This window comes from Elaeis guineensis, chromosome 10 (assembly GCF_000442705.2).
Source record: "Elaeis guineensis isolate ETL-2024a chromosome 10, EG11, whole genome shotgun sequence".
NCBI lineage: Eukaryota > Viridiplantae > Streptophyta > Magnoliopsida > Arecales > Arecaceae > Elaeis > Elaeis guineensis.
The window spans coordinates 31530710-31602798 of record NC_026002.2 but is presented as its reverse complement, the minus strand read 5'-3'; the positions used below and the strand labels follow the sequence as shown (position 1 = coordinate 31602798).

At 36.4% G+C, this 72089-nt stretch overlaps 3 protein-coding genes and 1 pseudogene across 8 annotated transcripts; 3 read left to right on the top strand and 1 right to left on the bottom strand.

Annotated features, from left to right (window-relative positions):
- The first annotated feature begins 12601 nt into the window (after positions 1–12601).
- On the top strand, positions 12602–19482 carry LOC105052682 (vesicle-associated protein 4-1). Of its 2 annotated transcripts, XM_010933588.4 has the most exons (8): positions 12602–13158; positions 17002–17072; positions 17319–17400; positions 17524–17642; positions 18530–18607; positions 18724–18843; positions 18947–19012; positions 19121–19361. In XM_010933588.4, the coding sequence occupies exons 1-7, from the start codon at positions 12855–12857 to the stop codon at positions 19004–19006; spliced, it is 834 nt and encodes a 277-aa protein (XP_010931890.1). In that variant the 5' UTR covers positions 12602–12854; the 3' UTR covers positions 19007–19012; positions 19121–19361. The 2 variants fall into 2 exon arrangements, with proteins under 2 accessions (XP_010931890.1, XP_029122690.1); XM_029266857.2 differs by having other exon boundaries at positions 12603–13158; positions 18947–19482.
- A 5637-nt stretch (positions 19483–25119) lies between these two features.
- LOC105052681 (universal stress protein PHOS32) lies at positions 25120–34137 on the top strand. 2 transcript variants are annotated; one of them, XM_073244413.1, is made up of 3 exons: positions 25120–26077; positions 29543–29588; positions 33551–33848. In XM_073244413.1, exons 1-2 carry the CDS (start codon positions 25318–25320, stop codon positions 29548–29550), a joined length of 768 nt encoding a protein of 255 aa, XP_073100514.1. In that variant the 5' UTR covers positions 25120–25317; the 3' UTR covers positions 29551–29588; positions 33551–33848. The 2 variants fall into 2 exon arrangements, with proteins under 2 accessions (XP_073100514.1, XP_010931886.1); XM_010933584.3 differs by lacking the exon at positions 33551–33848 and adding an exon at positions 33922–34137 and having other exon boundaries at positions 25123–26077.
- Positions 34138–46456: 12319 nt separating this feature from the next.
- LOC105052678 (G-type lectin S-receptor-like serine/threonine-protein kinase At4g03230) lies at positions 46457–50276 on the top strand. 4 transcript variants are annotated; one of them, XM_010933581.4, is made up of 7 exons: positions 46457–46568; positions 46685–46873; positions 47581–47792; positions 47865–48075; positions 48484–48721; positions 49308–49458; positions 49702–50276. In XM_010933581.4, the coding sequence occupies exons 2-7, from the start codon at positions 46825–46827 to the stop codon at positions 50005–50007; spliced, it is 1167 nt and encodes a 388-aa protein (XP_010931883.1). In that variant the 5' UTR covers positions 46457–46568; positions 46685–46824; the 3' UTR covers positions 50008–50276. The 4 variants fall into 4 exon arrangements, with proteins under 4 accessions (XP_010931883.1, XP_029122692.1, XP_029122693.1 ...); XM_029266860.2 differs by lacking the exon at positions 46457–46568 and having other exon boundaries at positions 46618–46873; positions 49702–49964; positions 50056–50276; XM_029266859.2 differs by lacking the exon at positions 46457–46568 and having other exon boundaries at positions 46617–46873; positions 47584–47792.
- A 1647-nt stretch (positions 50277–51923) lies between these two features.
- Positions 51924–69518, bottom strand: LOC140852209 (G-type lectin S-receptor-like serine/threonine-protein kinase At4g27290; annotated as a pseudogene).
- Between the last annotated feature and the right edge of the window lie 2571 nt (positions 69519–72089).

Sequence of the window (72089 nt, the reverse complement as noted above, 5' to 3'; positions counted from 1 at the left end):
TTCAGCCTGAACTAGTATTTTCTCTCTCTAGAATTAGACTTTCTCTCTCTAAAATCCTCTCTCTAGATTATTTCTCTCTCCTAAGATTTTTAGAATTTTGAGAAGAATGATGATGAATTTAAATAATTTTCGTAATGAATTTTTGATCTGTGATCGTCGGACGATACACCGACATCCACTTTGATCAGATCAGGTATTTTTAGATTTTATTTCTCATGATCTTATTGAATTATCCACATGATAATTTTAGTATGATTTGATCTGATCGATCAAAATTTGTTGAATCATATTGTCTGAAGAATTCAAGATGAATTTTCTCTCTCTAAAATTTTCTCTCTCTTGATTGATTCTCTCTCTAAAAAAAAAAGGCTAGTGAATGAAGAAATTTCTTTTAATAAGTCTGATCTGATTTTAATGAAGAACCCTGATCTATAATTGTCAGACAGCGTACGGGCACCCACCTTAATCAGATCATGAATCTTTAGATTTGATCATCCATGATTCCGATCTAGCCATGATTTGATTTGATCATCTTGATTTCACCAATTGAGATATTGGACCAATCGTAATGTTGGATTGTGTCACCTGATCAATTTGAATTGTACCTCATGAATTCTCTCTCCTCTGATTTTCTCTCTCCACTTGATTTTATGAAATCGATGAAGAAATTTCGGTCCTATCACTTCGAATCCGATTTGATCTGATAGTCAAACTTTGGATCGTTTAGGTTCTAATTAGATTTTGCTTAGATAAAATTAGATGATCGAACCCAATCTAAACCGTTGAAATATGGTATTCGTATTCTTTCTAATTATTGAAATTGATTCTGTATAGGATTGTGGATGTTTGATCATGGGATATCGCGATATGATCTACGAATAGAATTTTTGGAAGAAAATTTATAGAATTATGTGGATTTATTGGAATACGTTCGAGGTAAGTAATGTTTCACTTTTTCTAGATTTATCGGCAAATTATAATGTATTCTTCTGACATGATTTGTGAAACAATGCATGAATTGGATGAATGGTATTTTGTTATGAAAATATCTTATTTGAAATGTTATGATGAAGCATGATTAAACATATTGATTTCATGATGCATTACATTGATTGATTTCGATACTACATGATTATATATTTTATTATCGAAATTAGAATATGAAATATGATTTATGAAGAATTATGATATAAGAAACATTATAAATTGACAACCTGACTATGTAAAAGACCCCGCCAATGGGGGCATATACGTTGGCAATTGATTGTCCTGAGGGTTCATGTCGCCAGCGAGACCAGCGACATGTCGCCAGAGAGACCAGCGACAAACCGCCAGCGAGATCAGCGGTTCCGAAGGACTTTGCTGCCAGATGATTCGCAGCTCACCGCGAGCAGATACGCGGTATTATGACCCTGCCACAGGAAAAATGTGGTCATAGCTCATGGTTGACGAAAAGAATTTAAGAATGAAAGAAATTAAAATTTAGAAAGAAACTTGAATTTTCGAAAAAGAAATGAATTTGGCATGAATTATGTTGCATAATTGAAATTGATTTCGAATTGATGAACTCTGCATACTTATTTTCTATAAATAATGATTTACTTAAATGCCTGATGAAATCTATTGAAAAGTGATCATTGCTTACTGGGCTGTCTAGCTCATTACCTCCTATTTTTATTGTTTTTACAGATGTTGAAGAATTAAGATGATACAAGATATGAATGGAAGAGTGATCAGAAGCAGAATCTTCGTACTTTTATTTTAGGTTGAAAGGCTTATTGAATTTGATGCAAAGCTTTTGAATCGTTGTTGAATTTATTGAGATATTAAAGAAAAAATTTAGGTCGTTATATTTTAGATTTAAATTGTTGACTAATTATTCCGCTGTTGTTTTAGGATAGTATGATAAGATGCCTTGCATGCTTATGGGAAGAGTTTTCTATGAGTATGCGGTGGTTGCCATGATCTTCGATTCAAAATCTCGGATCGAAGGCGTGACACACCTCGATTCGATCCGAAGAATTTTTCAAGCTGCATGCCAGACCCAAATCCAACCACATCTTTAAAAGCAGACTCAAAGCCTGATCCAAACTGGCTTAACCTTGCCATCATCTACCGTCCTATTCTTAATTCTTTTTGTGTCACCACATTGCACTAGCGAGAAAGAAAACGGCAAAATTCAACAATTTTATGTTGACAATGCCGGATCGACTTTGGAACTATTAATATCAATTTAATCCATATGAGTTTGAATTTTTTACGGTGCAACGTGTATTATTGTGGATTGTCGCTACATTATTCATTTTAAAGATGGATGATTCTTATTTATTTTGTAATGTGATGAGACATCACTGATGTCATATACAGTGTGCTGATACGGTAAGAGATCCATTTGTTTTCAAGATGGATGATGTAGCAGCTACAGGGAGCAAATAAAACCCGACACGGTAGAGCAAATTCTGCCGGTGGATTCCTGGATTCCACGTGGCAGCCTCGTACTTTACGTCTGCCGGTTTGCCCAAGTGCCGGTGGGTTTTATGCCATCCAATGGACGCCTCCTTCCAAAACCTTGGTCTATGTTTGCCGGTTTCATCACTTGACTAAAAGAGAAAAAAAAGGAAACAAGAAGAATCCAGATTCCCAGATGAATCCACCCAGTATTTATACCCAAGAAGAGAGAAGGCGCACAGCCACAGCCAACGCCTCCCTTTCCTCTCTCTGTCTCTCTCTCTCTCCAAGCAACGCCTACCTTGCCGTCGAGCATGTGCAACGGGCGTGACTGCAGGTGCGAGGCCACCTTCCGTGCGGTGCAGAAGAGGACCGCCAGGAAGCTGCCCGGCGAGGGCGGCGAGGAGCGGCGGTTGTCCGGCGAGCCGGCGGCGGCGGGAATGGGGATGGGTGGTGGTCAAGGGAATAAAGGGTTGAAGGAAGCCGCGAGGACAGAGAAGGTGATGCAGTTGATCCTCTGGGGACCAAACTGAGGTGCCCGGAGGGAAGTAGTCTTCTGGCATGTTTTTATAGGCCAAAAAAAAAAAAAAGAAAAAAGAAACGTATTATGTGCTTGTTTCTATTCCCCGGTTGGTTTAAAGGAATCAGGAAGCAAGTTTCTGGGGTAGTTTATATGTAGTTGGCTTTCTTTCTATTCTCACTTCATTCTTTATTGTTTCTCTCTCGAGTGCTACAAATTAGATTAAATATGTGGAAGTTTTTGTGATTTTGATTTATAAATGGGAAGTCCCCAGATTTTCTTGTACATCGGGATATCAATTTAGATCGGATCGTGTCTTCTGATATGAATTAATATAATTATATGTATCATTAATATATCAAACCATATTTTTTGTAGATTTTTAATGTTTACTATTTTAATGATTTTTTAAATAGTGACTACTAAATTAATGTTTTAAAATAATTCAGTTTTATTGTATTTGTAGGGCCGATCCAGATCATGGATCATCTCACTTTTTTCCAAATTTTTGCCCTTCTATCTTGGTCATAGTAGTTTGAGACTAGGATGACCGACGGGAATCAAGTTTTGAAACCTTGGGAGTTCTGAATATGAGAAATTTTCTTCCTAGACTCCTTTATGGTAACGTAATTTGATGTGAGCCCATTGAGGAATAAAGGAATCATCATAAAAATTCTCCAAGACATCAAATCTAGGAGTTAGTCTTTGGATGGAGGTTTAAGAACGACCATGTTAGCAGCATATGACAGCAGTATACCATGTTATTGATCTAATTTGCAATAATTTACCCTATTTATTTGCTTTAACTTCTTCTTTTCTTTTTTTTTTTTTTTTTGGTTAAGGTTTGCTTTAACTTTTAACATCGGTCATTTGACACTGACGCGGAGAAAACGTGGATCAACAATTAGGACAAATAGGAATACTTTTCCGTCCTTAGAGGACGAAGAAAACTTTAAAAAAATAAAATTAAAAAAAAAGTTACTTAACATTTGGTAGTCAAGGATATATCAATTATTTTGTAGTTCAAGGGTCCATTCAAAGAACATATGGACCCGTCGTAGAATCAAGAGGGGGTAAGGAAAGATTTTACTAGGGTGGGAGAGAGTAGATATTTTAAAATGTTCTTTATAAATAGAGCTGATCATGGACCAAGTCATACAAAAAATAAAATAAAATAAAATTTTAAATAGATTCGATTTGAATCTCAATTAAAAATAAATAAAATTTAGGCTCAAACTTAGAGTCATGATCAGCGCCATTAGTCAGGAAGCATTTAGCATGCACGTGCAGTTTGAGATTATAAAAAGATTTCCAAAAAGCGTGTTATTTTAAATAGAAGATTTTGTCCACTAAGAAGGTGATGATGGGGATAAAGTAACAAGTTGAACACTGTATGCAAATAGTAATTTTTAATGATCTATGCGACAAGATACTTTTTAACAGATTTGATATTGTTCGATTTTCCTAATTTCAGATAAGGAATTCAAATCTTAGTAGAATCAAGAATGAATTTGCAAGAAAACAGATAGTTTAGAAATATTGTCAGAAAGCAAGTTCTCAGCAAGTGGATGTAGTTCAAAATTACAGGAAGATTCAAAGCGAGTGCATTACCCTAGATCGAAGATTCTGGCCACTACCATGTCGGGATAAATTTGCAAAATATAGTAACTTGACTAGATTATGTGCAAAATAATAATTTCTGGTGATAATTAAATTTGTAAGAAGGCATGACGTCTCTGTGCGCGTGTGTGTATCTTTCAAAAATTATTTTTTTGAGTAAAACAATTGATATCCCACCTCTCAGCATGTGTTGTTATTTCTGTTGATCGTTATTTGTGGTGTCATCCTAATCACCTAACCAACCTTTGAGTAGGCCATGCTCACCATGCTATTACCACCGTGCCAGGGGCCTAGTAATGGAATTTTTAAGACGTGTCCACTGTCGAGGATCCATTGGGCCCTGATGATAAATACCTTATTTTTTTAAAAAACAATTGTCGGATTGATTTTAAATAATTCATATTTAATTATATCAAAAGTGCTTATACTGAAGAACTTCATTTATAAATATACTAACAGGAAGTCGCATTTGTGACTGGATGGTATCATTTTCGACTGCATGGTCATATTTATTATCAACTTGAATGTGTAATGTAGTTATAAATGCTATTATCATCGTCATCAATTAAAATTTTTTGATAAAAAAAATCAATCTATTAAAATTAGGTGTTCTAAAATTTTTTAATTTCTTTTTCTTTCGAGTGTATTACATGATGAATCATAAATCTACCGAGAAGCATTTATATGGGTTTCTTCGAATGAAGAAGAGCATACTGTCATAGCCTAGTGACTCTGCAACATATGGCAAATAGAATGAAAAAGTCATAAATAATCCTGAATATGATGCAATTTTCATTATTAAGTTGGCACACAATCTTGACAACCATGTTTGAAGTCATGAAGTGTAACAATTCCAATATCCACATGCCAGGCATGGTGCATCAGCATGACTCAAAGGATTGATACCAAATCAATATTTAAATTTTTTCTAATTCATACAAACCTGAGGTATGGCATTAGGCGGTGCAGTTTATTTTGTTGGAAAATATGTAATATTAATGACCATTGGTGTTTTCTTTTTTTTTTTAGATAAAATGGAGGAGTAAGGTACTCCTCCATATTGATTTATTACCTAAGGCCCATTTTTTTGAGGATAAAAAATTTATCTAAAAATTTATATTTTTTGAATAAGTATTTTTCAGATAATATTTAGATAGAAAAATAATTTATCCATGCTCTTTTATGCATGAAAAAATAATTCGGGAATATATTATCTATGTTCTTTTGCATTATTAGTTTCCTAGATAAGTTGTTAAGATCTATCCATATTTCTCATAATACTTATTATATAAATATTATTATATATAATAGTATATTATATTATAATATATAATATTATTTTATTATTATATATTATTATATTATTATAATATAATATATTAATATATTATATTATAATAATTTATTATAATATTATATTATAATATACTATATTAAAATATAATATATTATATTATATTATACTAATATATTATAATATATTAAATAAATATTATTATATATAATATATTATATTATAAGGTTAAAGGTATATTAGGAATAAATTAAAAAGATTATTTTTTTAATTGATGAGAAAATAATTTAGCCACCTCTAGGTGGATAAGATTTTTCTCCATTGTATGGATAAATTTTATGTATGAAAAAATAACTTATCCATCTTGACAAGTATGAGAATATGGATAAATTGGTCAATAAAAAGATTAATCAATTTTTTTATAATATTTATCTATAGAAAAATAGATCCTTAAATGATTATATAGCATTAATTAAGAGGAGTGTGTTACCTGAATGAGAGGAGGAGATGATGCTCCTCTCCCTCCCCCGTAGTTGGCGTCAAGGAGGAGGAAATAACAAGACTTCACGTTACAGAATTAATACGTTAGGGTTCAGTAGCCTCTTATTGCTAGGTCTTTTTTGCATTCAACTCGTTGGATCGAGTTTTTATTGATATCAATCAAAAGATAAAATCAGTCTATTTTAATGCCATCCTGAATTGAGGATTGGTGGAAAATCGCAAGAATCCGCTCGCGTACTTTCTTTTTGGCAATTGAAGTCCAGTCACAAAATAAGAATAATACCTTTCTCTCTATATCTGACAATGAAACTGCTTCAAAATTGAAATTGAAAATTCGTTGGTTCCTTTCTTTCCAAATGCACCAACATGCAATGACGAAGAGTGTAAAAATAGCTGTCTTGGTGTGAGGCCGATTTGTTTTAATCCTTTTGTGATTCCATAGGTCCTTGAAGACCATTGGTGTTTGTTGTGTGGATTCCCCTCCATGTGTTGGGCACTTTGTGACCCTCACATGGGTCCCATTGTTTCAAAGAACCATTCTATGATGTTCCTTTTTATTTTTTCTCTAAAAGCTTGAAAGAAAGGCTGTCGTTTGGCAATTGGAATAGCCACATTATCTCTGGGAAGGATTCTTAATGCCTTTTGCCTCTTCTTACTTTCAGTCTCATTCAAAGATTTGGATCTTGGACATCAAAAACCATATGCATACCGGCAAGATGTGGGGGAGAGTATTAGACATAAACCAACTGACACTAAATTCAACTGAATGCTGCTCATACAAATTGCTGACTTACCCCTTGATTCCTAAAAGATATCTGTGAGTTGTTCTATAGCTTACAAGAATTTATACAACAGTGAACAATTTTACACACCCTAACTTATGGTGACTTGCATATCCACTTCAATAAATGGATGGGCAGAATAAGTATTGTGAATTGTTTTAAATGGCATTTGCAAGCAGGATCTCAGAGGAAACATGAGTTGGCTTGGCATGACATATAATTCTGCAGTCTTAGTAGGATCAGCTTAAAGGTATACAACTAGCTTGTCATTCCAACCATAGAGAAGCAGTTGAAACTGATAAAGGTAATGCCCTTTTTATAATCAAACACTAGCTTTCCTATGGGCAGGTAAGCATTTGCTAATGTGGACCAAATTACCAATGATGACATTGGTGTAAGGTGCTATAATCCCGAGGACCAAATCTAAGGTGGGTCTTTGGATTTGAGGTCAAAATTGGCATGTGGCTGTCATCCGATGCATTGAGTTATTTAAGACAAGTAATGAGAGCCATGAATTAGTAGCCTAGAAGGTGTAGGTGGATGTTTTGTGGGAAAAAATGCAACAAAACTTGAGGAAATCTTTAGTCTTGGTCTTTATACAAGCTACATGGATGGATGGAATGCTCGCAAACTGATGGGTTTTGGTGATCTAGTTAGTTAAGTCCATCAGTACAGTAGATGCTCTAATATCGTTCTTAATCGAAATGTGTTATATAAATGAGCCTTGTCTAAATAAGTTTTATTAAATGATTTGAAGACTCGCATATTGTCTTTAGTTAATCCTGACTCCTATTGTCCTCTTCTTCTTCTTTTCTTTTGTTCACATTATTGGCATAACATACATATAAAAGCTCTGCTATTTGTGATGTTGAAGTGTCAACCTTTATGCCATGATATTGTGATATTCTTGTCATCCACATGATAGCAAATCAATCCCTTCCCCACCACCCACCAGTCAAGAACTTGCCATGGACACCATGCAATTCAGCTGGCATGTATTATAAAGAAATGCTATTCTGGAGGGACCCAGACATATCAAATATAATAAATGCTGCAAAACTACAAGGGCTCATGTTTCCTTTGATGAAGGTTCCTTTCAGAGCTGTCATGTATACATGATCAATTCTTATGATCAGACTATGCATTCCTTCTTAAGGATGAGGGATTCCTTATCTTACACTTGTTACTAGCACAAAGTTCCACAAAAGTTCTGCATGAAATTTATTGAATGGATCATTAAGTGTCTCTAAAACTGATCAATTTGGCGATCAAGGAATTTGCTAAGGTGGTTCAAGACAGAGTGAGGTAGGTGCTTCTCTTGAGGGCAATAAATGTGGTCGGTGGACATGGGTAGCTGAATTTACTAGGAACTTGTGGCTCTAGGCCCTCGCTATCACGCACTGTTTTGATAGAGTTGACAGCAGTGGCAGGACTCTCGCATTTTTTAAAGCTGCCTTTTTCTTTAGAATTTAATATCAAAAGGCCTGCTGTTTGGAAGCAGGTGGCTGTCTTTTGATTCCCAAGCAGACAAACTCATAGCTCTAATAAGATTTCATATCTTCATTTAGTCAATAAGGAAGCCAGTTTATTAGATTAGAGCAATGCCACGATGACTCAAAAAATTCACTCAAAACTCACTTAGATGTCTTACATCAAATATAAATCATTCTGTAATATATATTTTTTTTTATAATCAATCAAATTGTGAGGATTTTTTCATACATCTCATATAGAAGATTAAACCACAAAATCTTAATTCAAAAATAAATTTTTACGTGTAAGAGATTCATAAACCAAGATTTAGGATGCATATATGTGTTCGTCATAGATTCTGAATAATAAATCAATCATATATGCTCAAATGAACATCAAAAGTCAAGTCCTTCTCTCCAGCTTCTTCTCAACAGACGACTATTTGATGGGCAAGCATGAGAACTAATCTTATGATATTTATAGGAAGTGAAGAGGAGATCTAGCCATTCAAAATTAATCTTAATAGGCCTTTTCATCACTGACTTAAGTAGGATTCAGGTGTATATTGTGCCGTCCAAACTACACCAACCAATATAAGATCCGCATAATTAAAAAATACAAGGATCATTATCAATATTGGGCTATATGCATGTTCATTAACCCAAATCATATAATCAATCTGTTTTTAATAAAATTAAATAAATAATTAATGACGGTCTATTAAGGAGACTGTCAGACAGAGGAGGTCCGTCATTCTTGATGATTTCCATGCATCATATACACATGCATCAGCTTTTTAAAAAAAATATTTCAGTGAGATGAAATTCTTTCTGTGAACCAAATGAGCTCTTGATATTCCATCTCTTGCGAAAGACTAGGAAAGGCAGTGGATTATGTGGTTAATATGTAATGGAATTAAAGCATACATTTAGCCAAGTCGTTGTTGAGGGCTAACTTGTCTCCACAATATGCAGTTGTAATCGATCCAAACCTGCCAACTTGTCCTCATGGTCCATGAAAAGTACTTTAAGACTGATTTATTTATTTCTTTATTTATTTTGGCATTCTTATCCCCCTAACTATCTTTAATTTAGACCAGGTAAGGAGAAGTTGCTGACATTGATGTGGCAAAATCTTATGTGATGCCTTTCAATAAATGACCCCTCCTAAAGGAACTAATATATGGGACCCTCTTAACCGAGCATGATGTTGGTGATGGCATGAGAAGATTTCATATGTGGATATTGGTCTTTGATCAGAAAAATATCTGACTATTGTCTTCAAGAAATTCCGGTAAAAGCCAATTTAAATCAATCTTGACGATCTTTTTTCTGCAAATAGCTATAGCATTTCATTCTCAATAAAATATACCTTTTTCAGAAAAATAAATTGTAATTTGCTCGAGTAAGTCATTAGTATCCTAAGTCCGATATTCATAATTTCAGATGGTTGATCACAAATTTTCTAAAAATTGTTGAAATCTATAAATTTCTAGTGATTTAAATGCCGGACCAAAATTTGCAAGATTCTCACCGTCAACTCTTTTGTGCATCATATGCTTAATGAATCATGGCGACCGGCAGTAATAAATTTAACAATGCTCACATGCTATGGTCCAATTTTTACGACACGTAAACTTTCAGTAGAAATGAGTCAACTTAATCATTCTATTACATAAAGCATCATGTAATCTTTATTTAGAAGATTTCTTCTTTTGTCTTGCTAATGTTATTGCATGGTAATAAATTAACATCCTGTAGTAGGGTAGAAAGTGAAACATTGCAGCTACCAAGGAGATTTATAGTCATCATGGAAGCACTTCCTTATTGATCTGATCATGCTTTTCATATGGTTATTTCCTTTAGCTTGAAAAGATACACGACGGGGTAACGCTCGTTGAAGAAGGTTATCGTTTAGGCCAATCATTAAGTCTTGTTAAAGCGCACCATTGGCCCAGAAATTTTTTTTTGATAGATGATGAAATCTTATATCATACTAAGAAACATAGACGGCGTTTGCGTCTCACAAAATAAAGCAGTCAACTTTCCATCTTAGCAAGAAATCAGACCATAGCAGAACCTAGCCCATACAATATGTATCATCTTTTTTCCTTATTATATTAAAATTTATTCCTTTGATAAATCTTGTAGAAGGATTATATATCTATATTAAATAGGTTAAGGTCTTTTGTGGTGCTTATATGCTCTTGGGCTCATCCATCGAATCCCAGCACCCACACTTACATTGAAAAACACTAGTATATCGGATAAGTTGAGAGCTTTTGTGGCGCTTATATATTCTTAGACTCATCTATCCCATGGGATCTTAATGTAGTTTCCTACCAAAAGCTCCATGCTTTCACTTACTGATCCATGTATTATTCCTTGAGCTCTTCACATAAGAAAAGATATTGAAGAATAATAGTCTCATATCAAATACATTAAGGATTCTTATAGTACTTATATATTCTTGAGCCTATCGATCTAAATACTCTGATTTTTTGATAGGATCTTAACAAAGCTTATTCAAGCAACTATCGTCTAAATATACATCTAAAATAAATATATAAACAATAGCCTTGTACATGTCTACATAAACTTCATTAGCATTTGGGTTTCATTTATTTAGAATATAGTTGGCATTATCTTTGCACTTGCTTAGATGCTTATCATTATGAGATGATTTACTGATGGCACTCATAAATCATATTGATATGAAAATTACACTAAATCTCGTCCTCTCATTATCATGCCTTGGCATAGCGCATCTAATCGAGTGGACAATATACTCCAAACCGTGCTCATTCATCATATGAAATCTTCCGTTGGATCAGATCTATTATTAAGCTGGTGGATCAATCCAACCACAAATCAGAATGCATAAATATATTTGTATTGTTTTTTTTTTGCCTTCTATTTCTTTTATGTCTTTTTGTGCATGTTGATCCGGACTAATCAACAGCTGAGCTGGTGCCCTGGCCAACCAATAATCTCTCGTTGGCCACGCTATATATTGTAAGCATGATGCCACCTCCAAACCAACTCAAAAGGCTGGTGGTTGGATTAATAAATCCCTGTTTCCACTGTACCTTTCAGGCAAGCACGCCGAGCCTTATCCGTGTCGTGGAAACGCACTCGCCTGAGTTTCCCGGTCAACTGTTCCCCATATCACATTATAACCACTATTAAAAGCGCCACAACAAAAATGGGTTCCCGTCACCATATAGCACGACCACCATCATTTACCTTTTGATTTTTTTTTCTTTTTCATTTTTTTTAAGGTACTTCGCATTGGTTGTAAACACTATCCAGGCCAACTTAGAGAAAGGCGAAGCCCATGCTCTGCTTGCTTTGTAACAAGAGAGCTAAGCTGAAATTGGCTCATCTTATTTAATTTTAAAATAATTATCACCTTAAAATCTAACAAATCTATCATTTTAATTATATTTAAATTTTATTTTGAAATATAATATATTTTATATAGATTATGTAAATATACATTCAAGAAAATAAAATAACTTAACAATACAAATAATATAAAATATATATAAATTATCAATATATTTTTATTTTTAGCTTGATTGAAATAAGTTTAGATATGTAAAATTTAGCAACGGTTGTGCTAAACTTCAAAATCAAGTAACTTGAAATTGGTCATGATTTAATTGATAAGCAACCATTCGCTTATTTGAGAGATTTATAATTTTTAATAAATAATAATATTTATATTAAATATAAGTTTTTAGAATACTAGCGTATGAAGTGACTTCAGATTTTCCCGAGGCACCGTTCATGAGATATGATAGGAAGAACCTTGATTAAAAAATTCTTGCAAAAGAAAGCCAAAAAGAGGTAGCGGTAGTCTTACGTGGAGTGACGGGATCCCGATCTACAGGGAATGAAGTTGGGGAGAGCTGGAGAAACGCTGAAAAGGATGGGAAAAGATCCAAATAGCCGACGGACATGAACCCATTTCTTAATTGTAGTTAAATCCTTTTAGAGTCCGAGCGGTTAGCCACCCACCGCCGGCCCCCCTCCCTTCACTAGAAGTCGCAACGGCGACAGATCGGCGTGAACGACGGAGAATCAATTCTTTGACAAACCATAGGTGACGCGACGCAGGCTGTGGTCTGGTACTCTTTGGGAGAAGAGGAAGCCGCTGTTCTATGGACTGAGAGGGGGGAGTCGGGTCACCGCTTTGGGAGGAGTTCGACGAGATGGCCGTAGCTAACGGGAAGGTGGGGGGGACGGTGGAGGGAAAGGGGTGGGGTCTATGCCGGCTTCCCTTTTGGGGCGGCGGAGGCGGCGGAGGGGGGTCGTCGTCGACGAACTCGTCGGCGTCGCTGACGCAGCACAGCCACCGGAGCTCAAGCCGGAGCCAGGTGGGGCAGGCCGAGGCGGTGGGAACAGACACCGGCCACCAGCACTCTGGTGGGAGTGCGGTGAAGTTGGTGGCGCGGTCGCTGTTGCCGACACGGCGTCGCCTCCGGCTCGATCCGCCCACCAAGCTCTACTTCCCATGTGAGCATCTTGGTTTCTATCTTAATTTTCTTTTCTGAATTGTTTCTTTCTTTGCTAGATTTTTCTCTCTCTTGGATTTTCTAATGGAAAGTTGGAATCTTTTTCAATAGATGATGAGTAATTCGGTCTTTTCAAGCTATCTGGTAGCAGGATCTCTTGTTTTACTCTGTTTTGCTTGAGGATTTTTGATCTATGTCCTTCTTTTTGGCTAATGAGCTTCCTTTCTTGGCAAGGAATTGCTGTTGGTAGTCCAAAGGTGTTTTTTTTTTTTTTTTTTTTTCAAGTACATGTAGCCAAAAGGTGTTTACTTGGAACTTTGTTCTTAGAATTTCTAGATGGAACTCACAACTACAAGTTTCTTTGTTTTCTTCCCTCAAAATTATTTATGTGTGTTTTGAAAGTTGATTTATGGGTTATTTATAAGTTTCTTTGTTTACTTCCCTCAATAGATGATAAGTTGATTTGTGTTTGGGGTTTTGCTGATTATTTGGTGGACTGGTGTGCAATGTTTTTATATTTTTTAAATAACGAATTTCTATGGTTCTATGTTTGTGAGATCAGTCCCTTTCCTGTAGGGATATTTGATGTTTGGATGCCTTAATGGCTTTAGCATTTCTAACTCTTAACGTTTTGGTTTATGAAGCCGATTCTCTTCTGATTGGCATCGTAATAACTCTAGTACTGACATGCAGGGATTGGAACTACTTTGATTTATTAATGGCATTTTGATCTGTTGCTTATACAACTTTGTGATATCTTAATTTAAGATATGAAACATCTAGAAAAAAGACGAGAGCATTGATTAGTGAGACTCTGAAGGTGGAAGGGTAGATAAGCTCCTTTGAAAGATATCTCTCCTTGTTAAAAGATCCCTATTTAAACAACTTCATGATCCAGTGCACAAGTAGAGACCCAACAACATGTTCGGAAAGTAGATCTTACACTCTCAATAGCCGACCAATATCCCATTAGTATTATCTACCTAAATCACTAAAACTTAGAATAGCATTAAAAAAATACAGATGGGCACCATCCCACCTGCCTTATGCAACATCTGTCTTCAAGGCTTGTGTAGAAGTCCAAATGCCTTTTCATGGTTATCATAATAATGCTAGTTATGCTTTACATTTATCTCCAGAGCTAAGCCTTACATATGGCTGAAGCATAGTCCTTTCTGACATCTCTGCAAATATCAAATGTTTGAGTGGAGAGGCATGTTTCTTTTCGTTGGAGTCCACAAAACTGGAATTGTCACCAATAGCTGGCTTCCACAATTGAGAAGCAATTTGGCTTAGCCTCCTCTTGATGCTAAGCCAAGGAAAATGCTAGCAGGAGAGTCATAGGTTGAAGGTCCTTCACCTCGGCAGTGATTTTATTTTGGAGCTGGATATAACAGCTAACCATAAATAATTAAGTTTTATCCATCAGTCTCTTGAACTGAGTTTGGTATGCCAAAACATTCTCAGTTTGGTGTAGCTTTGAGAGCATTCCTGTTGTATCTGCATGGTTGAGAGAGTCAAAACATATACACATAGCATTGGTGGATTGTGGCCATAATCCTCACTGACTCGAATTGTTTTTCTTCCATCTGTCCTGATGGTTACTTGCCTTCAAAGTTAGGAAACTCAGTTTTTCATTACGTGGGTTTGAATGGCAATTCCACCACCTCCCATTCCATATTGGCCTTGGGAACGTGATGGATCTAATGGTGACACACCTGAGGATTATTAGCTTGTAACTTCTGGATGTTGACCAAGTTTCTTCATGTGGGCAACAAGTTTCACCTATGTTTTCTTTTATGTTCTCCAGAAGTTGGCATAGAGATTCCGATCTTGAAAATCTATCGTTGCTTTCAGGATGTCAAGTTCATTCTCCATTACTACTGAGTGCACTCTATCATCAATAAGAAGGATGATAATCTGATATCAAATGACATGGCTAGGGTGGCAAGTAGGTTGGATATAGTCAGGGATTTGCTTGGTCCATATCCAATGCCATACTCATTTTGGTTCTAATATTTGGATTGAATCCGATGTAGTTTTGAATTGATTTGGTCAGGTCATGTTGACCATTCGATTTTTCTGGCCTAATGGGGACACTGGGTTGGCTCAGTTAGTGTTGGAGTAAATTTCAGGGTAGACAGTCTTCTAACTACCAGTAGTCATCATTCAAAATTTAATACATTGATTCTGTGGTTGTTGAAAATTAAAATATGTGCAATGCAATTTATAAACAAAAGTAAGTAAACCACAAACTCAGAATATTTACAACAAGTCCTTGTAGATAGATCTATTAGATAATTTTGTAATGTAAGTCAACACTTAATAGCATGTGGAAGAAAACAAGATAAATTATTTTGGACATGAATCTGTAAACAAACAACAAATATTAAATTTCTCAATTACAAAATAGTGACAAAACTAATTAATCACATAAAGCTAAGAGAAAAGGATTACTTATTACATCATATCCGATGTGATTCGAACCCTAATTTCATGATTAGCAATCAGACACATTTGCATGCTAAAAAAAATTGACCCTCAAAAATTATGTTCTGCTACTTCCCAAATGTTCTTATGACATTTCTAGAGATAAATGAAATTGAAAACCTACAAGGTTTAAGTGATATTCTTATAGACCTATAGATAGTTAATTTTATACCTTATGAGAAGGCATGTATCATTGGATATTAAATGTTCTAAAGTGATTAATTTGTCTGTTGTCATAATCTATACATGGACTAATGAATGTGCTCAAACGATGGGTTGGATTACCATAATTGGTAACGCTTACTTGGGCAGGATTTTGTTAGGTTAGATTGGGTTGGGAAGCTAACTCCACTCATCTACATTTTGGGGTCGGGTTGGGTCAAGGCATGGAAAGCCCAAACCATCTCCAAATGAAAATGGGGCCTAGATTTAGATCCAACACAACCCAGTGTTTCATGTGGGTCGAGATCTGGTCAGATCTTGAGGAGCCTGTCCATTTTCAGACCTAGATTTAGTCTAGTATAAACATAGAGAAAATAGTAGAAGATTGACCAATTTGAGTTTGAAACCTCCTAATCACCAATTTCAGAGTGGTTAAACTCGTCTAAAAATTCTCCCTTCGTTATTTTCTGAGGCATATTAATGACTCTTATTGAAAGAACTCAATGGCCTAAGCCATATGCGAAGCAGGGATGTGGGACATTAGAAAATAGAGACTTAGGATCCTAAATAACATACCAATATCACATAATTACCTACCCAAATCTTATAATTGTCTAAATTTTACAATAGATTAAAAAAGGAACAAAGAAATACACATCACTGTTTCAATACATTATGCTGATGTCATGAAGAAACCTCAATTTTCTCCTTTGGTGAGTTCTTTTTTTTTTTTTTTGAAATTTTTAATAAATACAATCTATAGTGATTTTACTCATGATGCTTATTTTATCTGTTAGAATTTATTATGTGAGAACCGAATCAAGTGATTCCAAGTTTGGTTGATCCATTATCCAGTGGAAGATTTGGACTGTAATTATTTACTCTTGCAAGTGCATTTCTACTTACTATACATTAATGGTTAGGGCCTTTCCTTCTATAGAGTACCCCATGAATGTCATGTTTTGTTTTATGTGTTCGAATCAATGCAGAGGAATGAGTTCATTTTCTGCTGATATTCCCAGTTTAATTACCAAAATTAATAACATCTTTAGCTTAACTGTACTTTATGCTTGGTTTTGAGCTTTTTGCTTGCATGTTATAATTTCTTGGCTGGTAATCTTCAAGATTATAGCTTTGAAGTTATTCTATTATTCTTTTTATTAACTTTCCTTTAAATAATTTGTCATTGAAGATGAACCGGGTAAACAGGTTAGAAGTGCGGTCAGGATAAAGAATACCAGCAAATCTTATATAGCATTTAAGGTGTGTATGGAATGTTGAGTATTTGAACTTTCATAGAATTTATAAGTCTCATGTATAATAATTGACTGCATTGAGCATGATCAATGCATATCTTTGGTAACTACTTGTTCTAATTTGGAAATTCTTTGTCTGCATTTTGTATCATTCCTTTCTCATACCCACTGGCTACTATTTTCACTGATGAGTACTTCGGTTTTGATATTTTTCGCATTATATATTTTTGATTTTGACCAATGGAATGGCTAGTTTCAAACAACTGCGCCAAAGAGCTGTTTCATGCGTCCTCCTGGTGGTATACTTTCTCCTGGGGAGAGTATCATAGCAACTGGTAACCTTGGTTATATATTTGCTTTTCTTGATTTTTTTCCTCTAGGGAAAAAAAAAAAAGGAATTTGATTCTTATAGGATTCCTGTGATAGTGTTCTTATTTTATCTCCATTTTAAATGCCAGTTTTCAAGTTCGTGGAGCATCCAGAAAACAATGAAAAGCCAATGGATCAAAAGAGCAAGGTTAAGTTTAAGATTGTGAGTTTGAAGGTGAAGGGACCTATGGAATATGTACCAGAATTGGTGAGTCTGTTTCTTTTAATTAATTCCCACTGGGCAAGGTCTAAGATTTTTTTCCCGGAGTTTTCTTTCAGCTCTACTTTGAAAAATTTCTGGCAAAATACAAACATGTTGACCAAGGCCAGCCCACTGATCAGTTGGTCAATTTCACTGGTTTCAGCCAAATATGGATCGACCATGTCACTTCCATTTCACCTTTTTTCAAGTATTGGCTGAAATTCCAACTTCTTTTTTTTTTGTTTTTTGGTGGCCGAGAACCAACTCCTTCAGAAGAACTTCTAACTGTTCCTCTTGGAACAAAACATATCAGAATAAAGTTTGATATAACCTACTTTAGCTTTGCCATTCAGTTTGTTTTCTCAAATTTTGGAAGTTTTGGATTTATAAGCTAACCTAACCTGGAACATGTACATATCTTCTTCTGGTGGGCAGATGAATCATATTAAAAGATATTTAGCTTCACTAAGTCTCATGATATTGAGGATGATTAGAAAACAAAAATGGTTACTAAACTTTATGAAGATTCAAACATCTTTAAGCTGTAAAAACAATTCTAATGTGATTGATTGAAGCTGTTGTTATTTTTCTTCAACTACTTTAGGATATTGTATTATTACTAAATGGTGTATGGTCCTTGCTTTAATCGAATAGATGGTATTTGGGGTGACCACTTCCAGTTTCTTAGCTAACAGGTCTTCACAAAATAAACATGGTTAGTGATGGAGATCATGAACTGCAATAACAACCCTGCACTTGCACTGAAATCATCTATAACTGGGACTACAATATATTATTATGAAGAAACAGTATTTAAATATTGTCAATGTAGTTTTTTTTGCATCAACACCCATTTGAAAGTAAGTGTAATAATTTTTGGATGTCTGCAACAGTTTGATGAGCAGAAAGATGAGGTTGCAGTTGAGCAAATTCTGCGGGTTGTATTCTTGGATGCAGAACGCCCCTGCCCTGTAAGCCAGTCTGCTAAATATCCTTTTTCCCACTATTTTCATGTCGAAGATAATGAATTGCTTGTTTAATTATTTAACATATCGAGCAATGATGTACATTGTGATTGTTGCTGAAGCAAATGGAAAAACTGAAGCGTCAGCTTGCTGAGGCTGATGCAGCACTTGAGGCTCACAAGAAACCTCCAGAAGACGCAGGTCCTAAGATTATTGGTGAAGGGCTTGTCATAGATGAATGGGTAAATGAATCTTCCACATTTATTCATGAGTTATCATTCTCTGTGTCTGATCTGAGCTTCGCTGCTAATACTTTTGCTCGTCCCTTTTTATTCTTTTTCTCAGAAAGAACGAAGGGAAAGGTACCTTGCTCGGCAGCAGGTTCAAGGGGTTGATTCAGTGTAAAGTGGGGTATGCTATCATTGTAACTTTGTAATCATTTTTTCTGCTTGAATCAAATGATATAGTCGTGCACTGTGGAAGAAGAATCTGTCGTCATCCTTCATCCTTCATTTTCAGGCTTGTCAGGGTGACTGTTTAGATGTTCAATTGGTGACAATAACAGGCTTAAATGTCATGAACATTTGAGATATGTTGTGGTTAGGCTTATGTCCTGTGTGTAGATCATAGGCTTTTACTCCTGTGGAAGGAACAGAACCTTGCACCCTTTTTCTTTTCGTTATTTAAGATGTAAATTTTATAATGTTCATTGTTCAACTTGATTTCAGTGATAGGAATATCTGTGTTGGGGGCCTTGTAATGATTGAGGGCATGTGTGGTAGTGTTTCTCATCAGCTGTGAGCCATTATCTTGACAGATTGTTTTGGGAGCTTAAGACTGAATGTTTTCAGATATTGTCTTCAATATTTTAGTTTTGAGCACTACCTGGCGCTTGATTCATGTGTTTCAGACATTTACTAAATTTGCTTCTATGGACGATGTCATAAAAATTCTTCAGTTACCTGGACTTAAATTTTTTGAAATGGTTTACCTAATTGGTATTTCTAATCACCAAATTTTATATGGTTTAAGTTTACCATATTTTTAATGTTCTAATTTCTCATTGTTGCTTCCTTTGCACCTCTTGGTTAATAAATACTAGGACATTCTTGAGTGTTTCATCATCTTCTGTGGACAACAAATTAATTATGGTGGACTGCACTATTACTGTGTTTGTACAATTTCGAAGACCTTTGTTTTAATAATTAGTCACAAATGCAAATGTAGGATTCGAAAGTAATTCATATAACACAATCTTTACTTTTGTATCTAGAGGCACAAGGAAGCATTTAGATTAGGAGGTTGTGGTTCTTTCTGTAACTGGCCTATCAATCAAGAATTGTTTGTTAGATCTTTAAGAAGATTTCCATTTCTGAGCCATCACTGTCTTGTTATTTCTTGAAACCAAATAATGGTGTACTGTAAGTGTGGTCGTCACCAACTAGAATTTAGTAGAGCTGAATCACAGGGATTTTGGGGCATGTTTGTTGTAGAGCATGTTTATTGTTGCTTCTGGTTTATAAAGGAAAAGGAGAAGGTAGGGTTAGATTTCTCTCCCACCCCACGCACCGGCTTTTTTTTAATTTCTTTCTCAGGTTGTCCTTTGTTTTCCTTGACTCTTCTGGTCGAAGCTTTTTTTTTTTTTTAGTTAATGTAAACAAATATTTATTTTTTAAAGAATATATTTTATTTTTTATTTTAAGATTTTTATTTTTTAATTATGTTTATATCTAATTGTGTCAACAGAAAAAGCTGTATTAGTTATGAAGACTATGAATTGAGAAAGAGTAAAGAGATTGATTTTTTTTTTTAAAGCAACAAATATTGCCTCTGGAAAGAAAAAAAAAATCTACGATCCATCAGGATGAGATTTAGGTTTTATGGGGTTCTAACTTCGTCTACCTGTATAGATTTAGAATGTGTTTAGTTCATGATCAAAATTGAAATTAGAATTGATTGAAATGAGAATTGATCGTGAACGTATTTGGTTTGTGATTTGAATTCAGTTTCATTCTTCTTAAAAAATGGCTAAAGAGGAAGTTGTTCATTCCAATTTCAATTTCTGAGTTCGACTCCTTCTAATCCAACATGCTCTTAGTCATTTTAATAGAGTGTAGACTTATATAGGTTTAATTAGGATATGAGAAGAGCATGACGGCCCTTCTCAAATTGACCGGCTGTCTCATTCTAAAGACTTGGGAGGTTCAGTTTCAGTTTTGCTATTTAGGTTGGATCGGTCTCTACCCTTATTGAGCTGGTTCCATGTCAAATTAAGTATACTAATAAATAAGGTGCATACATTCAACCCATGAAGATTAGAATAATAGAACTATATAATTATAACTAATGTAAGGGAACGTTCGTTTTGTGTGCATGAAATGTTCTTGTCACGTTTCATGACACAGGATTGGTTAACTCGTATAAATTGGCAACATACATGGAGGATGATGGAATCTAGAGTTGCCAAGCCAGCAACTTTTGATTGCATTAATGGGGCCCCTTAAGCATTTTATGGATGCCCTAAATCATTTTCCGTCGAATATTAGGTTTATGTTTGAACTACTTAAATTTCAAAATCATGACCCCGTTTCATTTCTTAATCTAAACTTTTAGATTTGAAAAGTTTTAGTAAGTATTGATTGTTACCGTATTAAATAAAATGGAAAGTTGTAAAGAGATAGAGGCAACAATCATGAATTTAAAAGAACTGCTTGAAATAAAAATTTCTAATTATGTATGAGAAATTTTACATAATTTCCTCTATACTCCCAAACAGTAGTCCTTATAACGTTAATTTATAATTTAAGAAAATACAAAAAAAATGTAAAATATTATAAATTTTTGTAGCATTTGTAAACTCATTATCGATCCTCTGAGGGTCATGATAAAATATTGGAATGATTTTTAATCACTGGCCCTCAATTTCTTCTAGTTTTCGAACAGAATCACGTAACTTTATTTGCTTGCAATTGTGAAATAATCATATAACTTTATCCGCTCACAATTGCAAAATATTTGATGCGATCCTTCTCTCTATTATACAATATTTAAAAAAATCTTGTTGTTTCTAGCTCGTGCCATATCATATCCATAACCTATAACAAAAAAGATACTATTCATCCTGTTACGGTCCGATCAGCCCGACTTATAAGATAGTACTGGCTTCAGAGATGCGCCCCATAGCTACATGGGCGTCAGACAGTCCTATCCGTCTGCGAGGTATTATTCATTTTGAGCATATTCGCACGACTTTATCTCTCGGAACCACGTTTTATGGGCCAAAAGGCACCTCGTAGAAGGCTGGAGGATATTGAACCGTTATAAGGCAATTAGTCCCGCTCCGTCTGCAACGGTGGCCTCTCCAGTCAAAAAATTTTGTCTGTTGGAGGAAGACCTGTATGGGCCATCAATATTACGGTCAGATCAGCTAGGCTCATAAGGTCGTATCGGCTCCAGAGATGCACCCCATAGCTACATGGGCATTGGATGATCCCACCTGCCTACGAAGTATTGTCTGCTTTGGATGTATCCGCACGGTTTTGTCCCTCAGGATCACATTTTGTGGGCCAAAAGATACCTCGTAGAGGATCAGAAGGTGTTGAATCGTTATAAAGCAAAGTATCCTGACTGAATAATCAATGTGGGACTGAAGTCTTGCTCTCTCCACGACACATCTTATTCGATTCCCTTCCAAACACCTTTCATTTTATTTAATTCACCTCCATGTATGTGGTACTCTGGCCTATCGAAATTTATGTATGGCCGAGGGTCTAAAGCTTGAATAGATTTGGAGTGGTTCGTATACTTAAGAAAAATTCTTTGTCCACTATCTCTATTGGAGAAAAGGTATACCATCTAATCATATTGGGCTACATAGCACAATTAATAATAAGACATGCATTTAATATTGTTAAATTTTTTTTTTCAAATTTTTTCTGACGAAAATATTATTTTTTTCGTAGAATAAAGAAAAAATAGTATTATTACTTTCTGAGGCTTTATATAATACTATGTGAGTAATATATATGACTTCATGTATCTTATATGATATTTTATTAATTATTATTATTTTTTGATGTTTTATGTGACTTCTTAAACAATATATATATAATTTTCTATGAATATATATGAGATCCTAAACCATATATATGACTTTCTATGCTTTTATATGATATTCTGTTGGTTATTATAACCAACAGAAAGTCATATAAAGCATTAAGAAGTTATAATAACTACAGAAAGTCATATATATTATTCAGAATATCATATATATTCACAGAAAGTTATATATATTATCTAAAATATCATATATATTCACAAGATATCAGAAAGTAATATATATTATTCAGAATATCATATATATTCACAGTAATTCATATAAGAAATTAAAAAATAATAATATCATTTTTTTTATTTTATAGAAAAAAATAATATTTTTGTTAAAAAATTTGAAAAAAATATTGAATAATATTAAATATCTGTCTCATTATTAATTATACTATGTGATCTAACTTAATGTGATTGGACAGTATACTTTTTTTTCATTATAGAGCGGTGGATAAAGAATTAGTCTTACACTTAAACTTATGAGTTGGGTTTGATTACATGTATCGAGTTCCCCCAATAGCCATGTTTTATGCAATCATGCAAGGTCTAACTGGTTATGGGCCTGATAAACCCAACATCCAGCCAGCATTGGCATCAATAATTTACGTGTCAAGCTAATGCATGGCCGAGCTTGCTCCATTAAATTTTATTTATTTATTTATTTTTTAAAAAAATTTAATCTAATCGGATCGAATTGAATTGGATACAGATCTGATCAGATCAACAAAATTTAGATCTAAATCTAATTTATTTATTAAACGAACAGTTCGATCCGATAAATTAAATTATTTATTAAACAGATCAAATTAGATTAAATAGATTAGACAGATTAAATGAATCAAATTAAATAGATCAAAAATAAATTTAATAAATTTTAAATAGATTAAATAAATTTTAAATAAATTAAAAATATCAAAAATTATATCTAACTATTAAATAGAATAAATAGATTAAACAAATCAAAAATCTAAATTTGAGTCCAACTTAGCTGGTAAACATATCTAAATGGATTTGGTCCAAATCTATTCGGTTATCTTTTCCGAGATTTTGGAAAACAATGAATACCTGACTTTCTTCGGTGCAAGCATAATAGAATAATAGAATGGACGTGTTATTTTTGTTGCTTTACAATTTCATTGTATCCTCGATAGTCATATGAGCATGCGTGTTATTTTGATTTTTCATCATTTTTTCCCTTAAGATATATAGTTCAATTAGAAGAACTAAAGAATGAAGTGATAAAAAGTAAAATTAATACAAGAGTTGAAATCTACATTCGTTTTAGGTTCTAACAATTATTTTTATTAATTATCGTTTTTATATAAAAGATGAAGCTGGCTCATACATGGAGACTCAGCCAGTATCGGTATAAATAAAAAGCAATGTAATCAATTTTATTATTCAATAAATATAAGCATAAATGATTTAAAGTCCTATTTTTATATTTTTTATTATATTTATTATTATCTTCTATGAAAAGTCCGAGTTGAGCGGATAGAAAGAAGTAGTTTCTTCTCTAAATCAATAATAAAGATTATTTATTGGAGACAAGATGACATTGGCATTGGATTTTAATATAATTTGACGATGATGCACTGCTAGTGAAAAGAAATAGATGACGAATAAAGCAAGAGGCAGAAAGGAGATGAAGTAAAACAACTCTGACAGAAAAGAGAGCTGTCCCTGTAGCAAGATAACTCCACTGGATTTTTATACTTTAAAATGATATCACTAAAGAGGAGGATGTGCATGAATAGTAGTAGGTGATGAGGTAAAACAGTATGAAAGAGGAAAAAGATGTTGATGGAGGATTGGGTTCAGCAGTTGGACATAGTAAAAGAATTTTAAATCCCTATGTTTCCATGTTGGCCCTATTAAAAATAGAAATTATAAAGCAATATCCATACTTAATAGAAGTCACGCGGAACTTGGGGAACCAAAACTATAGTCCTTCATCATTGTTTTACTTTATTTTGAAAAAATTAGAAATGAATAAGATAAATTCCATTAGCCGTAGGTATGTCACGATATCTCTTTTATTTACCTAATTTATTTTTGATGAAAAAACTCACTTAGGTATTAATTTTTCAAAAAACATAGCATGCTTCCTTTATAGTATGATATATATTTAGGGATTCTTGGATAAATTTACCTCCAAGTTTCCCACGAGATGAGTGAATACTGATACATTTTTTTTTTCAAACATCTAGTACTTAGAATATCATATATATATATATATATATATATATATATATATATATATATATATATATATATATATATTTTTTTTTTTTTTTTTTTTTTTTTTGAATACCTAATATTATTTGTTTCTCCAAATATAAAACATCCTATACAAAAATCTAACATTCTCTTTTCTTTTTTTTTGTTACAGAATCTAATATTCTCTTCTAAAATCCACTCGTATGATGCCTAACTATTTTTCCCTCATATTTCTCGGGCGGAAAACGAACACTGATTTGTAGGCTGTAGCCCCCAGAACGGGACACGATCCGATCTCAACCCTTACACTCTCTCTCTCCCACATTCTCAGTGTAAAAATAGTACAACAATTCTCCAGAAACCCACAAAACCCTAATCTCATTCGCGATATGAATCCCAAGCAAATGCCACCGGAGACCGATCGCCCGGCGCCGGCAGCGGCGGTAGCAGCTGCGCAGGCGATCCAGCCTTCCTCCCCACGCTTCTTCTTCTCGGCCACCGCGGCAGCGAGCCCGGGCTCGCACCGCCGGATCGCGATAGCCGTCGACCTGAGCGACGAAAGCGCTTACGCCGTACGGTGGGCGGTCCAGAACTACCTCCGCCCCGGCGACGCCGTGATCCTCCTCCACGTCCGCCCCACCAGCGTCCTCTACGGCGCTGACTGGGGCTCGATCGACCAATCGGTCTCCGCCGTGGCTGCGGCCCCCGCCAAGGACCCCGACTCCGACGAGTCGCAGCAGAAAATGGAGGACGACTTCGACGCCTTCACGACCACCAAAGCCCAGGACCTGGCGCAGCCCCTCGTGGAGGCGCAGATCCCCTTCAAGATCCACATCGTCAAGGACCACGACATGAAGGAGAGGCTCTGCCTCGAGGTGGAGAGGCTCGGCCTTAGCGCCGTCATCATGGGGAGCAGGGGTTTCGGTGCCTCAAGGAGGAGCAGCAAGAGCCGGCTAGGGAGTGTCAGTGACTACTGTGTCCACCATTGTGTGTGCCCTGTGGTCGTGGTACGTTACCCCGACGATGGGACTGGTGCGGGATCACGGACGAGGAGATCGTTAGTGGACTGTGGTAATGGGACCACAGGGAAGGATTCGGAGCTGCAACCGGTGCCGGAGGAGGAGCATGAGCGCCCTGGTGCCTCTGAAGGTAAAATTGGTGATTTGATCATACCTTTATCTTTAAAATTTCCAATTTTGGTTTTTTTGATCCTGAGCTTTGAAAGCTCAAATTTTGAGGCTTTCAATGGTTTAAGATAGGGTCAAAGTAATTTGCATATATTTAAATTAATTCTGATATCTTGGAGTTGTGGTTCTCAAGTGGAGTTTTAGCTTTAGAGTTTTGGGGGTCGGTTGTAATTTTGTTTGAATGTCTGATGGGGATACTCTTTTTGACTTGTGAGTTCTTAAATATGGTACAGCTGCTGCTCTGTTCGGTGCTACGGCCTGTGAAATTATTAACCATCAAGGCTTATCAAAACTGTCATTGATCGTATTTATGTATTCTTTTTACAGGTCATTCCTATTAAGGCCTACCATAAGGACCATAGCATTAGGATTCATTATGTGTACGAATGTTAGATGCATCGAATCTTGACTTAGCTAAAAAATGTGTTTTGCGCGCCGGGGGTTGGGGGGGGGGGGGTGGTGTGGGTTGGTTTTGGGATCTTCTTCTTAGTAGTTTCTAACTATCATTTTCTTCAAAGTGAAGTGGCATGGGGCACTGTGATCGACTTTAATATTTTTCATTTTGAGGTTTTTTATCTACAGAGATATCTAGGTTAGGAGATAGGTGGGATGAGTCAGTTCACTTCACCTTTTGTTTTCATACCTTATTGTTTCCAATTTTAAAAATTTTATCAGGGGAATTGGGAACTATTGTTTTCATATCTCATTGATCTTACTTTTAAAATTTTACTCTCTCAGGGGTGGAGAGATTTACCTTATTGGTCTTAATTTGAATTCATGTAATGATGAAGTACGGCTACAAATATGTGATTTGAGTACAACATGATACAGAACATCAGCATGATAAATTTTGAAAAGCAGGTATGATATGGAGACGATTTTCAACAAGGTATAAATGTTTTGCATATATGCAATGAAACATATGTAAGCATGGCTGATTATCAACATAATATAATCATACTATAGCATTAACATCCACAAACTCTATAATTCATCATTCAAATCAGTAGACCATAATCTATACCGTATGCAATAATATCAACATCACAAACTCCAAAATTAACTGTTCATTATTCAAAGCTAGACATTCATCAAAAGATGAAACAAAATAGATCTCTCTTTCTCATTTCTAGAGGTATTAGGGAAGTATCTCAGGTGTATCTGGAGAATATCCAAAGCGATTTTTAGATGATACATATCCTAGAAGTATCCTATAAGTATCGCTATTCAATATGGAAATAGCATGCCATTTGAAGCAAAGTTTGAAATACCGGTACCAGGCGCTATGCCCGTTTTCCACTGGAATTGTACAGTATCAGTATGGTACCATTATGATTGGTATTCATTGAAACTATTAGCATCAACAAGAATAAGAGGAACTAGCATATGTTGCTTTTGGTATGTATCTAGTATCAATTGTTGATACAGACCACTACAGTTTGTACATACTCGTTCATGTGAGAACTATTGTCCCATAATTGCACTAATCTTGTTTTGTTATTAGAATGGCTTGCTGCTGGTGCTATCCTAACGAACCAGCCACCCATATCATGTGTCTGAGTAACATTGCTTTTAATCTTTGGAACCATATGTTGTAGAGACAAGTGCTTAGAAATACCTTACTGTGGGAATTATGTATGGGGGCTCTTTGGTTTCTTTTGTATTGCTGAAACAAAAAAATGGATGAAACACAACCTAAAATGGTCTGAAATTTTTTTTTTTTAAAACCATTTCTTGGTTGCTTTTTATATACATTACTTTGGAGGACAGATGAAATTTTTGAAAATGAAAGTCACAAAATTCCAAGGTCCAAACTTCAAAGAGTCATCATGTTTTAAAGGGTGAGTTGCTGATTTGACATTCTAGTGCCAAGTGAAATTTTTGAAACTGGCATCCATGAAAAGCCCAAGGTTCCAATGATCATCATGCCTTCTGGCATGAGTTGCTGATTTAACACTCTATTACTAGAGAGGAATTACTGAAAGTATTGCTTCTTACAAAAACTTAATGTTTTTGTTGCAGTTTGATTTTTGAATTAACATCTTGCCATATATCTTAATATTGGAACATACCCAAGCAAACTGAAAAGATGGTGAGGTGGAGGGGATTGAGGGGCTTTTTGTTTCACTATTTGCAGAATGATTTATATGCTTGACATGGATTATGTGACAAACTGGGGGCACTTTGAACTTTTTATTCATGAGTTTCATGAAATGTTATTTGATGGCCTCTTGAAGTTGTATTTATTATTTTCTTCCATATACAGAGTTGAAACTTGAAGTGGAAGTTGTCCATTTACATTGCAAGAGTTGAAATATTGAGGGGAAATGGTTCATTACATTGCAACCATATTTTATGTACATCTTTTGTTGTGAGATTATTGTGCTTGATTAACTCATGTCTGGGTACTATACATGATTGCGTAGTCTTGTTTACTAATGTTTCTGTTTATCTATTGGTTTATCCTTTTCTTTCTAAAATCAATTATTTGCAAAAATTCTTAGAAATGCATAAGGATTAGGCTCAAATTAAATTGTTGCACAAGATGTAACATAGAGTTGTTAGTTTTATTAAAAAGAATGATAAATTATAATATATCTAATAGAATTAAATCTTGTATGGATTGTGTGGAGAGATGCTTTTAGGGTGTTATGTTACCAATGCATTCTCTAATTGTTGCAAAGATGTAATATAGATTTGCTAGTTTTATTAAATAGAATGATAAATTTTAATATATCTAATAGAATTATATCTTGTATGGATTGTGTGGAGAGATGCATTTAGGGTGTTATGTTACTGATGCATTCTCATTAACTTGAGGAAATATCTAAGAAACTATGTACAAGGCTCGATATATTTTGCTAAAAAAAATAATAATAATAAAGGGGGAGGTTATGAGAATTTGAAATGGATGTGCATAGACGTAAGATTGATAGAGTGAGGAATCAGCATTCTGGAGAAGTTTTTGGGGGCTATAGGTCAAAGCTTTGGTGAATCAAGTAAAATGATATGGCCATAAGCCAAATTTTAAGCAGGCATTGCTAGGGAGATGTGCTTGAGTCTATGTGCAAAGATCTATAAGGAGCTGGAGACATCACTGACATGGATATAACTTGTGATGAAAGATATGGAAAATTGAATGATCGCACCAAAGATAGGCCTTTACAGAATTGATTAGCAAGTATCGGTTCCCAGATGTGATGCTGAGGTGCTTAGACCTTCTTGATATCTATGGCATCATTAGATGAATGTATATGGTGAATATTTGTGTGTTTTGGGACTAGTGATAATTTCAGTGCTCTGCCATCATTTGTAAAAGTTATCACCCTATTATCGGAATTGCATTTGATTATTCTCAATTAATTCATGGAAATCATTTTTCTGGATTCTCAAGCATATCTCTCTCTCTTTTTTTCCCCTTTGCTAGATGCTTGAAGAATATTTATCCTGTGGCATGGTCCTTATAATTTCAGGTAAAAAGTCTTGAGCTTTTATGTAAATTACTTTATGCAACAGCTTTGTTATTTCACTGTGTGATAAAATGTGGTATATTTTTTAAATTTTCTTGTATAGTGTTTGAGTAGTTCCACCGACATCACTACCTACTAATTGCTGCTGCTTGGTATGACCATTTAGGACATCCAAAGTTCATGTTATTAGTTATTGAACTAATTATTTGTCATTGCTATTTATCTTGGCTGTCTCTCCCATTTCATTTTGGCATAAGATTACCCGTATCATTGGCTTCCTATCTTTTCTTAGCAATGACAGGAGGACTTCCAATTAGTATTGTTTACTTTGGAAAACAAGATATAGAAGAGGCAAGAGCTCCGTCAGCTGTTATCAGCTTGACCTTCACAGATGACTCCATACTATTTGTGGTAGGACAGGCTCCACATCATCCATAAGCTTATAAATTGGAGTTTTCATTCAGATAATGCTTTTGCAATTAGGAAAGCCAAAACTAAAAACAGATTCACCAACAGAAACCCCATTCTTAAGAAGGGAAAAGACCAGCCTTAGATGATCAAATACACAGACCATCTGGCCATGAGAAATGGAAACAAAGACTGCCAAAAAATGTAAGAGCTTGTGGAGATTATCCTAAAGAGTTAACTTCTTTCCTGTGCACCATTATCCTATGTCCACCATTGTTGGTCTGGATTAAGCCCATGAACTAGAGAAATTAAATTAAGGAAATAACTGTTGCTCGTGTAGTAAAACCCCAAATTATAATGACATAATTCAAGTGACGTGTTTCTTCCAAACAATGATTAAAAACATTAAAGAATTAAAATATCAAATATATGCTTATGCAGTAGTTGCCATCATAATTTTCAACTGCATTTGCAATAATGCCCTTGTTTGTAATTTGAAGGGCCAATTTACCCAAATAATCTTGTTTTTTTGTTCCTGCACCCTTTTCTATTTTGTTAAATTGTGTCCTGTATTCTAGAATCAATTCTTTGCTGAAATATTTCTCCTTATACTATTAGGCCTTTGGATAAAATATTCAAATGCAGGTAAAATTAGCATAAAGCACATCAAAAGACTTAATAAAATTAAGTTCACAAGGACTTCTTTGCCACCCAGTGACAGAGAATTGACCTTCTATGGTACTTTTTTTTTCCCTCTGTTTAAAACCTTTTACTGTGGAGCTCAATTTCTTCTGCTCAACTTTCATAAGTTCAAGGGTCAGAAAAAAAGGAAACATATTTTAGAGATTTATCTGCACTTTTTTCAAATCCTTGAAGAAATAAGCTGAAGAGATTTTGAATTTATTAATATATAGATGCAATGAGTTCAAAGTTGTGGATGATTAAATTAAATGCTTTCAGTTGCTGGATCTGTACTTTACAAAAGATAAACTTGTATCTGTGGCAAGATGGCTACGTTTCACCTTGAAGTTCCAAGCTCTTCTGTAAGAAATAACTTTCTTATCAATTATGTCCAGCTTTGTTTTTAGAGAAAAGGAATTCACCTTATTTCTGAAAAATATACTTAGTAAGTCTTCCTTTGTCCTTTTTCTCCAATATCTTGTGCATTTCAAGAAACAATATTTGATAATGAACAAGAGTAAAGAAAACCAAAGGCACCCCCTATATCCTACATCTAGGACCTGCCCAACCTCTCTTTTCACTTCTTTTGAAGCGAGGTTTGAAACCCATCATACCATGGTATAATACTCCCATACCTAGGCATATTGAGGGTGTCCCATATCGTGATATTCCAAAACTTCATAAGCCATAAGCAGATATGGGCGTATACTGCAGTGTATATCGTACCAGGAAATGACAGTGTCTAAAAGGAAGAACCCTACCAAACTTTTGACTAGTTTGGCTAATTCCTTGTCCCAAGAGTAGAGGCAAGTAGATTAAATATCTTTGACTTACTATTGCAGCACCATCAGACCCATTAAGAATTGATTCACTCTCTTTGAGTTGCTTCTTCAATCTCAACCTTTGTGATCTTAGCATCAACCTTAACAATGTCTTTTTCTTTCATTGGAGTGCCCACCTTTGGATGCATGGGTGGCCTCCTGACTTTACACATGGGGAAGGAAGCTACTGGAATTCCATGACCAGTACTGCACAGAGGCTCCTCTAATTTAGGGGCCTAGGATGTGTGTAAAAAAGTCAATAAAACTATTAGGTTCAATTACCCAATTCAAAGGGAGCATCTGAACCTTAAATGTGACCTGCCTGATGAGAATACGTGTTCGGTAATGTGTCATCTGCGACAAACATCCTGTACTACTAGGACAATCTACTGCTGTCTTGTCTGTCCACTTATAAAGTTATGCCATCACAATTACCTAAACTATTAGGGATTTGAAATATATTTATCTGGGCAAAAGTTGAAAGGAAAGGAATAAAGTGGAAGAAGAACAAAATTCTGGAATTTTTGTACATCTTTGCAATACTAAACTGATGTAACCTCCAATTGGAATTAGAGATTTCGGCAAGATGAAATGGTGCAGATCTGATTTTAGATCTTAATATCAGTAGGTAGACTCCTGTGCATATCTGATTTTGGATCTTAATAACAGTAGGTAGACTTCTGTGCAAACAGTGTTTGGGGTGAGGGGAGAGGAAAAACAGCAGAGATTTGTGGAGAATAGAGGTAGAAAAGAGGAAACAAGAAGAATAGAAAAGGATGGGGGAAAGAAGGCCTGCGGCCACTTGTTCTATAAAGAAAAAAGATAATCAAGTACACCACCTCTTTCCAGCTGCATGCAGATCTATGTTAATAATTTCAACCAGCCTACTTTCCTTCTTCCAATAGGAGTCTTCCAAAATGAAATAAAACATGACCCAAACAACTAAGAAAACCCCTAGTAGGCAACTTGCCAGGCGGCCTACCATTTAACAGCAAATAGAAGTGCTAAACAAGAATGGAGACTATGTGAAATACTGAGTAAAGGACCCATACTGACCCCAGTACTGTTTATGGTGCCTGTAGCATAAACAGTACCCGCGAACAGTAACTAGTAACTTTTGGTCTTATTTCGGGTTGTTAGCTGCGCCAGCAAGATCCTAGGATTGCTTATCATAAATTCCTTATGATGTTATTGCATGCTTCTGCCCTTCTACATTTTTCTTTGCTCTATAAATCACAATCCCACGGTCAGGTCACTTTGGCTGTCATTTTATCTCAGCGTCATTATTTAAGATGTTAGCTGTTCCAGCCTCAGCATTAGAAAATCAGGAGCGGAAGTATCTACATCAACTGACTCACTTGATTTTGTGGTTTAACTTATTTTAGTCATCAAAATACCATTTCAACCTGCCAAATGAGACCTAGGTGTTCCCTGTATGGGTTCTAGCACATTTTAATCCTCCTGTTTAAATTTTGAGTCAAAGTGGGGCTTGAGGACATATTTGGGGCCAGACAATTATTACTTCTGGATACTTCTTCTGTTTTCATTTTCTCAAAACCAGAACAAGTTGAAATTAGATGTGAAACCCGAAGAAATTCAAAGACCTTGAGTGGATGAGGTGTCATCACAAACTAGTAAAACATTGTTTCTTCCAATAAGCTCTTAGTCTTTAAATTAATTTTAGCAGTAACATAACATTCGTCCATTTGGGCCTTAGAGCCAATGTTTATCTCTTCTGAAAAAGGACTGGAATAAATCTTCTCTATTTTTAAAGGCACCAAATTTGAGTGATGACGGCAATTGAGAAATAACATTCAAAGTTGAAAGGGGTTAGATAAAATAAAACCTGAAACTTAATGAATAATTGCTCCCAGTACCATCCAAGATATCCAGTTCATTGGTCACCCGCTAGTTGTAGAGAGTAGCATGCTCTGTATGAGTACTGTGATCTGACATATAGGTTGTTTGTTGAAATAAGTCAATTTAAGTATCTTGATCTCCATGATGAATCTAAAGCATTTTTAGATGTTTGTGAAGGCCTTCCTTTTATTGTAGATGTGAGATTCCTGTTCCCCCCTTCCCCAAAAGAACCGGAATATAGATCTCTTGCCCTCCGTCTCATAATGTATCCCCTTCTTCCCTTCCGCTCGTACTCCCATAGAGGCCTCTTCCGGACTGATGACCAATGAAGGAGCTCTGGTAAAAACATTTTCTAAAGCTCTCTGTTCATATGATACTCTATTATTACTTCATGTTAGCCTATATGATTCGGTTTTTTATCTGTATTGCAGTCATGAAGCATGAGGAATCTTTTATTGTTATTAGTATAATCATTAAACTTGAGTATATGGTATTTGTATCAACCACTTATTTTCTCTTTGCCATTAAAGCTAATGCTAGATGTTGGATTTCATTTTTCTCAAAAGGTAAAAATGACCAGCCGCCAATGGCAGTAGGAAGCTGGTTGAAGCTTTTTGTAGCAGGGATTCGCTGTGTGATGTAATAACGACAGTCTGACTGCTCCCTCTTGTTTGTTTCTCAACACCCTCTCATAATTTGAGTGATTGTTGGGCACATTGTATCCTTTGAATTTCTTGGATTCTGGCAGTTCTTTGGAGTAATTTATGCTGTTTTAGTTGTTCCATGCTGGACTCCCATCTACCTACCATGACTCTGCTTCCCAGTGTCTTCCCTGTCAGCTTGCACAAATGCCATTAATATATTTAGTAATTCTTATATTCCTCTTTACTGGAAAAATGTAGTCCACGCCCAACAACCCCACTACGAGTATAGATGCGTACCCCCACGTAGGCTTCCACAAAGACTCCTAAATCCATCCTAAGCTTTTTATTTCACCTCTCTTAGCGTTAAAGCTACAATGGAAAAAAGTAAAGTGCGGCAAGCTTCCTGATAAACCTTGCCGACAGAAGAAGGATTAGGAATAGTGAACCAAGAATTACTTACGATAAAAGAGAAAGGCTACTTATGTTAGGAGGGACTTAAACTAATCAGCATTTAGGGGAGAGTCAAAACTCTACCCTAGGTTTATTTTCAAGCCTGTGAACGCGTAGGCGCTGTGATTCAACCTGCTTAGGTTGATGTGGCTTGTACCGAAGGCACACGCTGTAGTCCCTTTAACTACACATATGGACAATCCATCTCGCACATGCATGCATGGATTCGTTTACCATTTTACTATCATAAATTTAGGAGGTACTTGGTTGGGAGAAGTGAGAATTTGATATCAGATTAAGAATAATAATGGATGATTTTTATTCCAACAGAGGAATTTCGATTTCAATTTCAAAATAGAATAGAAATGGTCTAATCTACATAGAACTCAAAAGGTGCTTGATTGGAGAGAGTGGAGGTTTGAAATCAGAATAAGAATGAATGACTCTCATTTCAACCGTTTGGTTGGAAGGAATTTTATTTCAATTTTGATTCTCGGGTGGAATGGAAATGACCTAATTTGTATAGAACTCAATCCCTACTCTTTTCTATGGATTCAAATTTTAATTTCGATTCTAATTTCGATTCCAATCACGAACCAAGCATTCTGAGAGATTTGATCATTTTGATTTCGATTTCAAGTCATTTTAATTTTCATTCCGATTCTGATTTTGATCGTGAACTATGCATCTCTTCAATTTCTACTCATTTTTATGATTTCAAATTTTTATTTCAATTTTGATTCCAATTTCAATCACGAACCAAATGCTTCGAGAGAATTTGATCATTTTGATTTAGATTTTAAAGTATTTTAATTTTGATTTCGATTTCGATCATGAATCAAGTACCCCAAACTTAGTACTTCTCAATATCTTCGACATCTGCACCGTAATTATCAAAATAATTCATCAATCTGGGTACGTACAAACGGTGGCGGCATACACAAGCAACTGGATCCAAGATATTCACCAACCAAAAGCAGACAACCTGGTTTAGTTTAAACCCTGCAATCCATGTGTCGCACACGAAAAAACCCTGGGCGAGAGCATCACTGTGACGAGTCCACCTCGACTCGTACCGGGGTGGTGACCACACGTCTCTGTCTTGGACCTTAATGCTCCCACGGATCCATTTGTTTGATGAAAAATAAAAAAAAATATTTTCAAAAAAATAAAAAAAAAATATCTTATTTGATTGAAGTTTTAAAAAATAAAAAAATACTTTTCATGAAAAATTACTTGTCACATTTCATAAGAAGTGAAAATCCATAGAGGATATGTGTTTTAGCACTTTCTATGACACGAAAAGTGATAGTATTTTTTTCTTTCTTAAAATATCTTTTTAAGATCAATAACTAAAATTTAGTAAAATATCAATGAACGGTTAGGATAAAATACTGAATAGTAATATAATATAATATTAATATTTATTATATTTTAATATTATTTTAATATTTATGTTAATATAATATTTTTATTAATATTAATATAATATTTATATTAATATAATATAATATTTATATCTATATTAATAAATTTATTACACTAAAATATTCATATTATATTAATATCATATTAATATGTTAACATTATATTAACATAATAAATTATTATGATCTAATGTTATATTATAATATATTTATATTAATATAAATATAATATTTATATTTATATAAAGTTTATGAGTAAAAATGTATGATTTTATATCTACTAAGGATATAATAGATATTTTACACAGTTTTTTCAAAAATATAGGTGCTCATCCAAATTTAAGCTACTTTATAATAAGTCATCTTTCTATATCAACCAAACATATCAAAATTTTATTTTTAAAAAATAATTTTTTAAAAAATTACTTTCCAGAGAAAGTAATTTTTTGGGAAGAAAAATTTTTTCCACGAATCAGACGGGTCTTAAGAGGCTGCATCATACAAAATATAGCTTTAGGAACATCTTACCAACCAAATCATGATTTATTACATACATGCTTTTTAAGTACGCTTAAGATTGCAAATTTGATTCATTTGGTTGTGGAAATGATATTATCACAAATGCGTCCACTAGGTTTTCGGTGCAAGTAGTTGGTATAATTATATCAAAATTGGAAAGTAGAAAAAAATTGTTGTCAATCTATGACCCAGTTCACCGACGTTAGTTTGACCTGTTTGACCTGAGATAAGTGGGACTGGATTTAGAACAAATAGATTCATGTCATAAATGAGTCAACTTGATCAACCTGTTTATTAAATTATGAATTATAATAAATCCATTAAAGATCCGTTTTAACTAACAAGGATCTAAGTTAAAGATCTCGTCCCTTGAGATTAGGGTGGCAGTCCATGACCTGAGCCACCAACTTCACGGAAAACCTGAGCCAAGATGATCAGGTTTAGATCTTCAAAAACAGAGATGAATTTCCATATCACGAAAAGTATTTTCCCATAAGGTTAGAAGAGACATGCATATGGAAGAAAGAAAAGTCTACAAAGGTACAAAATAAACATATTTTTGATCGCTTGTCACAATAAATTGAGGAAAATATGGAAGAATAAGATATAGACAGTTGTAATTTAAATTATGATCTCAAAGACAAATCAAGAAAGAAATAATAAGCATCCGTAGTTTCTAGTATATTACCTGTTTTTCCTTTTTTTCTCTTCAGCATAACAAATGTAAATTAAAATACAACTTAAGGAAAAAAGAAAAAAATGCAATTAATCTCCTATATTTGAGCGATCATAAGAGAATGAAATCATGAGCAGAAATATACATATCTGGTAAATATTAGCAAAAAATTTATATATAGATTGACTAACTGCATAAGTGGCGTTCTCCAGCATCGAAGAATCAACTACCACTCCAAGTGGATGACTCTTTGTTGATTTATTAATAAAATATTTAATTCAAAATTTTAAAATTTTAAAATTTCGTATTAGATATCTATCTACGTGCAAACCTTTTAAATATAAAACCTTAGACTTTCAAATAACTGGTTTTCTACATAATATAAGATTTAATTTTTATATTTATTTCTCTCTACTCTAAAATTGTTGAAAGTTTCTCTCCTAACATATTATAAATCTATTTTATTTAATTTTAATAAGTTATTTTTAATATTCAATTAATAACTTTTTGCACATACTAAATAAATAAATAAATCTAGTTTTGATTTTATCCGGTTCGAGGCATGCTACAGACATGTTCTTTTTAGAATAGAATTCATTATTAATGCAAATAGTTAATGATGATCTATTCGCAAGATATAATGAACTACATGTGTTTTCCTTAGAGTGCACTTTAATGAATAAGAATTAGAGTCAAACTCGAACTAATCAAATCCAAATTTATTAAAAATCAACACATTTGATTGAAATAATCTCAATTCTCTTTTATATGGACACAATCATCTTCTTAAATGCTTAATAGGTGCATGAGTTTGCTCAATTAGTACTCTTAATTTTCTTTCATAATTTGATATTATTTGGATAGAAAGGGATGTTGTTCTATGGATTAGAAATATAATTCCTTTCTCATGGGAAAGAATGCGTATGATTGGATGCTTAGGCATCCTTTTCATTTAATGCTTAGGTATTTTTTCATTGCATGCATCCTTTCATATGATCTATTCATTCATCAAGCGTTGTATCCTTGAAATTACCATCACCCCGAATGAATTCTAATGAAAAGATACATATGATTTGATAGTGATTGCAAGGGAGACAATTCTTGATGAATGGATTATGTGAAGAGTTACATCTAAGGATGCCTAAGCATCCCAATTATTTCATCATGAAAGTGATGGTAATTCTCATCTATCAAAATAAGATTCCTTTCATCTAAATAATATCAAATTAGAAAAGAAAAATGAGAGCATTAATTAAATGAACTCAAGTGTACCTTAAGCATTTAGGAAGAGGATTATGCAAAGATTGCTTAAATCAAATTTTTTGATTTTCAATACATCTGGATTTTACTAATTCGGATTCAACCCTAATTTTCTTCCGCTAAAATGCACTCAAAAATAAAAAGTGATTCATTGTATCTCGTAAGTAGATCACCATCAATTATTTTATAAGATATATTTTATCATTCGATAAGAATAATTTAACTATGCATCGATCTCCATAAAGCTCTATACCCAATCTTCTTTATTGCACACAAATCCTTTTATCTCAAATTCTGTTAAGCATGAGCCTTTTGACTTTTTAATCCCAAACATATTTTTTACTGCAATATCATCAATATATAATAATAAATAAATAAATAAATAAATAAATTATTTAAAAATCTTCTATGATAAATATAACTGTCTTGGTCACTCCAAAGATATAATCAACCAAAATTTAATTTATTACTATCGATTAAATATTAAAATTATATAAAAAAAAAATTTATAACATTTTAGGGGAAAGATTACCATCAATCCTCACTGGTGGAGGAGCTCCAGGCGACGGCAACATCGACGACCATTCTCGTCTTCTCCATATCCACCATCTCCTCCTCCTCCTCCTTCCTCCTCTTCTCCACGGCCGCCTTCATAGCCACCTTCCTCCGGCGGCGGGAGCTTACGTCCGACAATGAGGTGAACGGTGCAGCTGTGGCAGACGGAGATGGTGGGGGCGAGGCGGGGCCCGCGGCTAGGCAGGACATACGGGACTGACATCTGCGGCAAAGGAGGGCGCGGGCGACGAGGAAGTTGGCGCTGTGGACCTGGCGTCGCACTCCCAACACAGCCTCGCCTGGTCTCAAGCCACCCTCTCACACACCTCGCATCCCTTCATCCCTCTCTCTCTCTCCCTCTATTCCCTTCTCCCCCTCCCCCTCCTCCTCCTCCTCCGATCCTTGGGAACAGCAAGAAGATGGGTATAGAAACCTCATAGCAGATGCTCCCATTTATGCCGGATCCTTTCCTCTAAAAGACGAGTCTTGCCCCTTGGACGTGAGACATTTCATAAACGCATCTTATATTTTTCAAAATTTCTGTTTTACAAGTAATGATGCACGGATGTACTACTTTTATGATATTTGCCACCGTATATAAGATAAAACTTTCATTCTTCTCATAACCATCTTTTTAGTCAAAAATTTGGGTGTTGATTATCTTGTCGACGGTATATTCTTTGATAAGAAAATAAGAATAGTACTTGCAAAATAATGGTGCTACCTGGCCTTTTCAATTCTAAACCTAAAGAGGACTTGGGATCTTTCTAATTTCAAAATTTGTGATTTGTTCTCCCTCTAGTTTTAAAATAGCTAATATTTAAATGTTAAGTTAAAACTATATTTTTAAAAATTAAACATATATTAATTATTATATTGTTTTAAAAATATAGAATGATAAAAGTAAAGAGTGTAATTTTTTTTAACATATTTAGAGAGTTACAATTTCAATGACTTTTGATGTGTGAAACTAATTTCACTCTACAAATCATGCTCTTGGCATGGCAAAATCATACAATATCATCATTTTGTTGTGAAAGCCAAAGGCACACTAACGAATTAATATTCCGGTTTATATTCAATATGGTCACATGTTAGTTTTTTTTTTTTTTTTAGTAGAAATAGCAACATGTTAGTTGAAGAATTGAAACTGTTAGGTGACAATTTTCCAGGCCATAGGATTTTAATAACAGTCATAATATCTACCTTAATAAGTTTGTGTATCATATTATTTTATATACAAATAGCTTAACATTTCTATGACATGCTATGTTCAAAACCATGATAGCCAAGTAGATTCCCTGCCCTAACACCCTGGATTGGACTAGCTAGAAGGCAATGGACATAGAACTTGCATGAAGGGCCGGGCTTATTTTGTTATTTTATATTAATCGCCAACCCGAGCTCCCCTCATCTATTGTCTTGATATCTTTCGTCAACTCTACATCTCACTTGGAGAACAAATATCAATCTTTTAGTCCTCTAAGCTTTCCCAGTTTCTTTTTTTCTTTTTTGATGAAATTGGAGACTGATGGGCACTTTAACCCATTAGTCACCAGCATTCCCGGCCATTTTTGAAAAGAAATTATTGGTTGGACCGGATTTGGACAAAATGGAAGCGATGTACGCGCGCTCGTGCACGTTGCATCACAGTTGCATTGGTCCATCAGTTCAACGATGTACCTAGTCTAATTAAAAGTTTCATCTTCTTTAAGTCACTTTACCGTCAAGATTCGAATATATTCCCAATGATGTGGTACCAGCTATCCCTGTTCTTACTTGGTGCAATTTCCACCGTTGGATGCTTAAAGACACGACACAAGCAAGTCCGATTTGATTTTGGGCATCCAATAATACGAGCATTTGAAAAAAATTAAAAGTTGAAAAAATTTATGGTACTGTGAACCCACTTGGATTGCCACCATGCACTCCACCTAGCGGGATAAACTAGTGGGATCTTTTGATTCTTTTCCACGTTAGCCTATGCAGATGAACTGGGCATACCAAATTAGCAGTGGCTGCGCCGAACTTGAACCCTGTACCTTCTCCAAGAGCCAGCCCCTGGAAAGTACCTGCCCGTCAGTCAAATTGATCTATCAATGAATGACCATGATCACGCTAGCCGACACCGAAACATGGAGGCGACGATAATCTCTGAGGCACCGATCACACTAATATAATCAATTAAAATTTAAAATAAATTTATTAAAATTTAATATCTCGAGGTTCGATCCATATTGAGCCCACAACGATATTTGTGATGAAAAACGAAATCCAACGAGATCAAGATCATCTCAAATGAAATTCGGACGAAAAAAATACGTACTTTTGAAGTCGGTACGTAATTCGAGACGGTGAAGGACCGTCGGCAGTGCGGCCGTACGTGGCAGGGCGCCGCCCAGCATGCGGTAGCGCACGGGCAGGCACGCAGGGTGCGGCCCAGTGCAGGGCACATAGCCTAGGCACGGGCGCACGGCCGGTCCAAGTGCACTCGCGGGGCGCGGCCCAATCTCGTGTGCACAGGCCAGCCTAAGCCCAGGCCCAGGCGTCGAGCCTGCGCCTATACCCCGATCCACCATGGATCGGGTGGTCCACGACCCAGCACGTGGACTGCGTGGGCATTTTTCAGTCATTTCTCATTATCCATGGTACTATTCCATGGATCGGAGCATGATCGGATGGTCCAGAAAGCTTTCAGTCATTATCCAACGGTCCAAAATGATTTTTTGCCTTGATTTAGAGTCCTAATTAGTTTCTAACACGGGATTAAGCCCTTTAAAAAGGCCTGATCGGTGAACAGAAGGTGTGGTGGCCATAGGGGCTTGGTTTTTCTCACGGGAACAGAACTTGTGGCATGTTTTCCCGTGCGGCGTGAAGACCACAGACCCTATGAAGAGAGAGAGCCGCATGACGCTGTGAGAGAAGGAGCAGGAAGCTTCTAGACAGCAGACAGTGGTCGCTTTATGGGTTCAGGGAGGTCTTCCAAGAGAGAGAGCTTTTGTGAGGGGAAACTTCCTGTGAAAGAAAAATTGGGTGTACGAGGGTTGAGGGTAAAATCTCCTCTTGTAAAATTTCTTTTCATAGTGAAGTTTGCATGCCCTTTGGAGGCGAGCCCTTTTGTGGCTAATCCACGTATTTTGATTGTTTTTATTTTGTTTCTTTTTTCTTCCTGCTGCATCGCGAGTACCGAAAAGGTATTGGGAGGTGGTGTCCTGGCCAGACATCCTCCCAACAAGTGGTATCAGAGCGAGACAGTACAAGGACGCAGATTGCAAAGATGGTGAGCAAAACTGAAGATGGAGAAGACAGGAACAATCAAGATGGAGATCAACAAATTTGATGGTAAGAGCAATTTCTCCTTGTGGCAGGCAAGGGTGAAGAATGTGCTCATCCAACAGGGGTTGATCGATGCTCTCTTGTGCGAGGAGAAGCCGACCACCATGGAGGTGCGGGATTAGAAATGGCTACAGATACAGATGGTGAGTACCATCCGTATGTATCTAACGGATGAGGTAGTGATCCATGTGCTGAGCGAGACATCTCCGACGGTGCTGTGATCGAAGCTCGAGAAGTTGTACATGGTGAAGTCTCTCACCAATGCTCTTTTTCTCTAAAGGCAGTTCTATCAATTATGGATGATTGAGGGACAAAGCATACAGGAGTATTTAAGCCACTTCCAGAAGATCCTCACCAATCTCTTCAGCGTTGGTGAGAATGTTGAGGAGAAGACCAGGGCATTGGGTTTGCTAGCATCGCTTCCACCTTCGTACGAGTCCTTGGTGACTGCTCTTCTAGTGGGGAAGAGCACCATCAAGATGGATGAGGTCACCGTGGTGATACTCCAGAACGAGGTTCTCAGGAGGGAGAACCCAGCTTCAAGCTCAGGTGGTGGTAGCTCAGCTTTGGTGGCTTGTAGAGGAGTAGGAGGTGATAGACGGAGCAACAGAAGATCGCGATGAGGGCGGTCTAAGTCCAGGAGGAACTTGAGCAAAACCAAATGTTACCAGTGTGAGGAGTTCGGGCATCTAGCCAGAGATTGCTCTCAACTAAAAAATTGGACGGAGGTTGCTGTAGCGATAGTCGGCAGCGATTCAGATGGAGATGTTTTGGAGATATCTGATGATATATCTACTTCTTCCCAACAGTGGATATTAAGTTCTGCATGCACCCATCATGTATGTTGCAGAGAGGAGCAGTTTGACTCCCTGAAGAACAGTGAGGGCACTGTAAATCTGCCGGATGGATCGAGCTGTGTGATCAGAGACATTAGGACGGTCAGCTGGAGGACACATGACGGTGCAGCGAGGAGATTGGGAGAAGTCCGATACATATCCGATTTCAGACGGAATCTTATCTCACTGAGCAGATTGGATTCAAGAGGCTACAGGACGGTAGCTGGTGGAGGAATCCTGAAAGTGCTTCGCGACGATAGGATTGTGCTGAAGGGGAAAAAGGGGAGCAGAGGACATTATTACCTGACAGGGAGCTCAGTGTGGGTGGAGCTTTGGGAGCCAGGTGGAGCCCAGAGCGAGGTGGAGCTTTAGGTGAAGGTGGATTGGGCATGAGACAGGAGATTCGGGAGGACGAGAGGCAATGTCGCAAGGTGAGATTCCTATTGCCGCAGGATGATGCCCCGAGCAGGTCTCAGATCAGGAGGAGCACAGCAAATGATGAAGATGGGATCGAGCGGCCTAGTTCGACTTTCATGTTTGCCCATCTATGATCAGCAGGTGATTGTCCTAGGGCATGGAGGCGAGGAGATCCAGAAGCTCTCGAAGTTAGGAGGAGACCGAATATCGAGTCGAGGTGGAGATTGTTAGAATTTGATATCTTGAGATTCGATCTATATTGAGCTAACAACGAGGTTCGCAATAAAAAATGGAGTCCAACGAGATCAAGATCACCCCAAACAGAGCTCGGACGGAGAAGATATGTGCTTTTGAAGTCGGCATGCAATCCGAGGTGGTGGAGGACCACCGGCGGCCAGTGGCGGGCCGGCGAAGCGGCGGCAGTGTGGCCGCGCACGGTGGGGCGCATCCCAGCATGCAGCAGCGCACGGGCCAGGCGTGCGGCCTGGCCCAATCCTGTGTGCACGGGCCGGCTCAGGCCTAAGCGCAGGCTCAGGCGTCGAGCCTGGGGCCTGTACCCTGGTCCACTGTAGACCAAGTGGTCCACGGCCCAGCGCGTGGACCGTGTGGGCATTTTTCAGCCGTTTCTCGCAGTCCACGGCACTATTCCATGGACTGGAGTACCGGCCCAAGGAGCTCCGGGTCATGATCCAACGGTTCGAAATGATTTTTTTGCCTTGATTAAAAGTCCTAATCAGTTTCTAACACGGGATTAAGCCCTTTAAAAGAGTTTGATCGGTGAACAGAAGGTGTGGTGGTCGTGGGGGCTTGGTTTTTCTCACGGGAACAGAACCTATGGCATGTTTTCCCGACGTAAATACCACAAACCTGTGAAGAGAGAGAGAGAGCCGCGTGACGCTGTGAGAGAAGGAGCATGAGGCTTCTGGACAGCGGTCGCTTCAGAGGTTCAGAGAGGTCTTCCAAGAGAGAGAGCTTTTGTGAGGAGAAACTTTCTGTGAGAGAGAGATTGGGTGTACGAGGGTTGAGGGTGAGATCTTCTCTTGTAAAATTTCTTTTCATAGTGAAGTTTGTATGCCGTGGAGGCAAGCTCTTTTGTGGCTGATCCACGTAGTTTGATTGTTTTTGTTTTATTTTTTTTTCTTCCTGTTACATCGCGCAGTACTGAAAAGATCTTGAGAGATGGTGTCCTGGCCAGACATTTATCTAACAAAATTTATTGCCAAGGATTCGAAAAATTTTGAAGGTTTTTGGTTAGAAGAAGTAGGGGTCCGGAATCGAAATCGAAATGGATGACTCCCATTCGAACTATTTGGTTAAAAGGAGTCCCATTTTGATTTCGATTTCGAAGTGGAATGGAAATGGCTCAATTTATATAGAACTCAATCCCTACTCTCCTTTATGGATTCAATTTTTCATTCCAATTTCGATTCCGATTTCGATCACGAACTAAACGCTTCGGGAGATTTGATCATTCTGATTCCGATTTCAAACTATTCTGATTCTGATTCTCATTTTGATTTCGGTTGCTAACCAAATAACCTCTTGTTTTCGTGGAGAGGGTGTTGGTATCTATCCATATAGAGAAGGTTTGGGAAACTTGCTTCCCTTTTTTTTTTTTTTTTTTAATGTGGCCTGAATGTTGATATGGTACAATATTATTGGTTTGGGTATTGTTGAGTTGGTTTCTCTCTATCCTATTGGCTCCACATCTGCAGCGGGGCTCTTCACTAATCCATCCTTAAAATAATAATTATTATGATATAAAAAAGAGGAGAACATTAGTTCTACAATAATGGTGAATCAAAAAAGATCTTAATTTATATAAAAAAAAATTATTTTTTTTATATAAAATATATTTTAAAAGATAAAATTATGAGATTCACGAATTAGAATGGATAATATCCATATGTCCCTTGATGAAAATAAAAAGGGGGAGTTATATCGTGGAGTGGACGATGTTTTTATGGCCGTTGGAGCGATTTCCAGCCACGCCTTGAAGTGGCCAGATCAACGTGGGGTCCGGAGGGAGCCAGAAACAAACCCATCTCCAACCCTGGCCTTCCACTTGGTGGGACCATCGGATTGCTCTTGGAAGCTACGACACGTCGTGCCAATTGTTGCACTCGCGGTTGGTAGGGGATAGGAAAACGAGTGGCGGAGATCGCACGGAGCCTTCGATATAGGGATTGGTCGCTTGTGTACAGCGGACGCGGACGCGGACGCATGAGGGTGGACCGCTTGTGTACCGCAGCCTCCGGATGTGGGACCACGTTAGAAATAATGACCAATAATATATATTTCTAGGCCAATCATAGGAAACTAGGGTGTTTATTCATAGATGGTGTATAACAAATGATTCAAAAGAGTTGGAATCATTAACTCTTGATGCATCTAAAAGAAAACATGGCCTCATTACTTTAGCAAGTGGTAGGTTTTAGATTTGAATCTTGGATGGTACATCCCCAAGTACTTGGAACAAAATAGATGAAGAAGAATAAGGAGGGATAATCCTGAAAGATGATCAAGCAAAATTATTGGGAAAAAAACTGCTACGTCGCATGATCGAATTTTCTGTCCATGTTTCTTTTAACCCTACTAACACTTGATCTTATAAAAGAGTATTCTTCTCAAAAATAAATGGAAAAACTTATATGAGTGTGTTCTGCAGTATACCATCTGGATTGTGGGGTTTTTACCAACCTCCAAATTTTTCTGGATTCTTGAAGATATTTGATTGTGCAAACATATATTGTGAAGGTGATTGGAGGCAGCGTTGACTAATGCAAGGTGGATCACATTCAAAGAGTAGGAACAGAATTTTTAGAAGTCATCCATTTCTTATCAGTTGTTTGGTGGACACGTAATGTTCAACTTTTAGACGCAAGGAAGCTGGATAGGAGTATCCAGTTTTTCTACTGCACTTCTTTCCTGTCAGTTTCATACAAAGTCAAAATATCTATCTCTTAAGTGTATTGAATTGAAGTCTCAAGCTTTATTGTTCACAAATACCAAACCAACAAGGACAGATGATGACAGAATGATATTATGAAATTTCAAATTTCTGACATTTGAATCTCCTTCGGCCCCTGATTAGTAGGAACATATTTAAAAGAAATATTATCTTAATCATTCTAAACTCAATTATTCTTCCATGTATCTTTCTGTAGCCTTCCGCGTTTTAAGTCTAATCCACATATATTGTCTGATAGAATTCAAGATCGTGAGGGAGTATATTGCTTCAGGATGACATGGGTGAGGATTGAGCAGCCATTTGATGAAGTCTAGTGTTGCAACAGCCAGAATACAAAGCTTGTTATTGTAGCAACTTCAGATTCTCTTTGGAAACATCATGTCTCTCAGTACATATCTGTTGGTGAAGTATGTCAGGAAACGAATAGGTAAGCCAAACAATCTCTCTTTCAATACTTACTCAAAAAAAAAAAAAAAAAAAAGTTCTCTTGCTGTATCTATCTTAGAGCCTCTATACTTGGCATTCAATTGAATTGATTTTGGGTACAGATACAGTCCTTGATGTTCTGTTTTTCCTTTCGTACTGACCATAACTCAAAAAAACAGAAAGATTGGATTGAATACTTATTTTTTCTTTCGTTTTGGTGGATTCATAAGCATCTGCACTCTGTAAAGGTGATAAAAATACAGGTTGCCATTTTCTTTCCATAAAGTGACCCCTTCCTTTATGTTTGCTGTAGAAATTTATTTTGGTTTCTCCTTCATTCTTGATTGTTTGTTGGTCATGTTTGACAATTGGTTTCAACATGCTATATAAAATGCAGTAAAATATGTTGAGTGAGATAATATTCAGTAACCAGTGAACTTCTGAGAATGATTGTCAATATTTGCTTTTCCTGAAAATTAACTGCTATAAATTTGATTTGATGGCTATGATCTTGAGCTGAGTTTTCTTTCAAACTGGTTATATGAGAAAGGTCTAAAGATGGAATTCTGCTTTTTTATTGCATAAAGAGTAATATAATACTCAAATTACTTGAAGACTAAAATTTGCAGATTTCTTGATTTTAAGATGTTCCCAGTATCATCTAGGAGCAAAATATTGTTCTGAAGGTATTATTTTGAATTTTGTCAGCAGCAAGGAGAATACAAGAACAAAATGACATTGTTTCACCCGTATTGGAAACAAGAAATCTTTTGCCATATGCAAACGAGCTTACAATTGTCATGGAGGATGGCAGTGGCCTAGACTCACCATTATTTGATTTTAACATGATAATAGCAGCAACAAACAACTTTAGCAAGGAAAATAAGCTTGGAGAGGGAGGATTTGGTCCAGTTTACAAGGTACTTTTTATTTCTTTAAACTAATTTTAATTGAACTTGATAAGTTTCGAAGGCTTGTGATGCTGTCACCAGGGAAAGCTTCCAGGCGGTCAAGAAATAGCAGTGAAGAGGCTATCCAAGAGGTCTGGGCAGGGCTTAAAGGAATTCAAGAATGAGGTGGAACTGATATCCAAGCTCCAACACAGGAACCTAGTTAGGCTTCTGGGTTGCTGCATATATGGAGATGAGAAGCTTTTGATCTATGAGTTCATGCCCAACAAGAGCTTGGATGCCTTTCTCTTCGGTTAGATTGCTCATCATAAACATTTCCTTTTACTTTGAAAAATATCATACGCAATGCAAAACACACATAATGGTCGACATAGACTTGCTGAAATGTATGCACCAGCTTGTTTTATTAATTAAGTTATTTTATTATGTTCTTTGCCAATTAACTTTTCTCATGGCCAAACAGATCGTGATAGAGAACATAAAACATATTTTCAACTGTTTAGCTAGTTTTCTTCATTTAAAATTCTCATCTGTAAGGAATTATACATGATTTTTTTTGAAAAAAAAAATGTTTCCTTTTATATTCTAGAAGCTCTAATATTTTTCCAAATTTTGTAATCAACATTCTTAGGTTTATTTAAGCTAGTTTATATAAGTCAATTAATGTAATGATAATATGTTCATATGGTTTTTTGGTCAGATGCAACCAGGAAAGTTCTATTAGACTGGAAAAGCCGCTGCAACATTGTTGAAGGGATTGCTCGGGGGCTGCTGTACCTTCACAGAGATTCTAGATTAAGGATCATTCACCGAGATCTGAAAGCGAGCAATGTTCTATTAGACGAACAATTTCATCCCAGAATATCTGACTTTGGCATGGCACGGATTTTTGGTAGAGATCAAAGTTTAGAAAGGACGGATAGAGTTGTTGGAACAATGTAAGTTATTAGATTAGTGAAACTTCCTCTTTGTTTGGTATTCTTAGGAGCATGTGCATGTCATGCTCATAAGTTTTCTTTCTTGAGGAAATCATGCTCATAAGTTTTCATGCACTATGTATCTTTTTTTTTAAAACTCAAGCAAACTAATGCTTTCTAGTTTATATAAGCTTGCAAGAAATGTACATTTTACATTCCACATAAAATGCTAGAGAAGTTTTCATCTGAATATGCTGATACTTGGTTTCAATTCTATATTGCAAAACAAATCATGTTTTTTTTTTTTTTTCTGTTTTCCTTTTTGGAAGAATAATGGTGGATAAGGGTTATGCCATCATCCTCAGTCAAACTCCGGACCTCCCGGAGAGTTGTACCGATCAGCTGAGACACGTTGGTTGCAACATATTGTGCAAGCTGATCACACAGTTCCTCTAAGATGTCACTGTAGCTTTTCTAAACTTATGATGACAAAGCAGTGATATAAATGCCAAGAATGCAACTTATCAATATGATTAGGTTTACTTTTATTTATTTTAGGTTCAATTTCTAGGTACTTAAACCATTTGCTCTGAACAATGAAATGCAGTGGCTACATGTCCCCTGAGTATGCCATGGAAGGGCAGATTTCGGAGAAATCCGATGTCTTCAGCTTTGGTGTTTTGCTTTTAGAAGTTGTGAGTGGTAAGAGGAACAATCATTTTGTCGACAACGAGAAAGGTCTGAACCTCTTGGGATATGTAAGTATATATTCAAGTTAGTTCTCTTTATGTACCATGATCTTTTCTTTCTATGATTGAATTATGTGACACACATCCTCACCGAGGAAAAACAAACACAAAAAGAATACCTCCCTGTCCTGCTTTTTCTCTCTTCTTTCTTTCTTTCATTCTTTTTGAGAAGCAGGTGCTGCAATCAGCTTATCTAAGTTCCATTCATGAACTTTTATGCAAACTTTTATTGTTGAATTTTGATTGAATCAGGCATGGACACTGTGGAAGGAAAACAGAGTCCTCGAGTTGATCGATCCATCATTGGGTGACTCATGGTCTTACTCAGAAGTGCTCAGGATCATTAAAGTGGGGCTCTTATGTGTGCAAGAATTCCCAACAGACAGGCCATCCATGTCTTTGGTAGTGTCTATGCTTACAAGTGATGCGAATGTTCCAGTTCCAAAACAGGCTGCATTCTTTGGAAGGAGAAGTCACTCAGATTCCATTTCATCAACCGAAAGCAAGGAGACATGGTCAGCAAATGGTCTCACTATTACCAAACTAGAGTGCAGATAATGCGTGAACGTGACACAAATCCACCAACTTCTTGTTATCTTATTGCAGATATGGTGCATTCAAAGTTTAGCAACGATGAATACATTTGGACTGAGATAAAAATGTTTGCTGCAATGGTGTGTGTTATTTCCAGTGTGGGAAGAATGCAGGTAAGAGTCTGGTCTGAAGAATAAAATTTATGACCATTATCTTCTCCACCTTTATTAATTTTTGACAGATGTCAAATGTGACCTGATGATATGCTATTCTCTAATTTGTACTGGTCTCAACCCACTATGCAAGACTAAGAACTGCATGTTTTGTTGCAACATGACTCGATAAAAGTTGCATTCGCACCAGGAAATCTACCACTTGCCATATTTCTTGCGGTGGATGGTTTATCAATATAACTCATTTCCATGCACTTGATGGCAGAATTCAACATGTTTTTGGGTCTACCAAGTCAATGTATAAACAATATCAGACATGTTTAGGCGACCTTCGATTAATGTCTAAATAATTAAGCAGGAAAATCTTCTAGATGGATGTTCCTTGTGAAACCATGCATCCCATGGTACTCATCACTGCCTTAGAACTTCTTCAAACATCCCGGCTGCCGTGTCTAGCCTCATCTAATTGACTACAGCTTGCCTGCTCCATTTTCCTATGTGCAAAACAAAAGAAGACAACAACTGGTCAAACTAGAATCTAAGACAATTCCTTATACCGATTTCTCAAAACCAGGGGTGTTAAAAATGGAACCTGGCCGCCACTCTTTGGAAAATTATGCACCATCAAAGGTCAAATGTTTCCTATAGCTTGTCCTCATGTATAAATTTTAATACTCGAGACCTGCTGCGAAGAAAACTGGCCAAATTTGTTGGAGATTGCATCATTGCCATTCTGAAACTGTAGATCACCTATTTAGTTTCCGTGCTTTTACCTCTCAGATTTGGAATTGTTTCTGCTCCATTTTAGTTGCGCCCAAGATCAAACAATTCCATCTGTTCTTCAACTCTGATGCTGATGAGTCTTTTTTTTTTTCCTTATCCAGTGGTATGAAAATTACTTGCCTAAACTTGGAAGTCGAAGCCTTGAAATCCTAGAGCTTGGGATGGCGAACCTAGTTAAATTCTTAGCTCCAAATGCTTGGTCTGATCTCTCCTAACTATTGTTCCTGTTTCCCTTAGAAGTCTGGAGTTCTAGCTGTATTAAGTTCAATTTAAAGCTGCTGGAGTTTTTTCCAAGTTTATTCTCTACAGCTCTGTTTGTTCTCTTCTTTTCTCTTTTCATGCAAACAGGTGGTCTAGCCTCCGTTTTCCTCCAAAAAAAAAAAAAAAAAAAAAAAAAAAATCTTTCCATTTATTTGATGATCTTTTCCCCTTTTCCACTGATACATAAACAATTTTAACATCCTAAGTTCTATTTTTGTCATATAAGATTTACTTATGCCATTGAAAGCATTTATATAAATAAATCATTATCTGTTTGCTCTTATGCACATTTTCACATTCCCTAAATCTGGTGGTCTAGCCTCCTTTTTCCTCAAAAAAAAAAAAAAAAAAAAAGAAAATCTTTCCATTTATTTGATAATATTTTCCCCTTTTCCAGTGATCTACAAATAATTTTAACATCCTAAGTTCTATTTTTGTCATATAAAATATACTTATGCTATTGAAAGTATTTATATAAAGTTGGTACGGGCGGATATGGGAATGGATTTTTTCATAGTGGGATGGATATAGATATTGATCGATCTGATACATATCCGACTAATTGCCTTCCCTAGTATGATGTGGAGGTCATATACTTATTTTTCATTGTTAGTTTTGTCAAATTCCATCCAGCAAGGAATGCCTTATGTCACACGCATAAAATATAATAAATTTATTTTCGTTACATCTAAAACAAAATAAATGGAGACCTATTTGCAAAGATCAAATGACCTTTGATCGACCTTCTAATGCAGAAACAGATATACTGTTTGCAGGCATATACGCTATATCTGTTGTTCTTCTAAAAAAGGAAAATATGTTGTTTAGGAGTTTGGAGGGATACTGATTCATAACTCACCATGCTTACAACATTGACATGGTTGGTCTATCCACAGCAATATCTTGCACACACAGAAGAGCCACTTGAATGCATCTCAAGAACTCTTTTGAATGATAACCATCATGCAACAGTGGGTATGTTGCGGACAAAAACTTGATCCGTCACATGAGGTACTGTTCGCTCTGATCCATGGATCTTACGATTTTGTCTTTTAAAAGAAACCTCATGTGAAAAGAATTTTTTCTTTCTTATAAGCGCGAGTTTTCCTTGACTCACAATCGATATGGGACTATTGGTGCCCTCCATATTATTAGAACCACAACAGAGCCCCCCAGTCAAGGGAGACTCCGATGTGTATAGTCCGAAGAGCCTCACAGTCAGCCGAGGCAGACTTCAGTCTCAGAAAATCAAGGTGGACCTCGACCCCCTACCTGACGCGCTATTTTGTTGCGGCCAATCCCCTGTTGCCTTCCGTCGATGAAGAGCACCTGCAAAATAAAGTCCTCACAGACGAAATTATGTCCGGTGGGGACCCTCCGATGCTTAAGTCAGTGGGGAGTGATGAACAGCAGGAATTCTGATATCAAAAAAAATGGGATAGCCCGCCGACGATCCATCATTTGTCAAAGTCACAAGCGCCTTCCCCCGATCTCCTGTCGGTGGCCCCGCACTTGAGAATGCAGGGAAGGCGGCGCTCGACTGCGCCCGAGAATGTTCTGCTGCCAGAATGGTTGGAGTAGCCGTGGATTATTCTGGCTCGACCGTGACTTCCACCTCGATCTGAACTTCTACTGATGGAGCTGCCGAGGTACTACTGCAGCTCCGTCTCCTCCCGTCGCTCCATTTTCAGTGGACGGCACCTCAGAGAGCGTTGTCGGGGCTGACAACGCCAGAACTGGCTCAGGAACTGACTTCGACGGAATGTCGGATTCCCTCACCGGTATAGATGGAGTAACTATCCGACCTTTCTTCGATGGTCGGGAGGGTCCAGCTTCAGATGCTGCATTCTTCTTGGCAGCGTGCTGGCGAATATCGATAGCCGACACTCGTGCCCTCGGCTGCATAGCTACAATCAGAACAAAGAAATCAGTACAGTTTAGAAACAAACAAAAGTAAAAAATGAAAGTGGTCAACTATGCTATACCTAAAGAGTGACCGAACTAAAATCGGCATCGTAGAGAGCTTGTTCGGTCATCAGCTCTCTCTGCGGTGGAACTGTCATGTCCTTTAGTCAGTAGAAATCTTCTCGATCATCGATCTCCACTTGACTATTCTCGTTGGAGCCGGTCCTCGGATCACCCCAATATGAACAAAAGCCTCAAAAAAAAGGAGAAGAAACAAAAAAAATTGATTCTTCCATCCATAAATGAACGATAGAAGATCGGTGATGAAAGAAAGACCTTTTCTTGAGTTGAAGAACCACCAATCCTTGGCCTTAGGATGAGGACGAAGGACAAAGAAAGTTCAAAAGAGAGAAAGACGAGGCTCATCGGTATGAGCCGACATAATAAAATAAAACTGATGATTAGCCAAATGGAGTTCGGAGCCAGCTGAGCAGGACAGAAACTGTAATAGTCTAGAAGATTTCGGACGAACTCCAGAATTGAAAATCGAAGACAGACCCGAAGGTCTTTGACATAAAATGTGACCTGGCCCAGAGGAGGAGAGTTAATTTAACCATCCGTACCAGGAGCAAAGAGCTCATACTGCTCTGGGATATGATACTGCTTCCGGAGCCGTTCAACGTTGGATTCGGATAAGGAAGATTCATCGGTTGGATTCTTCGATGGAGATTCATCGGTTGGATTCCCCGACCGACTATCCCAAGAAGAAGAAACTCTTCTACTGGCCATCAAAAATGGAAAGCTAGGGAAAAGAAAGAAGGAAAACCCTAAAGGGAGAAAAAGAACCCAAGGATGAAGACAAGAAACCTTGACCTGAAGTAGAAAAAGGGTACCCTGGAGCTTCTAGCATTGGGACAGCTTTCCGACAGAACCTTCCGCTACAGAGGATGGTAACAAATGCAAAGTAAAAGTCTGGCTGAAAGCGACTCCATATATATAGGATCTCTCAATGGTCCGGATAAAATTAATCAAATCTGAATCTCATCAGATGATGACACATGGCAACATCCAGACCGACCATTGGTCGAACGGTTCGACGCATTTGCTCCTGATCGCATCACCTCATCGTTATCCGTATGAACAGTTCTGATCCAATGGTGTTTGGACACATGGCCAAGATATCTACTAGTCAAAATCAAATCGTTCGGATGTCCTAGATGCCGAATTATCTTATCAAAACGACAGTCCAATGATAATTTCACAGCTATCGAAACAACAAAATAGCTGGAGATCTCTTATATTCCAAAAATTATAAAGACCAGCAGCCAAATCGGAGCTCAAGACAATGCGTGACGACTCTCTTCATCCAACGTGACAGATCATGTGATAATATACACGTTGGACCACTTTGAACTTGGGAGTGGGAGGCAACTATTGGGACCATTCAACCGACCTCCGACTCCGACTCTACATCGACCTTATGAACTCATTACTCTGACTAACAATCAATAGACCGACCAACGGTCGGCTACTGTCAATCAGGAACCGATGACTTGGTTAATATCCAACTGATAACCATCGACACATCAGAGTTACCGATCGATGCCCATTTGGATTTACCGACATACGGTTGGCCTATCTTCTCAATATACCTAACTGTTAGACAATTATCGACTACGTGTCATGATCATTAGTGGGCATAAACAATTCATTAACTCTATGATTATGGTCCGATAATTTAGTGCCATAAAAAGCAGGACTACGTGCTTGATGGTTATATCAGAATCGTCTATAAAAGGGAGGTAAATGAACAGCACGAGTAAGACAATTCTGGGCTAATATTCTGTCATTTCAAATACTCTTATTTGCTGTTCATCATTTTTCGCCGACTTAAGCATCGGAGGGTTCCTGTCGGACATAATTTCGGTCTGTGAGAACTTTATTTTGCAGGTGCTCTTCACCGATGACAGGCAATAGGGAATTGGCCGCAACAAGGTCCATTAGCTTGAAGTTATTCTTTTTAATCCATAATTCCTGGGCCTCTAAATGACCAGTTTGTCAAAATCCAAGAAATCAAAACAGTGCTCAACGCAAAAAAAAAAGGAAAAGAACAATGATAATTAAAGGTTTAATTTCTCACATATCCAAGGAGGTTCGGAGATTTGTCTTGACAATGAAAACTGCTGTTCTTCTTGCCACTAAGAATCTCTAAGAGTAGAACACGAAAGCTGAAAAACATCAGATTTCTCTGAGAAAAGTTCCTCCATTGCATACTCAAGAGACATGTAACCACTGAATTCAATAATTCATCAATTCCTTTTTAGTAAATAATCTGAACACTGATGTTTTATGCATGAGTATAATCATGGAACAATCAAGTACTTACTATGTGTCAACCACCCTGCCAGTATTGGCTTGGGATTCATTCCTTCCAACAATCCTACCAAAGTCTGATATCTTGGGGTTCATTTCACCATCCAAAAGTATGTTGCTGGCTTTCAGATCTCTATGAATAACTCTAAATCTAGAGTACTCGTGAAGATAAAGAAGCCCTTGGGCGATCCCTTCAATGATGTGGCAATGCTTAGTCCAGTCTCATTCTGCTCCCTTGATTGGATCTGCAAGTACATATACATGAGAAAATAAATCAATGGGCAATACTTTTTCATCTGTATATAGAGAAGAAAAGTGAACATCAAAGGTAGGACTAACCAAAGGTATAGGAGTCCAAGCTCTTGTTTGGCATGTATTCATAGATCAGTAATTTCTCTTCTCCTTGAACGCAGTAACCAAGAAGTCCAACAAGATTTCTGTGCTGGAGATTGGCAATAAAAGCAATCTCATATTTGCACTCCACCAATCCTTGTCCCGAACTTCTCGAAAGCCTTTTCACTGCCAGTTCATGTCCCTCCAGCATGCCCTGGTAAAGCTTATAGATTGCCCCATTACTTCGTTTGATTTTATTCCCACTTCTACATAATAGAATTATAATTCATGCTTAAAAAGAACTTAAAAGTCAAAAATTTGAAATTTGTATGCCTTTTGGGACTTTCAAACAGAGAAGCACGATATTATTTGATAGCAAATCCATTTTTTTTGATGTCTGCATCAAGTCAAAATTATCAAGCAAAACACTGTTTGGCTCATGAGTACTTCTGTGGTGGCAAACTTTACGACTTGGTACTATGCTTTGGATGTCGGGATTCCAATAAGCTAGAGGACAAGATTTTTATTTAGTGCGGAGACCATTAGCTCCGCAACTAGTGGGGATCTCACAGGAATGCTTTGTAGGTCCAACCCAGAATTGTACCCACTCTTGCGATGTCTCCACCCAAGCTAGTTGCCCGATCTGCCCTGAAACATCCATCACAGTTCTTACGGGCTTGGAACCGTCATTCAGAGAATAAGAATGGTAACTTCCATTCCAGTTTTGCGAGCAGCTGAAAACCGATGTAATAATTGCTTGTTATTTCGGGGATTGAGCTCAAGTTCATACCGTTCCAGGCGCCACTTTTGAGCTCTTTTTCAAAATAATATAAAAAAAATTATTTATAAAAATAATTTAAAATTTAATTTTTTTATTAAAATAATATAAAAGAAGAAAATGTCATTTTGAATCACATTTTTTTTCCCTTACACATCAGCTTTTTTTTCCACCATGGCATCATCTCTAAACAAAAAAAAAATGAAACGCCATTAAAAATAGCGTTTTCAATTTTTCTCACAAAAAAAAAAGAAAAAAATTGAAAAAGAATGAAAAAAAATAATTTTTAAATTTTTTAAATTAATAAATAAATTAAAATTTTAATTTTGATTGAAATTTAAAATATAAAGATTTTAATTCGTAATTCAAATAAAAAAAATAATTTTAGATTTTTTTTTTCAAATTTTGTTTAAAAAATGTCTAAAAAAATCTTAAGAAATTTAAAAATAAAAAATATCATAAAAAATGAAAAAAAAAGAGAAAGAAATATGAAAGAAATAAAAAATTTAAATTTAATTGAAAAACATCATTTCATTTCAAATGCTTGTCCAAAAAATTTTTAAAAAAAATTAAAAAATAAAAAGTACCATTAAAAAATAAAATTTTTTAAAAAATCAAAAAAAATAAGAATTATAATTTAAAAATTAAAAAAAAATTAAAGATTAATTGAAATAAAAATATTATTTCAAATTACTTTTTCAAATTAAAATTAATTTATTTAAAAAGAATTTTAAAAAAATTTAAAAAATAGCCTAAAAAAATTTCATAAAAACAGAAAGAAACGTAAAAAAATAGAAAAATTATATAATTATAAATGTGACTTAAAAAAATTTAATTTGAATTAAATTTTGATAAAAAATAAATGCATAAAAAAGTAAAAAAATGAGGAAAAATGTTGAAAAAAATTTGTAAATTGAACTTTAAAAAAAATATTTTTTTAAAAATTATTGTAAAAGAATTATCTCAAGAAAAGAAAAAAATATTGTAAAAAAATAAAAAATACCCTAAAAAAGAAATAAAGGAAAAAAAATAGAATTGAAAAAAAATAGGAATTGTAATTCTAATTGAAAAACAAAATTTTTAATTTTTAATTTTAAAAAATAAAAATTATAATTATAATTGAAATAAAAAATATCATTTTAAATAATTAAATTAATTTAAATATAATTGTTTAAAAAATTTTTAAGTAAAGGAAAAGAATACGTAATAGAATGCTAAAAAGATAAAAATGGAAGAAAACTGAAATTATAATTTCAAATGATAAAAATTTTAAAATAAATTAAAAAAAATATCATAAAAAAATAAATAAATAATAGTAATAAAATAGAAATTATAATTATAAATTAAAAAAAAATTTAATTTAAATTTAAATTAAAAATTATCATTTAAATTATTATCTTCACTATTTAATTAAATTTATTTATTAAAAGATCATAAATAAATAATTAAAAAAATAAAAAAAAATAAAAAACCAAAAAAAAAAGGAGAAAACGCCAAAGAGAATGGCGTTTTCTCCTTCCCAAACCCCTTTTTCCCCCTTCTCCCTTCTCCCTTCTCCCTTCTCCATCTTCTCCGACGTCTCTCCGGCGGTACGGCGGCGAGCTCTCGACGGCGGTGAGCTCTTCCCGCCTCTCTCTCCCTCTTCCTCTCTCTCTCTCTCCCTCTTCCCCTCTCTCTCTTTTCCCATTTCTCTCATGCCGGCGGCGGGCCACGCATCTCGGCAGCGGGCTGCGCGCCCCGACGGCAGGCCGTGCCCCCTCCTTTCCCTCTTTCTCTCTCTCTCTTCCTCTCTCTCTCCCTTTTCCTTGGCCGCCGGCCACAAACGGCCGACGGCGGGCCGCGCGCCCCGGCGGCGGGCCCCGGCCCCATCCTATCCCTCTTCCTCTCTCTCTCTCTTCCTCTCTCTCCCTTCTCCTTGGCCGTCGGCCACAGACGGCCGGCGGCGGGCCGCGCGTCCCGGCAGCGGGCCTCGCATCCCGACGGTGGGCCCCGGCTCCCTCCTCTCTCTCTTCCTCTCTCTCTCCCTTCTCCTTGGCCGCCGCCACAGACGGCCGGCGGCAGGCCGCGCGCCCTGACGGCGGGCCCCGCATCCCGACGGTGGCCCCGGCCCCCTCCTCTCTCTCTTCCTCTCTCTCTCTCTCTTCCTCTCTCTCTCCCTTCTCCTTGGCCGCCGGCCACAGACGGCCGGCGGCAGGCCGCGCGTCCCGGCGGCGGGCCCTGCGTCCCGGCGGTGGGCCCTGCATCCCGATGGTGGGCCCCGGCTCCCTCCTCTCTCTTCCTCTCTCTCTCCCTTCTCCTTGGCCGATGGCCACAGACGGCCGGCGGCGGGCCGCGCACCCCGGCGGCGGGCCGCGCGCCCCGGCGGCGGGCCCCGCATCCCGACGGTGGGCCCCGACCCCCTCCTCTCTCTCTTCCTCTCTCTCTCCCTTCTCCTTGGCCGCCGGCCACAGACGGCCGGCGGCGGGCCGCGCGTCCTGGCGGCGGGCCTCGCATCCCGACGGTGGGCCCCGGCTCCCTCCTCTCTCTCTTCCTCTCTCTTCCTCTCTCTCTCCCTTCTCCTTGGCCGCCGGCCACAGACGGCCGGCGGCAGGCCTCGCGCCCCGGCGGCGGGCCCCACATCCCGATGGTGGGCCCCGACCGCCTCCTCTCCCTCTTCCTTTCTCTCTCTTCCTCTCTCTCTCCCTTTTCCTTGGCCGCCGGCCACAGACGGTCGGCGGCGGCCGCGTGCCCCGACGGCGGGCCCCGCATGGTGATGGGATACGGCAGGTCTGATGCGATGGGCCGCGATGACGATGGGGCCCACGAGCTTCGACCGTCACTTTTTTTTTATCTCATTAATTTTTTTTTTATTTTTATTTTTATTTCATTAGATTCAGATGTATTTCAAATTTTTAAATATATTATATTTCATAAAAACGTAGACCCGTCAATTGACCAATGTAGAATATTCTACGTTATTCGTATAAAATAAATATTAAATATATATTTTAATATGAATATCGTAAAATATATACATTGATCAATTGATTATCCAGTTTGGACAGTTTGGGAATTGTATTTAATTCTATAGATAATTACATTATTCGAATGATATGCGGAGGGTTCGAGAGAAATTTCGGACAGTATTTTTTTTAGTTCTCCTCACACATTTTGAGTCATGTGGGAAGAACTAAGGGAAAATGCTGCCAAAATTTCTTTCGGTCCTTTTTGCGTATTGTTTGATTAATGTAATTAATCTATAGAATTAATGTAATTCCCGAATGGGATAGGATCTATCTGTACCTATTTGTTGATGATATGATGCATGTATCATGTAAATCTTTTGAAATGATAAAATAATTAATAATATTAAATATTTTAATTTTGATTTTATTGTAGGTTTATTTGAGAAAATGGCCAGTACTCGAGTTCGTGTATTATTGTATTATGATGGCATGATACAGAATGATCAAACTGGTGTGCAGTATAGTCATCCTGTAAATTGGATGATTAGAATATCTTAATCATTATCACGTCAAGAATTATTAGATCATTTATACAGCAGTATTCCTGTAGACAAAGAAAAATATGAAATAAAATTGAAATGAAGATCTCCTAATCTGTCGGGACAGTTAATGCAAAGTAAATATATCTTGGTTCCAATTGATGACGATGAAGATATCGAAGAAATGCTGTCCTTTCCTTTGAAATATTCAGAATGTCGATTTTTAGAATTATATATTGAAAAAGAAGATGTACCAAGTTTTGAATATCATAGTCGGCTTTTAACTCAAGCGGATAATAATGTTGGGCCTTCCTCACCTTTCGTAACTCCTATGATACAAACCGATAGTGTTGAGGCCAGTTTTGCAGAACAACATTCCACTACTGTCGGTCCTAGCTGTCCAATTATTTCAAGTGCTATGGTGACTTCTCCTGTGTCATCTGATATGGTGACTTCTCCTTTGCTACAAGTAGTGGTAAGTGCGGGAGACGACACTCATATAGGAAACGATGACTGGGTAGTCAGTGGAATAAATTCTGATAGTTTGGGTTTTGAGTCAGATGAAAATGGAGATGAAGACTGTTGGATGGATGAGGACAGTAGCAGTAATGATGATGATGATGAAGATGAGAATGATGATGAAGATGTTCAAGCTAATATTAATGTGGAAGAACCTCAATCTCGCTTGCATGAACCTCCATAATATTTTAATGATATAAATTTAGATGGTGGTGGTTGTGTTAGTGCTGGTCGAAGATTGAATTCTGACAATCAATTTTGGGACTCTTCGATGACTGAATTTTTTAAAGATCTAATGTTTGAGAGTAAAGATTATGTAAGGAGAGCTGTTGATCTTTATCACATTATGAAGCATCAGACATATAATGTAGTTCAGTCGCATTCGAAATTATGGTCCGTACGATGCGCATCATCAGATAATGTTTAACATTGTAAATGGAGGCTTCGTGCTGCATTGTTGAAAAAATATGGATATTTTCAAATCACAAAATATGAGGGTCCTCACACTTGTTTATTTATGGGATTGAGTCGAGATCACAAACATATCAGTGAAAAGATGATTAGCACATTAGTCCGATATATTGTTGAGAAAGATCTCAGTGTTAAAGTTGAAGCTATTGTGGCAGCCGTTAATGATCAATTTCAATATACAGTATCATACAGGAAAGCATGGTATGGAAAGCAGAAGGCATTGGTTGATATTTATGGAGAATGGGAGCCATCTTATGCTAAATTACCTTATTATATGACTGCACTTCAACATGCAAATTCTGGTACAGTTGTTTCATGAAATTTTTTTCAAGCTGTGAATTCCAATGTCCGAGTTTTAAATTATATTTTCTGGGCTTTCAAACCATCTATCCAGGGTTTTACGCATTATCGTCCTGTAATCAGCATTGATGGCACGCACTTGTATGGAAAATTTAAAGGTAAGATGTTAATTGCAACAGGCATTGATGCAGAGAATGGGATATTTCCATTAGCATATGCAATTGTCGATGAGGAGATGACTGCAAGTTGGAGTTGGTTTCTTTTCCAGCTCAGAACACATATCGTTAAAGATAAAAATGGAATATGCTTAATTTCTGACAGGCATTCATGTATATTAAATGCCATCGCAGATGAGTTTATTGGATGGAGTCCACCACGTGCCTATCATCGATACTGTTTAAGACATATCTGCAGTAATTTCAACACTCATTTTAAAAATGTGCAGCTGAAAAGAGCAGTATGGCAAGCAGGAAGCGCTCATCAAGTTCGCAAATTTAACTTTATCATGGGTAGGATCAGAACAGTGAATGAAGAAGCTTGGAGCTGGTTGTCCGAGATAGAAAAGGAGAAGTGGACATTGGCACATGATGATGGCCTACGCTATGGTGTCTTAACTACAAATTTGTCGGAGATTTTTAACAGTATTTTACGAGGAGCTAGAAATGTGCCAATTACAGCTTGTGTTCAAATGATATTTTATTGTCTTGTCAAATATTTCAATACGAGGCATGTCCAAGCCTTGAGATATGTAGAGGAGAATCCAAATAATCTTTTTACACCTCATGTTGCAATTAAGATTGCTGAAGATCAAGTTAAAGCTAACCAGCACCGAGTAACAGCATTCAACCTGCAAAGAGGTATATATGAAGTGCTTACGAGGAGAGCAAGCGGAGGGTTACGAGGTGGAAGAAATTCCCATACTGTTACTTTAGCTGAAAGAAAATGTTCTTATGGAAAGTGGAGCATGTACAAATATCCATGTTTACATATTTTAGCTGTGTGTCAAGAAATTACTGTATATTTTAGTGGTTTTGTGGATGATGCATATACAATTACAGCATATATGAATGCTTGGAGCGGTGATTTTAATCCATTACCACATGAAGATTATTGGATGCATACACATATGTTCAAATGTATTCCTGATCATCATCGTTTGAGACCCAAGCAGAAAGGTAGACCAAAGTCAACGAGACTACGAAATGAGATGGATGATAGGCAAATAAGAAGTAAGAACCACTGTGGCATTTGTAGGGAACAGGGTCATAATCGCCGTCGCTGTCCCAGGATACTTCAACTTCAAGCAGTGAAAGAAATTAAAGGCTTTGAAGATTTATTTTTGTCATTATTTTATGAATTTCTGTGAGATTGTATTTGAATTTACGTGTTTAATATCTTGGAATGAACTGAATTTTATGTTTAAGTTGTATTGTGTGACAATATTGTGCTTAAAAAAAATTTAAAATATATTATTTTATTTTTTAATACATCTGTGATAATATTATTTTAGACAGCGTATTATGGCTTACGATCTGCGGTATCCCGGTATCCAGATGAGAGAGTTGAACGGATCTCTCAGTCCGTAGATGATCCGACAGCATCAGTTATTCCTGAGCAGCATGATCAGCAGATCTCCTCCACTGATATAGGGGAGGAGCCATCACAGCAGGAGCAGCCGGCAAGGACCTTCCTGAGAAGGTCCAAGTGACCACGGGCACTGCGACGTCCTTGTGGGACTTAGTCTTTGTTATATTTATATTTAGTATTTTTTACATTTTTATTATACTATTTTTTTTGTACGTTTGATATTTTTATTCTATCTAATAATATTAAATATTGATTTTATTTTATATTATTTAATTTTAAGTGATCGGATATTATGATTTGTGCATATGGATACACATACTCGAACATGTCTCAGAATATTAGGAGAGAAAAGTTATGCTGAAAGGACTATAAAAATTATAACGTAAATAATAATATATCGAATGTTGCTCTTTGAATTGATTTTGATGGTTACAAAGCATTTGAGGAGATTATTAATAATTTTGGCTTGGAAAAAGATTTATTGTATTCTAGGGATAAAATCATAATTTTATCAGATCTGATTCGGAAGTCTCAAGAGCAAGAACAAAAGATGTGTAATTTATTGAAGGCAATTTCAACATTTTTGGAAGTGTATTTTGTAAGAAAAACAAGTTTATATTTTTGAGTCGACCCCATGAATCGACTCATGGCTAAAAGGGCTTAACGGCATGCAAAATTTTTGGCTATCACACTCTATGAGTAGACCCCTTGGCTTTCTTTCTGGTTGTTGGTGCTAAAATCCGCCTGTGTCGGAGAAGCTAGAGTCGAGGGAGTCGCGGTCGCCATCAGGACCTACAAAAGGAGTCTAAACCGGAGTTGGGGTTGCTCCGGCAAGACCCTCCGACGCTCAAGTCAGTTCTCTGCCTCAACAAGAATGGAGTGCTCGAACGGAAATTTTAGCAGAGTTCTGGGATAGAAATTAGAGCTTAGAGAATAACGTATCTGGGGCCCCCTTTTTATAGGCAGAGGGAGCAATGGATTGATAGCGACGTTTGTAACTGCCTAGTAGTGGGTCGCTCAGGGCCAGGAAGAGTTTATTATGAAGAGTAATGGGAGGAGTCGTGGCTGTCACCATGGCTCGCCACGTGGAGTTTGTTGCGGAGAGTGGAGTAGAGTCGTGGCCATTGGGTGCCTTGAGCGTTAGTACTATAGGCGAGGGCCATTTGCTGTAGGAGCCCAGTTGGAGGCTTTCTGCAGCCGGAGTCGGGGACGAAGTCCGGCTCCCGTAGGAATTCGGATGAAGTCTTCCTGTAGTCGAAGTCGGGGATGAAGTCCGACTCCCATAGGAGTCCGGATGAAATCTTCCGTAGTCGAAGTCGGGGATGAAGTCCGGCTCCCATAGGAGTCCGGACGAAGTCTTCCTGTAGTCGAAGTCGGGGATGAAGTCCGGCTCCCATAGGAGTCCGGACGAAGTCTTCCTATAGTCGAAGTCGGGGATGAAGTCCGGCTCCTATAGGAGTCCAGACGAAGTCTTCCAGTAGTCGAAGTCGGGGACGAAGCCCGGCTCCCGTAGGAGTCCGGACGAAGTCTTCCTGTAGTCGAAGTCGGGGACGAAGCCCGGCTCCCGTAGGAGTCCGGACGAAGTCTTCCTGTAGTCGAAGTCGGGGATGAAGCCCGGCTCCCGTAGGAGTCCGTCCGTCGTGAAGAATCTGGTCGACGCTGGAGGGGTTTTATCCATCGACAGAACTTGGGAATGCTGCTGAGGCTCGGTCGCCGGAGGGATGTCGCCGAAGGTCGGACACTGGTAGAATCCCTGAGTGGTCACTCCTGACACGAACTTCGGCTGGAGGGATTTTATACCCAACACTGGTAATTTTTATTTTTTAAATTTATTTTTTTAAATATTTTTTTAAAAATTTTAATTTAAATGAGAAAAATAAGTTGAAATGATTTTTTTATTTTATTTAAAATTAGATTTTTTTTTAAAATTTAAAATTATTATTTATATTTTTTTACCGACCTTCTGACGTCGGTGGCCAACGAAAAAGAGGGAGAGAGAGGAGGCAGCTCACCGCCGTGCTGCCAGAGAGACGCCGGAGAAGGGACAAGAGGGAGAAGAGGGAGAAGGAGAGAAGAAGGGGGGGGAAAGGAGAAAATGCCATTCTCTTCGGTATTTTTTTTTAATTTTTTTTAATTTTTTTCATAATTTATTTAATTATTTTTTTCTGATTTTTTTCTGATTTATTAAATTTTTTAGTGAGGATAGTAATTTGAATGATAATTTTTAATTTTAATTAAAGTTAAATTTTTTTTATTTATAATTATAATTTCTATATTATTACCATTTTTTCTCTTTTATTTACTTATTTTATGATATTTTTTTTTAAAATTTAATTTATAATTTTATAAATTTTAAATTTAATTTAATTAATAATTTTTATGATATTTAATTTATAATTTGAAATTATAATTTTAGTTTTCTTCCATTTTTATCTTTTTGACATTCTATTACGTATTTTTTTTCTTTATTTAAAATATTTTTTAAAAAATTATATTTAAATTAATTTAGTTATTTAAAATATTATTTTTTATTTCAATTAGAATTATAATTTTTATTTCTTAAAATTAAAAATTAAAAATTTTGTTTTTCAATTAGAATTATAATTTCTATTTTTTTTAATTCTTTTTTTTCTTTTTTTCTTTTTTAGGGTATTTTTTATTTTTTACAATATTTTTTTTCTTCTCTTGAGATAATTTTTTAAAAAATATTTTGAAATTGATAACGTAATTTAAAATTATATTTTTTATTTGAATTAAAATTAAAATTCTTATTTTTTTAAATATTTAATTTATAAATTTCTTTTTTCACATTTTCTCCTCACTTTTTCACTTTTTTATGCATTTATTTTTTTTATCAAATTTTACTTCAAATTAAAAATTTAATTTTTTTATTCAAATTTACAATTATATTATTTTTTTATTTTATTCATTTCTTTCTATTCTTATGAATTTTTTTTAGGCTATTTTTTTTATTTTTTTTGAATATTTCTTAAAAAAATTAATTTTAATTTGAGAAAGTTATTTGAAATGATATTTTTATTTTAATTAATTTTAAAAATTTATTTCTTTTAAATTTCAAATTATAATTCTTATTTTTCTCAATTTTTTTAAAATTTTGATTTTTTAATGGCCCTTTTTATTTTTTAAAAATTTTTTTAGACATTCTTTTAAAAAAATAATTCGATAAAAAAATTCATCTAAATTTTTTTTATTTGAATTATAAATTCAAATTTTTATATTTTAAATTTTAATCAAAAGTAAAATTTTAATTAATTAATTTATTTATTAATTTAAAAATTTAAAAATTATTTTTTTTCATTCTTTCCCGATTTTTTCTCTTTTTTTTTTGGTGGGAAAAATTGAAAATGCCATTTTGAATGGCGTTTTTAAAAACGCCATTCAAAATGGCGTTTTTAAAAACGCCGTTCAAAATGGCATTTTTAAAAACGTCATTTTAAATGGTATTTTTTTTTTTTTTTTTTTTTGGAGACGATGCCATGGTGAAAAAAAATGCTGACGTGGAAGGGGAAAAAACGTCATTCAAAATGGCGTTTTCCCCTTTTGCATTACTTTGATAAAAAATTAGATTTTGAATTATTTTTGTAAATAATTTTTTTTTATATTATTTTGGAAAAGAGCTCCGCCACTTTTTCAGTGGACCTCACTCTCTCTCCGGATGACGAAGCTGTTGGCGAAAATTCAAAATTTTTTTTTTAATTTTTTCTACAATCATTTAAAATTTATCTTTTAATTCTATCATTTAAACTGTTAATGGTGCAATTAATCTCTTCATATCATATTTTTAATTTCTAACTATTAGATTTTTAATTATAAATTTTTATTGGACAGTAAAAAATTAAACGATGATATGTATTTAATTTTATTTTTATTTTTTGACCATTGAATTTCTCATTAAGAATTTTGACGAGTCAATAAAAATTAAAATGATTATAAATAATTATATTGGATAGTTTTAAAAGAGCTATTTTGAAATCTGAATTTGGATATCCTATCCAAACTTCTTCTTTTTTTTCCTTACTTTTTCTCTTCAAATTTTAATTTTTTATAATTATTTTTTAAGGTATGAAAAATTTTGATCATATCTTGAAATAATTTTTTTAATTTTTTATATATAATGAATAGAAGTATGTCTTAGGATAATACTTCTCATGCTTTCTGATTTCATTATTTTTTTTATTTATTGATATTTAATAAATTATTTATAATTTTTTTATAATAAAATTTTGTTAATTTTATTTAATTTTTTGAATCACATCCGTTGGAATTGATCCCAACAGGGCAGAGGAGTCACCCTCGGTCAGGTCTCCTGAACTTCTCCACTACGTGAAAAACCGGGTTTCCTTTCCATCCAATCCCATTTTCATGCTGGGAATCTGCATGTCGGTAGGACAGTGAAAGCTATGCCACAAGACTCGTCCTTCTCTTCCACCAGTCCATTCCTTCACAACAAGATTACCGGTGTCTGTTAGTGTAGCAACTGAGATTGGTCCTTCTAGAGTTGGATGCTGATGTAATCGACCTCCCGATCCCATCCAACATGATCAAATAGCCTTCCTCATCAAATGTAAGGTATCCAGAGGTGTTGAACACTGGCGATTCCCGTTTGCCAACCCATACCAGAGTCTTCATTGGGAGCTTGTGATACCATATCCTTGTATAGCGATTGCTTGAACTGCCTGGGCTGAAGAATCCTAATTCGAAGGTCTGGTTGGCAGTAACTAGCTTCTCTCCATCTTTAATTGATTGGTTTGGCAATAGAGTTTCTGCTGAATGAGAAAATTTAGTGGTGAAGAGGATCAGGAAAAATAAGAGCCAAAAAGCCATGGATGCTTCTTGTATCACCCATAAGCTCTAAGCCAAAAAAATCCTGACTTTGATTATTCAGCTGTTTGCAAACTGGAAGATCACATACTTCCAAACACAATCGTGTATGCTTCGTTATCGTTCACCCGTTCAGCAAAATTGACTTGACTTGTTTGATCTGAAATCAGTAGCATTTGAATGCTGATATCAAGATCCATGAACCTTTTTGGGGTCATATGACTTATTCCAGATACAAGACCCACATCAGAGAGACTAGTCTCTCATGTTTCTATGCATATTACTAAGTTTTCTGAAACACAAAAAGCAAACACATGTTTGGGATTAATTCTGTCATTGAGGTTGCATGCCCAAACTTTTTTATGATCGCTTGTTTTTTAGTCCAAATGGAAACTGATGTCTTTTTAATCAAGTGGACAACTAGAATACCTCTATCAAAGACATCGGTTGTTGGCAGCTTGCTCTTTAACAATACTTAAATATTGGTTGGTTGAGGTAGACTAGTCTTGGAAGCTTTCTGAGTCTGCTCATGGTTTTCTTAAATTAGAGGATAATTTCAATGGATGCAACAATCCTATCAAAGCAGATATAAAGTTCAGTATACATGGATCTTTATTAATTCTTACGAATTTGGTATCACCGTACATTTCCTGCAAAAGAAGTCTATTTAACTGGAAACCAACAGCTGAAACATGTGCCCTACCACTTTTCTATGTGTTGGGACGATTCAGCCAACTCTCTGATTTCGATTTTCAATTGATCTGATAAGCACGACCTGTCAACTATCAATCGGTTGGCCAACTGACAATCAGCTATCTTTAGCCATCAATAAACTCCAACTATGATAACTCGACTGATCTCAGACCAATGACCATCGACATATCAGAGTTATCGATTGATGCTTATTTGGACTTTCACAACTACCGACATACAATCGACATACTTTGATTACCGACATATAGTCGGCTTACCAAAAATTACCAACGCAGAAAGTACATAATGGCCAGAACATGATCAGTAGTGGGTATAACCATCCATCCCACGATCATATAATGCCGGAATGAACGGGACCCACGTATCTAATCATTACAGACGGTTACCAACTACTCGTCTATAAAAAAAGATAAATGAATAGCATTTGGTAAGGCAATTCTGGATTGATACTCTACCACTCTAAATACTTATCTGTTGTTCACCACTCTCCACGAACTTAAACATCGAAAGGTCCCCGTCGGATACAATTTCGGTCAATATGGACTTCATTTTACAGTTGCTCTTCACCAGCGATAGGCGCAACAGGAGATTGGCCACAATAGTTTGGCGCGCTAGGTAGGAAAAGAATACGAGCAATCATGGTTAAGACTAGAGCTCAACATTCTACAGGATCTGCAAGGCAATCTTTCCGTCGAGAAGATCTTCCTCTCCCCTCCATTGATAGAGCCTAGCTCTTTGCAACCTGTAATCACTACGGATGCACAAATTGCTGCTCTAATGCAATAAATAAAAATATTGACGGACGCGGTCCAAAGCCTCCAACAGCAATAGACATAGCAACAGCAGCAACTGCCGGCGGAGGAGCCGATGGCTCATTCGGTGCCATCCAGGCACAGTCGCCATCCTTCACGGTGTTCACCCTCTTCATCTCTAAAACGATGACCGTCTCGATGCTCTCACCGAGTTGAGCAATCGAGTTCTTGGCATTCCCATCATGCTGCTCATCCTTCATGGTGTTCTCCCTCTCCTTCTCGTGTACATAGTATCAAGAAGGGGAAGAGGCCGCATATGCTTTCTGTTTCTCCATCCTCGAGTTCTTCAGGAGATTCTACCCCTAAATTTTTTCAGCAATGGTAGCTTGACGACTACGAGCGCAAGTTCAAAGAGATCAACCGTCAACTTATCCAACTTCAGGTGGAAGGTCGAAAGTCCTCCAACGACTACACTTCCACACTGTCCAACCTCTTTCTCAGCATATCTTGGACAAGTCGATTCCATCTCGATTCAAGATGCCGCAGATGGAGCCATATGACGTCTCCATCGACCCAATTGATCATTTAAAGAGCTATAAGGCTCTCATGATGATCCAGGAGGCAACCAACATCCTCCTATATATTAGCTTTTCGATAACTATTCAGAAAGCTGCTTGAGTCTGATATTTTGGGCTTCAGTCAGAGAGCATAAATTCTTTCGAGTAGCTCGAGCATTCTTTCATGGCCCATTTCAGTACTAGTCGAAAGATGCCACGGACATCAGACACTCTTCTCTATCAAGCAAGGCGAGACAGAGACATTGAAGGATTTTGTGACTCGCTTCAATGCGGTCATATTTGAGGTCAGGGACCTCAATGAAGATATAGCCATATCGACCATAAAGAGAGGTCTGAGAAGATCTAGATTCACTTATTCTTTGGATAAGACTCTCCCCCAGATCAATGTTGAACTCTTGGAGCATGCATATAAGTATATTTACACGGATGAAGGTGCTTCTGACTGGTGCCAGACAGAAGAAAAAGATCAGAAAAAAAAATAAAAAAAAATGAAGCTCTGATCGAACTAAGTTGGTTAATGACTAATAAGCAAGCTTCACCTCATCGACGGAGTATAAGGCCGAACAACTATGGCAAATATGACTCCTATACTCTTTTTTCTGCTTTCCATACATAGATCTTATTGGAGATCAAGAAAGAGGAGTATCTTCGACATCCCCATCGAGGAGTCGAGATAAGAAGAAGTACTGTCGATTTCATCATGATCATGATCACGATACCGAACAGTATATTCAACTCAGAGATGAAATAGAGGTCCTGATTCGACGTGGCTATCTCGAAAAATTTCGACGAGATCATCCAACTCAATCTCCCACCGACCAACAGCCTCAGCCACAAGCTAAGAAAATGATCAACAATCAGCCAATGGTGGAAGTGATCAACATGATCTCTGGGCAATCGAAGGACTGAGGAACAACTTTCGAAGAAGAGTCGGTAAAGAAATGATGACTTGATAATATAATTTTTTTTTCGAAAGATGATGTTAGGAGAATACAAACTTCTCATGACGATGCTATCATCGTTTCGACGACGATAGCAAACTATGATGTAAAAAAAGTTCTAATCGATAATGAAAGCTCTATTGATGTTCTCTTTTATTCGACTTTCTTCTGAATGTGACTATCGACTGATCGACTCAGAAGAGTCTCGATGTCATTAATCGATTTTACTAGAGATGCATTTACCGTGGAAAAAAAATTACTCTCCCACTAACCATGGGAACAGATCCACAATAAGGTACTGTTCTTCTAACATTCACAGTTGTTTGAGTTCCATCAGCCTACAATGTCATACTTGGACAGTTTGGACTTAATGCTCTGAGAGTAGTAGTGTCAACATACCATTTATTGGTTCGATTCTCAATAAAAAATAGAGTCAGAAAAATATGTAGAGATCAATAACTTGCTCGACGTTGCTTCATAGTCTCTACAAAGAATAATCAATCTGAAGATCCTTTCTTTGTTGATAAACTAGACCAGAAAGAAAATAAAAAAAGAGATGAACCAGTCGAGCAACTGATTTCCATCCCGTTAAAAGAAGAAGATCCTGAGAAAATGGTCCAAATTAGATCGCAATTGTCTGATTTGGAGTGGCAACAACTGATGAATCTACTAAGAGCAAATGCCAATATTTTTACTTGATCGACAATCGATATGCCAGGAGTTTCTCCGAAAGTAATAACCTACCGGTTGAACATTGATCATAAAGTTAGACTTTGAGATAAAAAAAAAGATCTTTTGCTCCTGAAAGGCAAAAGGTCATCGATGAAAAAGTCGACAAGCTCCTTACGGCTGGCTTCATTAGAGAAGCTAATTATCTTGATTGGCTCATTAATGTAGTTATGATGAGAAAAATCAATTAGAAATAAAGAATATGCATCGACTACATAAATCTAAATGAAACTTATCCGAAGGACAGTTTTTTCTTACCAAAGATCGACCAACTAGTTGATATGATTTCGAAACATCAACTTTGAAGCTTTGTGGATGTCTTCGCAGGCTATAATCAGATTCGGATGGTATACGAAGATAAAGAGCACACTACCTTCATAATTGATAAGGGCATCTACTGTTACAAAGTAATACCATTCGATTTAAAAAATATCAGAGCTACTTATCAATAGCTAGTCAACAAACTATTCAAAGTACAAATTGGACGAAACATGAAAGTCTACGTTGATGATATGCTGATAAAAAATTTTCAAACTTCTGATCATGTTCAGGACTTGAAGAAGCCTTCGACACACTTCAACGA

Coding starts and splice junctions, on each gene's coding strand:
- LOC105052678 (XM_010933581.4), top strand. CDS start 46,825: ATGTCTCTCAGTACATATCTGTTGGTGAAGTATGTCAGGAAACGAATA. Junction 46,874..47,580: donor GTATGTCAGGAAACGAATAG/GTAAGCCAAACA, acceptor GAATTTTGTCAG/CAGCAAGGAGAATACAAGAA. Junction 48,076..48,483: donor CTTGGATGCCTTTCTCTTCG/GTTAGATTGCTC, acceptor TTTTTTGGTCAG/ATGCAACCAGGAAAGTTCTA.
- LOC105052682 (XM_029266857.2), top strand. CDS start 12,855: ATGGCCGTAGCTAACGGGAAGGTGGGGGGGACGGTGGAGGGAAAGGGG. Junction 17,073..17,318: donor AATCTTATATAGCATTTAAG/GTGTGTATGGAA, acceptor TGGAATGGCTAG/TTTCAAACAACTGCGCCAAA. Junction 17,643..18,529: donor TGGAATATGTACCAGAATTG/GTGAGTCTGTTT, acceptor TGTCTGCAACAG/TTTGATGAGCAGAAAGATGA.
- LOC105052681 (XM_010933584.3), top strand. CDS start 25,318: ATGAATCCCAAGCAAATGCCACCGGAGACCGATCGCCCGGCGCCGGCA.